This window comes from Elephantulus edwardii, unplaced genomic scaffold, assembly GCF_000299155.1.
Source record: "Elephantulus edwardii isolate Elephantulus edwardi_28Jun2011 unplaced genomic scaffold, EleEdw1.0 scaffold00094, whole genome shotgun sequence".
Lineage (NCBI taxonomy): Eukaryota > Metazoa > Chordata > Mammalia > Macroscelidea > Macroscelididae > Elephantulus > Elephantulus edwardii.
Genome location: NW_006399844.1, coordinates 11380204 through 11442091, shown reverse-complemented (window position 1 = coordinate 11442091; position 61888 = coordinate 11380204). Strand labels below are relative to the sequence as shown.

At 45.6% G+C, this 61888-nt stretch overlaps 3 protein-coding genes across 3 annotated transcripts; all 3 read left to right on the top strand.

Moving 5' to 3' along the window:
- Positions 1-7961: 7961 nt before the first annotated feature.
- Positions 7962-40040, top strand: PRPF8 (pre-mRNA processing factor 8). Its single transcript, XM_006891020.1, has 42 exons — positions 7962-8063; positions 8569-8737; positions 10114-10278; positions 10371-10589; positions 10713-10925; positions 11655-11780; positions 11876-11981; positions 13992-14182; positions 14264-14383; positions 14476-14665; positions 14792-14911; positions 15020-15154; positions 15482-15611; positions 16007-16203; positions 16327-16533; positions 16659-16822; positions 16966-17092; positions 17215-17407; positions 17964-18151; positions 18290-18528; positions 18712-18858; positions 19014-19224; positions 19399-19515; positions 30304-30551; positions 30668-30847; positions 31059-31194; positions 31298-31467; positions 31629-31758; positions 31865-32011; positions 32223-32383; positions 32778-32969; positions 34021-34258; positions 34449-34577; positions 36083-36196; positions 36279-36452; positions 36738-36931; positions 37633-37872; positions 37957-38098; positions 38768-38908; positions 39060-39199; positions 39287-39489; positions 39722-40040. Exons 1-42 carry the CDS (start codon positions 7964-7966, stop codon positions 39874-39876), a joined length of 7008 nt encoding a protein of 2335 aa, XP_006891082.1. The 5' UTR covers positions 7962-7963; the 3' UTR covers positions 39877-40040.
- Positions 40041-40950: 910 nt separating this feature from the next.
- Positions 40951-45277, top strand: RILP (Rab interacting lysosomal protein). Its single transcript, XM_006891094.1, has 9 exons — positions 40951-41178; positions 41250-41343; positions 41430-41536; positions 41625-41858; positions 42089-42234; positions 42486-42608; positions 44151-44234; positions 44513-44604; positions 45210-45277. Exons 1-9 carry the CDS (start codon positions 40951-40953, stop codon positions 45275-45277), a joined length of 1176 nt encoding a protein of 391 aa, XP_006891156.1.
- Positions 45278-45436: 159 nt separating this feature from the next.
- Positions 45437-55217, top strand: SCARF1 (scavenger receptor class F, member 1). Its single transcript, XM_006891093.1, has 11 exons — positions 45437-45537; positions 45843-45904; positions 46103-46204; positions 47012-47534; positions 49301-49519; positions 49927-50055; positions 51174-51277; positions 51700-51820; positions 53121-53242; positions 53323-53469; positions 54367-55217. Exons 1-11 carry the CDS (start codon positions 45437-45439, stop codon positions 55215-55217), a joined length of 2481 nt encoding a protein of 826 aa, XP_006891155.1.
- Positions 55218-61888: the final 6671 nt, after the last annotated feature.

The following is a 61888-nucleotide window of genomic DNA, read 5'->3' as shown; positions in this document are numbered from 1 at the left end:
CTAATTATATAGTTACAATACAAAAAATAGTAACTAATGTCTTGATTTCTAAGAATAATTTTTTCCACTAGACTGAATAAAAGAAATTTAGTTTAAAAAAAAAATCCTCCTACAATGCAATTGTAAAAAGACAACCCAATTATAAAACAGGCAAAGGATCTGAATAGACATATCCTTGAAGAAGATATGCAAATGGCCAATAAGTATATAAAAAGGCCTGCTCAAAATCATTAGTCATCAGAATGCAAATAAAATCCACAATGAGATATTATTATCAGTCAAAATGGCTCCAATAATGAAGGAAGGAACTAGTAAATATTGATGAGGATGCAGATAAATCACAACTCTCATAAATCGTTAGTGGGGGTGTAAAATGGTCCAACGGTTTGGAAAACAGCCTGGCAGCTTCCCAAAAGGTTCAACAAAGTTACTATGATGGTTAAGATGATGTGCCAACTTGGCTGCCCATGAGTTTGGTAGTCTCTGGTTTTGTAGCCATTTCGCTTGATGAAAAGAATATAACAATTTCCATGATGAGATCTGCTATGAGCAGACAATCAAGTGAAAGGGACTTCCACTGTGGATGTGCCCTGTATCATATATATGTGACCATCTGACAAAGTATTTTTGCTTTTTGCTCATTCAGTATCCTGCATCTGGCTCATCACAATCTGAAGTCTGATTCTTCGGACTTAAAACCAGTGATTGGCCATATTTTTTTTTTCTATAATTATATTTTATTAATTTTCATAAACATTTACAGAGATTTTGGGTTTCCATTCATTCATTGTTGCACTATGATTGGCCATATTTGTCCATCTGGGGTCAATCAGTCTTGGAAGCCAGCAGTCTTCCATATGACCTGCCAATTTTGGCTTTCTCAGCTCCTTCAGCTACTTGAGACAGTTGTTGTAGTTGTTGTTAAGTGCCATCAAGTAGCAGGCGACTCATAGAGATCCTATGAAGGAGAATCCTCGATGCTTGGGTGCCTTTCATCCTCTCTCCAGGTTCATAGGGTTTCCGGAGGCAAGCTATTATGGAAGTGGATGTCACTTCTCCTTCCATGCTTGTTTAATCGGGGAGCTCCACCCCACTCTCAGTCCACATTGGGTAGCCAACCATTAACGCATTTGACACATCCGTGTCACAGTGTTCAGCCTCACAGCAACCACAAGTTACCGCTGTACGGCAACTTGTACACCAGGGCTATACGACCTAGAGGAATGTCTGAACAAAAACAATGAAAGACTGGCCCGAGGGCTGCAGGCCTTTCTCCAGAGACCGCCACAACACAACACAACACAACACAACTCCCACATACACAGTATCATGCTCTCTGGCCAAAGGATCACAGCCACCCTGGATGGGGCAAACCTGGGCAATTATGGCCGTCTCCTCCTTCCTCTTCTCCTTTTGGGCTTGAAGCCGCTGCTGCCTTCAACCCAAGGCCAAGCGTGGCTTCCCTGGCTGCTGGAGGCAGAGTCGCCTTTCTCCAGAGACCGCCACAACACAACACAACTCCCCACTTGAGACAGTAGAAGCCTCTATTTTGTCTGATCCATTTACCAGTTTCTGCAACCATATGAGCCATTTCCCTAAAATAAGTCAGTCTCTCTCTCTCTCTCTGCTTCATTACTTTTGTTTCTCTAGAGAATTCAACTCTTGGGTATACACCCAAGAGAAATTAAAATACATATTCACACAAGAACTTAAATATGTTATTGTTGTTGTTGTTGTTATGTGCCGTCAAGTCGCTTGCAACTCATAGTGACCCTGCTCTGTCCTGTGACAATCTCACTGTCTCCAACATACCTATCCTGATTACCCCAGTCACTGAATCAATCCACCTCATAAAGGGTATTACCCTCCTGTGCTGTCCCTCCACCCTCCCAAGCATGACATCCCTCTCTAAGGACTGGTCCCTCCTTGTTTCAGACGAAGCCTCAGAATCCTTGCCTCCAAGAAGTAGCCTGGTTTAGCCCTCTCTAGGACGAACCTGTTTGTTCTCCTAGCAGTCCATGGTACATTCAATACTCTTCTCCAGCACCACAGCTCAAAGGCATCAATTCTCCTTCTATCCTCCCTAGTCATTGTCCATCTCTCTGATGCATAGCAAGTGATTACAAAGACCATGGCCTGTATCAGGCACACCTTAGTCTCCAGAGTGACACCATTACTCTTCAGTATCCTGGAGAGGTCCCTAACAGCAGACTTAGCATTATTCACAACAGTAATAAAAAGTACAAATAATAGAAATATTTATCAGCTGAGAGGATAAATGTGCTATATTATACAATTCATTATTATTTATTGGGCAATCCAAATGAAGTACTGCAGTATGCTAAAATAAGGAAAGAATCTCCAAAACATTGTGCTAAGTTAAAGAAGCCAGTCATAAAAGATGCCATTTTTGGGGAGCTCTGGTGGCCTAGTGGCAAGAAGCTGCACTGCAATCCCAGAAGAACACAGTTTGAGTCCACCAGATGCTCTGCCAGAGAAGGAGGTGCAATATCCTCCTGTAGCAGTCAGATCTGATTTGAAGGTACACGTAGCACACAAAATAATAATAATAAAAAAAGATGCCATTTTTATGAAACTCCTTAAAAGGCAAATACAACAGAGAGATTAGTGGTTGCCTAGAGACGAAGGGCCTGAGGGGGGAGAAAATGTGAGTGCTAATGGGAATAAAGCTTCTTTTGGGGATGATGAGAATGTCCTGGAATTAGGTAGCAGTGGTGATTTGCATAACTAGATGTTGTTGTTGTTGTTAGGAGCCCTCGAGTTGAGTCTGACTCATAGTGACCCTATGAACAAAAGGTCTGGACCTAGTCCTGTCCTGTGCCATCCTCTGCCTTCTTGACACACCAGAGACCGTTGCAGCAGTCAACATGTCAATCCATCTGGTTGAGGGTCTTCCTCTCCTTCGCCCACCCTTCACCCTTCCCAACATGATGTCCCTCTCCAAGGAACTGCACCTCCTAGAAATATATCCAAAGCATGTGAGGCGAAGCCTCAACATTCTTGCCTCCAAAGAACACTCTGGCTGCACCCTCTCAAAGACATATCTACTCGTTCTCTTGGCTGTCCATGGGATGTTCCATGTTCTCCAACACCACAGCTCAAAGGCATAAATTTTTTTCCTGTCATCCTTATTCATTGTCAAGGTCTTGGATGGATAGCTAATAATCAGAAAGACCATGGCCTGAATCAGATGCACCTTAGTCCTCAAACTGACATCTCTACTCCTCATAACTAGATATATGAAACATAACTTCATTATACTTTTTTTATTATACTTTTAAGTTGAATAAATGTTGTGGCTTATATCTTATATGCCAATAATACTTTTTTTAAAATGGTACAGAGCACTTGTCCGTACATTTCACCCAGCTTAATAATTGGTTACACAATTGTATCGGTGCTGGCTTCTATTGAGTCAGTTCTAACTCATGACAATCCTACATAGAAGGCAATGAAGCCCTGCCCACTCCTGCACCATCCTCATAGTCGTTGAATTGCTTGCATCCATTGTTGCTGCCACCTTGTGAATCTAGTTAAAGGTCTTCCTCTTTTTCATTGACCTTCTACTTTTTGTTGTTGTTAGTTGCCATTAAGTTGACTACAACTCACAACAACCCTATGACCACAGATCTGACCCTTGCTCCATTACATGCCATTTCACTCTGTCTGAGATGCTCAAGCCTATTGTTCCAGTCACTGTGTCGATCCATCTTCTTGAGGGTCTTCCTCTCTTACCCTCCACCTTCCCCAGCATGATCCCTTTCCTGTTCTGATTGATTACTCTTGACAACATGCCCAAAGCATGTGAGATGAAGTTTCACCATCCTTGCCTCAAAGGAACATCTGGTTGCACTTCTTCCAAGACAGATTTATTTCTTTTTTTTAGTAGTCCATGGAGTATTCAGTACTTTCTGTCATCACCACAACTCAAAGGCATTAGTTCTCCTGTCATCTTTATTCATTATTTTCAGATACATATTTTTATTGTTACATGTAATATCAAGTTGACTATGACTCATAGCAACCTTATCAACAGTGGCTCCGAACCTTGCCCTATCCTAAGCCAACATTCCATGACTTGGGTATGTCACACCTTAGTCTTTAAATAGACATCATTGCTATTTAGCACTTTTTTAAAAAATTTTTTTTTATTTTATTATTTGTGTGTGTGTGTGTGTGTGTGTGGTGTGTACTGTCAAATCAGATCTGACTAGTACAGGAGGAGATTGTCCCTCCTTCCCCGGCAGAGCATCTGGTGGATTCGAACGTGCGCCTCTGGGATTGTAGTTGCAGCTTCTTGCCACTAGGCCACCAGAGCTACTTAGCACCTTTGAGACATCCTTGACAACAGATTTTTTTTTCATTGCAATACTTCTTCTACTCCTTCCCCCCTCCCCCAATACTTCTTTTGATTTCTTGGTTTCTGTTACCAGGCTCTTGATTGTGAATAGTTGACAGTTTCAATATTTTCTCCATCTGGCATGATATTGTCTATTGGTCAAGTGGTAAGGATTTTTTTCTCTTAATGTTGAGATAAATCCATACTGAAGGCTGAAATTAGTCTTTGATTAATGAATATTGAAGGACAAATTAGTCTTTGATCTTCTACAACAAGTGCTTCAAGTGTTCTTCACTTTCTGCAAGCAAGGTTATATTATCTGCAAAATACAAGTTGTTAAGGCATCTTCCTTCAATCCTGATTCACATTCTTCTTCATAAAGTCTGACTTCTCGAACTATTTTCTCAGCATATATGTTGAAAAGGTATGGAGAAAGGATACAACCCTGACTCACATCTTTCCGGATTTTAAACCGTGCAGTGTTCCATTCTCTTCCATTCTCACAACTGCTTCTTGGCATATGTAGATCTTGCATGAGGACAATTACGTTTTCTAGGATTCTATAAAAAGAGTGGAAGCAGCATATAGATATCTGAGTCTGATTTACACTAACTCCAAAAAGGGGGAATTATCTTCTTTAGGAAAATTCATAGTACAAAACTAATTCCAATAAGGTCAGACATTTATTTCTACTAATTCCCACAACAGTCTTAATACTGGGTTTGAAATTCATTGCAATGACTACACAGACTTTACAGACCATACTTATGGCCATAAGGTTTATTAGGGAAATTAACTGGCTATAATTAGTTTGGCAGCAGGATACAATCTCTCAGTTCAGACAGCTTCTCAGGTGTAATTGCAAGTCTTTTACCTTTCAGTCTCAAGGCTTAGGTTAATGTTCCCTTATGGTGTCTTCCCTCAGTCCTCTAGCAAGATTGGGTGAAGGCCTCTGGCCCTGGTTTTATGGGGCAGCAGTACTAAATTGGCTCTGTCTTATATTAGTCTCTGGCTTTCTGCCAGGTTACTGTTGCTATTGTGTGGATTCTGGCCTGGGTAGCATAGGAATCTCTGTTCCAAAAGACACGCTTTCTCTGTTGGTGTTGAAATTGCCAATTTTTTTCTGCTGAATCCACTCAATTCAATGGCAAGCCTAGCCAATCCCCTTATGGAAAAACTAACACACCCTGCCCATCCATGTGGCAAAGTTAAAGTCAATGGGTAGGAAAGCCATTTTGAACAATAAACCATTGACATAATAGATTCTCAGTCTTCAATGTTAACCGTAATTTGATATGATTATATATATATATTTGTTGTTGTTATGAACTGTTGAGTCACTTACGACTCATAGCAACCCTATGTACAACAGCCCTAAACTCTGCTCTGTCCTGTGTCAATCTCATTGTCTCTGACACACTCATCCCGATTACCCCAGTCACCAAACTTCCCCTCCTGTGCCTGTCCTCCACCCTCCCAAGCATGATGTCCTTCTCCAAGGACCGGTCTCTCTTTACAACATGACCAAAGTATGTCAGATGAAGCTTCAGAATCCTTGATGTTTTATTGACTATGTATTTCATGAGTTCTTTTTACAGTGCTGCATAGTATTCCTTTGTGTGAATATACCACAGCTTCTTCTATGCATTCATTTGTTGATGGGCTAACTCTTTACCTTTTAGTTGACAGCACAACTCCTTACTCACCAGGACACCAGACCTCCCCTTACACTCTTTCTTGTTATTATATATGGTCAAATCAGAACTTACAATAGTTGACCCTCTAGCAGGTTTTCAGAGGCAGTAAATTGCATGGTAGAAAGTTGCCAATCTTCCTCCTATGCAGTAGCTGGTTAATTCAAACTGTGTGCATATGAGTTGGCAGCATACCTCTTTACCACTAAGCCTCCAGCAGAGCTCCCTTTGCACTCTATCATTGTTGTTATGTGCCATTTGAGTCGGGTATGACTGACTCTACGACTACTCTGAACCCTGTCCCAGCCTGTGCCAGCCCATATTTGAGCTCCTTGCTGCAGTCACTGTGTCAATCCATCTGGCTGAGGGCCTTCCTCTTTTTTGCCAACCCTCCACCTTTGCAAGCATGATGCTCCTTTTCAAGGAATAACTTCTCCTAACAACATACCCAAAGTATGTGACGAAACTTTGTACTGGAGCTCTGGTGGCCTACTGGTAAAAAACTGTGCTATAATCCCAAAAGCATATGGTTTAAATTCACCAGCTGCTCCTAAGGAGGGCAGGCAATCTCTTTGTTGTGGATTAACTGCCTATTAAAACCCTTTGGAAGGTCAGTTATAAATTGGTTCCGACTGACTATAGGGTACGCAGTAACAACATGCCCAAAGTATGTGAGATGAAGCTTTGTCATCTTTGCCTCTAAAGAGCGTTCTGCCTGCACTTTCTCTAAGACATATTTGCTTGTTCTTTTGGCAGTCCATGGGATAAGCAGTACTCTTCTCCAACACCACAGCTCAAAGGGTTTCAAATCAGCTGTGTGCACGCGCGTCCACCCTCCTCTAGGCCCAGTTCCCACCACACAGTCTTCACCTTTCTCCTGCAGGTTCTCATGTGACATGTAGGCCAGCAGCCGGGCTGGAGGGCAGGGGATCGGGTTAGAATATAGAGAGGAGGAAAAGATTCCTAACAATGGAGCTTCCCTGTGGTCTCTTCTTTTCTAGGTTCTATTGACTAACTCCCCTCAGACTGTTGCAGTCCGGTTGAAATGCCCTTACCTGGGGCTTTCTATTACAGCGTAAAGTTAATAACTGACCTTCCAAATGGTTTTAATAGGCAGTTAATCCACAGCAAGAGATTGCCTGCTCTCTTTAGGAGCAGCTGCTGGATTCAAACCGGCTTGTCCAACCCGGTGAGGTCTTTGAGAGATTGAAGTAGGCTGTTTTCCTGTTAAAACCCCAGTGCCTGGTTCTTTGGGAGCATTCTATAGATGAAAAAAGACTGAGGTCTAGAAGTTAGTCTTACATCTTAAATCCATGTTTATGAGAATATACTCAGAACAATGCTCAATTTACACAAATTAAAACTATAGAAGCTTCATTAACACTAGAAACCCAGTACGCTGGTTTAGAGGAAGATGTCTAAACGACCCCTCCAAAGTGCGCGAGGCGGGGCTTGTGCCTACTTTACCACACCCCCTTGCCGTCCAATTCTTTCGGCATATGGACCCGCCCCCTCAGCTCCTAGTACGGAATTCTAATTGGTCTTCTCTACAATCCATCAGAGATTTCCGTTGCCTATTGGGTCAACTGCAAATACCCCGTTGCTCATCTTCCGGTGTTTGGAACGCGCAGCGGACGTAGCCTTGCCGCCATTGCGTTACGGAGAAAGTGGCTGTCTCTGTGTTGAGGAGCTGTGGGGGTACGTGGTGGGCTCTGAGGGCTGGGCTGCTAGAATCGAGGTGGCATAAGGAAGCAGGAGGGGCTGGGATAGGTTGAGTATATTTAGAGCGAGGCGAGACTGCAGGGTGTTGGGGGGGAAATTGGGGGCGCATTGTTGTTGAGCTTTTTCTGGGCCCAGGCCCTGTTGCTAATTGATTTTTCACTCCCACCGCTCACTAGACCCTCCGGCCATGGCCGGAGTCTTTCCTTACCGAGGGCCGGGTAATACGGTGCCCGGCCCTCTAGCCCCGTTGCCGGACTACATGTCAGAAGAGAAGCTGCAGGAGAAAGGTGAGCACCATGTGTGGGCACTGCGCGCGCGGGCCCTGCAGGCGGGTGGACGCGCGTGCGCGCAGCTGGTTTAAAAACCCTTTCCTCCACCCCTACCATTTGACAGATCAGCAAGTGCCAACTCCCTCAGAAGCCCCTTTTCTTTTTCAAGTAGTAAAGAAAGCATTATAAAGTGTCTCTTATTTGTATGTTCTGATCCAAACAGTGGGGATGCAATAGCGATGAAAACGAAAAAAACAAACAAACAAACAAATCTGCTGTCTATATAGATTAAACTGCAGGGAGGGAGAGAGATAATAATAAGAACGTGAAGTCTGTAATATAAGTCAAGGGGGAGGGAAGCAGAGTATGATGAATTGGTGAAAAGTGCACATTCTGCATGGGTGGAGTTAACATTATTACCCTTCCCTGCTGGATGCTCCCTGACAGAAGCTTACTCTAAGGCTAGAGATGGGGCTTTTTAGTCCAGTGGGGTGCAGTTCTTAAAACAGAGATGCCTTTGCAGCCCGAAAATGGCAGCAGTTGCAGGCCAAGCGCTATGCAGAAAAGAGGAAGTTTGGATTTGTGGATGCTCAGAAGGAAGACATGCCTCCCGAACATGTTAGAAAGATTATTCGAGACCATGGAGATATGACCAACAGGAAGTTCCGCCATGACAAAAGGGTCTACTTGGGGTAAGGCACATCTGAATTCTTGCATTTGAAATTTAGCTCCTTTCCTTTCCCCTTGCTCTCTTAAGTTTTTGTTTGTTCGTTTGGGGTTTTTTGAGACTAGTGGTCCTTATTGTAGGGGCAGCAGGTGTTCAGGAGCTGCTGCTGGTGGGGCAGATCTGCTTCCTCTTCACCATCAGGGCTTCTGGCTGCCAGGATGGCGCTGACCCTGCAGATGACAGCCATGCACAGGATGCTGCTAAATGTGGCCTGGGTGTTCTTACTGACGGTGATCTGCACATAGGCTGGCTTCCTTTGGCCTGACCTCCTCTTCATCAGATAACACAATCCCTTTGCCGTTGACAGCCTGCTCCAGGCCCATGGTCTTGACGTGGATCAGCCGGTTGTACCAGAAAGAGTTGCAGGCATTGAGGATATTTGGCTAAGGGTTGTAGGTCTGCTAGTTCCTTTTGATCAGGAACCTGGAGCAGTTGCCCAGGACTATCCATTACTGGTGACATCTCCTCATGCTTGGACAGCTGAAGGTGAAGAGAGACCGCTCCATAGGTTTTAATAACGGATAGTTGCTCTGTCCTTTGGGGTGAGGACTCTGATGATAGCTATTGTAGTGTTAGGGAAAGGAGGGAACCACTAGGATTCTGAGTTACCAGATCTAACAGTTACTTTTTTTAAAAAAAAAATTGTTATTTTAATCATACCAAAAAGTTGAATTTTCATTCATACATTGTTGTACATTTCACCCCCAACCCCCCTTTACTTTTTATAAAAAAAAAATTAGTCGTTGCATAGTTACATTCTTCAGTGTTCCGTTATTTCTTTCTTGCACTAATTGATCTTGTTGCTGCTTTAGTTTTTCTTTATATATGAGTGGATTGAATCCCAGAGTGAAACACTTTGTACTTTCGTCTTCCTTAAAACCTCAGTGACCAGTGTTTGGTTTATTTAACCTCTAAAATCTTTTACCTTTGAATTTCAATAGACACATAACACGATAGGTATAGCAATGAAGAAGTTAGTCATGATCTCTGTCTTCATGGAATTTAGAGTTTATTAGCATGACAGGCATGAAGCAAATGGTTATGTTAATGTATGGTGAATATTTTCTTTCTGGGAAAGTACATCAGAAGCTAGCTCAGAGGGTATTGAGAGGGAACTGATGTTCACTATTGGAGAATTATGACATTTAAGGTGGAAATTAGTACAATGTGAGGTTGGAAAGAGTTAAAGTTTCTGATCATAGAGGGCTTATCTGTGTTTAATTTGGGAGTTTGAAGTGTATGCCATGATTTTTTTGTGGGATGAAATACTGTATTATCATACTGCTTTTCTGCATGAACACCTTGTCATTCTAGTTATCTTTTTCCTTCCTAATACTACAGTGCCCTAAAGTACATGCCCCATGCAGTCCTCAAGCTTCTGGAGAACATGCCCATGCCTTGGGAGCAGATTCGGGATGTGCCTGTGCTGTACCACATCACAGGAGCCATTTCCTTCGTCAATGAAATTCCCTGGGTTATTGAGCCTGTCTACATCTCCCAGTGGGGGTGAGAGGGACTAGATTATGCTGTGTGGTGGTGGTGGGACCAGTAGTGTCTGGGAGCACAGTGGAAATGTTGTGACATTTTTTCTTTTTCAGGTCTATGTGGATTATGATGCGTCGAGAAAAGAGAGATAGGAGACATTTCAAGAGGATGCGTTTTCCCCCTTTTGATGATGAGGAGCCGCCCTTGGACTATGCTGACAATATTTTAGATGTTGAGCCCCTTGAGGCCATTCAGCTAGAGCTGGACCCGGAGGAGGATGCCCCTGTGTTAGACTGGTTCTATGACCACCAGCCTCTGAGGGACAGCAGGAAGTGAGTGATGGTGAAGTTGTCCTATTAGTTTTGGAAACCTGGGAGCCCTGCGTGAGCAGTAGGTGGTATAGATGTCATGGCTAGCTGATATTCTTACTGATTGGTCCTTTTTTTTGGTCCCAGGTATGTGAATGGTTCCACTTATCAGCGTTGGCAGTTCACACTGCCCATGATGTCCACTCTCTACCGCCTGGCCAATCAACTCCTGACAGATTTGGTAGATGACAATTATTTCTATCTCTTTGATCTAAAAGCCTTCTTTACCTCTAAGGCGCTCAACATGGCCATTCCTGGAGGCCCCAAGTTTGAACCTCTCGTTCGAGACATCAATCTCCAGTAAGTTGGAAAAAAAGGGATTTAAACTACTTAGGACAAGTATCAGAAAGGATGGTGAAGAGATTGAGATTGTTAACAGCTTTAGTTTGCTTGGCTCCACAGTCAACACTCTTGGCACCAGCAGCCAGGAAATTAAAAGACGTATTGCGATGGGAAAGTCTGTTGTTAGGGACCTCTTCAAAGTACTGAAGAGCAGTGGTGTCACTCTGGAGACTAAGGTGCACCTGATACAGGCCATGGTCATTGCAGTTACAGAGCTGGACAACGACTAGGGAAGATAGGAGAATTGATGCCTTTGAGCTGTGGAGTTGGAGAAGAGTATTGAATATACCATGGACTGCTAAGAAAATGAATAGGTTTATCCTAAAGAGGATTAAACCAGGCTGCTCCTTGGAGGCAAGGATTCTGAAGCTTTGTCTGACATACTTTGGACATATTGCAAGGAGGGACCAATCCTTGGAGAAGGATGTCATGCTTGGGAGGGTGAAGGGACAGCACAGGAGAGGAAGACCTTCTATGAGGAGGATTGATAGGGTAATTTGTGTAGGTGTGTCGGAGACAGATTGGCACAGGACAGAGCAGGGTTTAAGACTTGTACATAGTGTTGCTATCAGTCGCAGGCAACTCGATGGCACAGAACAACAAGGTCAAGTAAAAATTACTCTCTGTCTCTTAAGATCCCAGTGTAACTTCCAAACTTGTCTGCTCACCTTTGATTTTGTACCCTAGGGATGAAGACTGGAATGAATTCAATGATATCAACAAGATCATTATCCGACAGCCTATCCGCACTGAATACAAGATTGCTTTTCCTTACTTGTATAACAATCTTCCCCACCATGTTCACCTTACCTGGTGAGGGAGCTGGAATACAATTGGGGGAAGGAGAAGGCTGGTGGTTAGGTTGGGCTGGAGCAGGAGAACTTTCACTGACATGTCCTTCCTTTTAGGTACCACACTCCTAATGTTGTATTCATCAAAACTGAGGATCCTGACCTACCAGCTTTCTACTTTGATCCTTTGATCAACCCAATCTCCCATCGGCACTCAGTCAAGGTGAGAGGAAGGGAAGGAGGATATAGTAGGGACATTTGACCTTGGTCTCTTAGAGAATTTTCTTGAACATGACTAAGGTGTTACCAGATAAACATTTAATTTGAAGGTGACTAGTTTCCTTCTGTTACATGTTCCCCATGAGCTATTATAAACTAATTGGAGAGTTTAGCAGTTGACTCTAATGCCTTTATTGATAAAACCTTGGTTTTTGTGATTACCCATTTCCGCTTTATTAGAATACATTATAGACTCTTTTCTAGTCTGTTCTGTTTTATTTTAATTTTTTTCTCCATTGTTGCACATTTTCATTACTCTATTCTATTTCATTATTCTATTCTGGTCTTTTTTCATTAGGTCTCTCTCTCTCTGCTTGTGTGTCTGTATCCTTCTGTCCAAATAGTCGACTATTATTCATAGCAACCCTTTGAACAACAGATCTGAACCTTGTCCTGTCTTTGACAGTCTCACCATGATCATGCCCATTGTTATTGGCACTGTATCAGTCCATCTCATTGGGGAGCTTCCTCTGTTTCTCTAACCCTCCACCTTTTCCACCTGCTGTCCTTTTATGAATACTGGACCCTCCAGACAACATGGCCAAAGCGAGACCAAGTTTCACCATCCTTTGTTTAATGAGCACATTAGTTAAATTTCCTCCAAGACAGACTTGTTTGTTCTTTTTGATGTTCAGTATTCTCCAACACCACAACTCAAAAGCATTTTTTCTCTCCTCCTTATTCATTGTCCACCCTTCAGATGTATGGGAAGTAATTAAAAGACCATGGCTTGGATTCAGGTGTACTTTACTGTTTAAACTACATCCTTGCTCTTTAGCACTTTGGAGAGATCATTAATAGATTTTTCCCAATGCAACACTTCTTTTTTTTTTCTTTTGAATTCTTGATTGCTGTTACCACGAGTATTGCTTGTGGACCCAATAAAGTGATATAGTTGACAACTTTTTTTTTTTAATTCAAGTATAGCTTTATTTCAAAGCCTGGATAGAGTTTAGACATTGTGTTTAAATATGTCTTCCTGGTTTAAAATCAATTCACAACTTTTAATCTTCTGTTACAATGTTGCCCTTTGTTCCAGTCATGAGGATTTTTGTTTTCTTGATGTTGAGAAGTAATCCACATTGATCTTCTTTGATCTTCTGCAACAAATGTTTGAAGTTCTCTTCACTTTGAATTGGGAAGGTTGTATCATCTGCATGATGAGAATAACTTTGTTGTTGTTATGTGCCATTGAGTCAAAACCAACTCATAGCTGTACCTCCAGTGGTTTTCTGGAAGCAGTACATTGCAACTGGTGAATTTGAATTATGTGCCTTTGGATTGGTGGCACTGCTCCTAACTCAACCATTTAAAGTGTAGAACACAATGTTAGTATATTCCCCTCTCCCCCATTATTTTTTAATTCACAAAGTTGTGTACATATCACTGCAGTAAACTTTAAACATTTTTATTATCCCCAGAAGAAATCCTGTAGCTATTAGCAGTCACCCTCTGTTTGTGCTTAATTCCCTAAGTCATAGGCCACTAATCTACTTTATGTTTATATGGATTTTTCTATTCTAGGGATTTCATGTAAAGGTAATCAGACATGGCCATTTGTGACTCTTTTCACTTACCACAGTATTTTTAGAGTTCATCCTTAATTCCATTGTGTTCTTAACATGAGCGTATCTCATTCCGCAAGACCTAGGTTTTGAGCTTAGACAGGAGGTGGTTGCACTGTTTACCTCCTAAAGTATTGGAACTCCTTTGGGAAGCTTTTGATACTGTGCCAGCTGGGGTGTGAGGAATAATTCTGGCTCTTCTGGTTGGCCCTGGCTTGTTTCCCTGCTCCCTTGGCCCCCTTTGCTCTGGCCCTTTAGGGCTTCTCTTGTCAAGCAGCCCAGTTTCCATGGCAGATGTAGCCACTGTACTTGGCCCCAGAGAGTTCCTCTGTCATCTCAGGTCGATGCCCAGTTCATGGGAGCTGAGCCCTTGGGGCTTCTTCTTTCAGAGCCAAGAACCGTTGCCGGATGACGATGAAGAGTTTGAGCTCCCAGAGTTTGTGGAACCTTTCCTGAAGGACACACCTCTCTACACAGACAACACAGCCAATGGCATCGCTCTGCTTTGGGCCCCACGTCCCTTCAATCTACGCTCTGGTCGCACCCGCCGTGCCTTGGATATACCCTTGGTCAAGAACTGGTAAGTGTGTTACCTAGGATGGAGTGAGATTGATACATTCATAGGAGGAAAGATTCCTGATGAGGTGGACCTGTTTTCCAGGTATCGGGAACATTGTCCTGCTGGGCAGCCAGTGAAGGTGAGGGTCTCTTACCAGAAGCTGCTTAAGTACTATGTGCTGAATGCCCTCAAGCACCGTCCCCCGAAGGCTCAAAAGAAGAGGTAAGTTGTCAGAAGCACCTGCCCAGATTTTTTTGCGAAGGTTATCAATAGACTAACTCCCACTCCCCCACCCACATTTATTCCAACCTCAGATACCTTTTCCGCTCATTCAAAGCCACCAAATTCTTCCAGTCTACAAAACTGGACTGGGTGGAGGTAGGACTGCAGGTTTGTCGCCAGGGCTACAACATGCTTAACCTGCTTATTCACCGTAAAAACCTCAACTACTTGCATCTGGACTATAACTTCAACCTCAAGCCTGTCAAGACTCTCACCACTAAGGTACTTGACTTTAGAGATGTTTTGGATTCATAGGTGACTGGTTTTTCTCTGGCCTCTGAGCTAGATGTCCATCTCTTTGGGACAGTCATTAATGATTGTTCTTTGCATTTTTGGCATCACTTACAGGAAAGAAAGAAATCTCGTTTTGGGAATGCTTTTCATCTGTGTCGGGAAGTTCTGCGTCTAACTAAGCTGGTGGTTGATAGTCATGTGCAGTACCGACTGGGCAACGTAGATGCCTTCCAGGTAAGGCTGATCTTCTGGAACCCTGCCCACCTGGGGAGGCTGAGTGAGACTTAGGCTGACATGGGGCCTGGTCTAAGCTCAGAGCCTAAGGAGGCGATTATGTTACAGTTGGCGGATGGATTGCAGTATATATTTGCCCATGTGGGACAGCTGACGGGCATGTACCGATACAAATACAAGTTGATGCGACAGATTCGCATGTGCAAGGACCTGAAGCATCTCATCTATTACCGCTTCAATACGGTGAGACTTAGTCCATACTTCCTCAGACTTGTTTGTATTTTTATACTGAAGGATGTCTTTACAGAGACCTTTAGAGATTCTCAGTGTATCATTGCTGTTCTCAAGTTTTTATCTCAACATTTTCCCACAAAACATGCCTTTAGATTGAAATAGGGCATCTTATTCCTGGTTTCTGCCCCAAAGTTGTCATTTACCACCTGTTTCAGATGCAGGAACCCCAGGGTTTTTTTCCGTTATTGCTCTCTGCTGCCTTGTCTCTACCTAGTTATCTGTTCTTACTCAGATAAATTGCCAATTTACATTCTTGATTTCTCCTTGGGTTTATAGGGTCCTGTAGGGAAGGGCCCTGGCTGTGGCTTCTGGGCTGCTGGCTGGCGAGTCTGGCTCTTTTTCATGCGTGGAATCACGCCTTTGTTGGAGCGGTGGCTAGGCAACCTTCTTGCCCGGCAGTTTGAAGGTGAGTGGTTCTTTCCTGTGTTGACCTTTTTTACCACTTCATGGTAGACTGTGTGTCTTTTCATTTTGTTTCTACTCCTTTTAAGTTTCTGAGAAACCCTAAGTGCTGTATTTTTTCTACATTGCACTCTCAAGTAAAGTTGACCTAGTATCTTGTTTTTTCAGACTTTTTCTGGGGCTTATAGTGGGTTTCCAGGAATGGAAATGCCTCAGCCTATTATGAGCATCTGAGGTAACTTGTCTTTTGACATGTGCTAGTCACATGGATGTTCTTACTTACTTACTTGCTGGAACTTACTGACTTCTTTGTAACCATGGTTTGTAAAGGGATATGAAAGTAGAAATCCTTATTAAAAGCAATCTTTTTATCACCGTGGGTCCTTCCTTAACCTCTAGGCCGACACTCTAAGGGGGTGGCAAAGACCGTGACAAAGCAGCGAGTGGAGTCTCATTTTGACCTGGAGCTTCGGGCAGCTGTGATGCATGACATTTTGGACATGATGCCTGAAGGTATCAAGCAGAACAAGGCCCGGACAATCCTGCAGCACCTCAGTGAAGCCTGGCGCTGCTGGAAGGCCAACATTCCCTGGAAGGTATCTTCCCTGCTCACGGGATGCTTGGGTCGTCATCTGAATGAGGTTACGATTACAGTGTCAACACTGTCAAGGGGGAGGCCTGGCTCCTGTCATTGTCTCAGTGTCCTTTTATGTGTTCAGGTCCCTGGTCTGCCGACACCTATAGAAAATATGATCCTTCGATATGTGAAGGCCAAGGCTGACTGGTGGACTAACACTGCCCACTACAACCGTGAACGAATTCGCCGTGGAGCCACTGTGGACAAGACTGTTTGCAAGAAGAACTTGGGTCGCCTCACTCGACTCTACCTAAAGGCAGAACAGGAGCGGCAACACAACTATTTAAAGGTTGGACACATTCAGCTCTGCAAAATGGGAGGGTGGACTGAAAAGTGAACTACAGAGTTGAGACTATGTCTTGTCTTTAGAGAATTGGGATATGTGGGAAGTTAACATTATATCCTCCTGTTTAGGATGGGCCTTACATCACAGCAGAGGAAGCAGTGGCCGTGTACACCACCACAGTGCATTGGTTGGAAAGCCGTAGGTTCTCTCCTATTCCATTCCCTCCGCTCTCCTACAAGCATGACACTAAATTGCTTATCCTGGCCTTGGAGCGCCTCAAAGAAGCTTACAGGTGAGATACAGAGTTGATAGGTGTAGGAGGGAATGGTATCAATGTCAAAGTCCAAAGAAAGAGTGATGCCTTAGTCCTTTGTTTGGTTTTTTGTTTATATGGTTCTTTTGGTTTTCCCATTCCCATTTCTATTGTTTTGCCAGTGTGAAGTCTCGCTTAAACCAGTCTCAGAGAGAGGAGCTAGGTCTGATCGAGCAAGCCTATGACAACCCTCACGAGGCGTTGTCCCGCATCAAGCGTCATCTGCTTACACAGAGAGCTTTTAAGGAGGTGGGTGAGATGCTTGACGTCCAGACTTTTTTTTGGCTGTGATCTTCATCCATAGCACCCAGAGTGACAGGTTGCTACAAGTGTTTAGTGGATTATTGTGAGCCATCTTCCCTGTCCCACAGGTGGGCATTGAGTTCATGGACCTCTACAGCCACCTGGTACCAGTGTATGATGTGGAACCATTGGAGAAGATAACTGACGCCTACCTAGACCAGTACCTGTGGTATGAAGCTGACAAGCGCCGCCTTTTCCCACCTTGGATCAAACCTGCTGACACAGAACCACCTCCTCTGCTTGTTTACAAGTGGTGCCAAGGTAAATTTTCCTCGGGTTGCCCCTGAGGAAGAGGGGTGAATTGTTTTCCACATGAAAATACCCATAGTGGTCAGTTTACTTTGCTCTCCTATTATTCTTGTGTTTCAAAGACCTGTTATTTCAGAAGTGTCTAGCTAGTTCTCCTTAGTCTTTCTTAGCCTGGAAGCTCTGCTGGAACCTGTCCACCGTAGGTAACCCTGCTGGTATTTAAAATGCTGGTGACATAGCTTCTAGCATCATAGCAACACACAGGCCATCGCGGTATGATACACTGAGAGATAAGGTGATGATGACGGCATCGAGTAGGGCACGGTTCTGGTCTGTTCATAGGGTCGCTATGAGTCGTGTTTAACTGACTAGCCCCTAACAGCCACAACTCTCCTACTGACTGGTGGTAACAGAAATTGCACTGATAGTCAACTGAGCAGTGCTTACACTAAGCGTTCCAGATGAAGTAGTGGAATTGAGTTAATAAGTAGGATGATAGCTATTGTGGGTACTAAGCACTGAAAGGCAATTATTAACCTGCTGGAGACCTTCCTTTCCTGTTCTTCAGGGATCAATAATCTGCAGGACGTGTGGGAGACAAGTGAGGGCGAGTGCAATGTCATGCTGGAGTCACGCTTTGAGAAGATGTATGAAAAGATTGACTTGACTCTCCTTAATAGACTGCTGCGACTTATTGTGGATCACAACATAGCTGACTACATGACAGCCAAGAACAACGTGGTCATCAATTACAAGGTATCAGTTTCAGTAGGGTGGCAGAGAGTTGAGAGGGAGATGTCTCAGCAGTTGCCTAAGGTTCTGCTGGTGATAAGCTCTAGATAAAACTGAGACATAGCCATGGGTCCTAAAAGAGCTGTGATTCATTCTTTCTAGGACATGAACCATACAAATTCATATGGGATTATCAGAGGCCTGCAGTTTGCCTCCTTCATCGTGCAGTACTATGGTCTAGTGATGGATTTACTTGTCCTGGGCCTCCACAGAGCCAGTGAGATGGCTGGACCCCCACAGATGCCAAATGATTTTCTCAGTTTCCAGGACATAGCCACTGAGGCTGCCCACCCTATCCGTCTTTTCTGCAGATACATTGATCGCATCCACATTTTCTTCAGGTGAGGAATTCTCTGTGTTCTGATCCCAGCATGGGATTGGGGCATATCCCCTGTCTGTGAAAGTGGCTTAGTTTGCTTGCTGCTGGCGTTGGAGCTTTAAAATGGAGTTGAATGAGATTAAATCCTCTGAGCCTGGGGATGTCAGTGTCTTTGGGTCTCATCAGTGCATCTTGCCTGGTTTAGATTCACAGCAGATGAGGCTCGAGATCTAATCCAGCGTTACCTGACAGAGCACCCTGACCCCAACAATGAGAACATCGTTGGCTATAACAACAAGAAGTGCTGGCCCCGAGATGCCCGCATGCGCCTCATGAAACATGATGTCAACTTGTGAGTCAGTTGGGCCTGTGGACCCAAACAGCAATTAGAAGGGATTTATATGGTGATATCCTAGGTAGGATGGGTTTGTGAGGACAGGATCAGCCTAGCCATTGAGGGGAAGTTCCTGGGAGTTCCTGATGTAACCACATGTTCCTTGTGGGCAGGGGTCGGGCAGTGTTCTGGGACATCAAGAACCGTCTGCCACGGTCAGTGACCACAGTTCAATGGGAGAACAGCTTCGTGTCTGTGTACAGTAAAGACAACCCCAACCTGCTTTTCAACATGTGTGGCTTTGAGTGCCGCATCCTTCCTAAGTGTCGCACTAGCTATGAGGAATTCACCCACAAGGATGGAGTCTGGAACCTGCAGAATGAGGTACTACCTGAGGCTGGCGTTGCCTTCCCTGTAAACCTGGGTTCAGTTGGGGTGAGGCATACCTTTTTATTCTTACTTGAGCCTTGCTGGGTGGACAGGGCTTAGAGGTGGTCAGAGCTGGTCCTTGCTCCTTGGCAGCTCCAGAGAGTAGTTAACCTTGGCCTCGTGGTTTAGGTGACTAAGGAGCGGACAGCTCAGTGTTTCTTGCGTGTGGATGATGAGTCAATGCAGCGCTTCCACAATCGAGTGCGTCAAATTCTAATGGCCTCTGGCTCCACCACCTTTACCAAGGTATGTAAGGAAACTGCCTTTGTGGTTTTCTTCCTGTCTCATTTCTCTCACTTGTTGGCCTGGGTTTCTCTCCTCTGCTTTTTTTATGACAGCTTGGAGTATCACAATTCTGCCACTTTCAGAGATTGCCATATAAGGATTCTGCAGCCACTTTTTGTGCAGTTGTAATGACTTTTAAATTGGATTCTTTGATTTGAACAAAGAAAAAGGCACCTTTGTATTCAAAGCCCCCTTTCACCAGTATTGTAGAACCAGAAAAACCCCCAGACTCACTGCCATCAAATAGAGTCCAACTCTTAGTGACCCTCCATCAGATTTCTGAAACTAAGATTTTTTTGGAGGAGACTGCCCGTGTTTGTCCCTCAGAGGTTGGTACAGAGTACCAGTTGAAAAGAAAGTGTAACTAGCTTTGTTAGTCTCCATTAGATTGCTTCCAAAGGCCCAGCTCAGAGCAACTATAATTTAGAATAGGTCCAGGAATTGTTGATTTGTGCTCTTGCCATTTGAAAAGCCTTTACCTTGGTTATTCTTAAAAGAACCCTTAAGATAACATTTTCTTTTTCCTCTGACATCATTGTAAGATTCTTGTTAAGAATGTATTTTATTGTGTTGATACTTCTTACATAAAATCTTTTACAATACAATTTTTTTTTTCAGTATTAAACTAAAAAACTTATTACCAACAAATAGGAACTGACCTTCTAGCACATGAGGAAATGACTCATTTTTGTTCCAAAGCATAGCTGGTGGATATGAACCTCTTGAGACACACAGTAAGACTATGCCACCAGATTATGCCCTCTTAGAATATTGTTGTACCATCAAGTTAGAACTGACTTCCAACAGGTTTTCAGAGGCAGTTAATCACACGAGAGCAGATTGTCCTTCCTTCTCCTGAGGAGTACCTAGTAGATTAAAACTGTGTGCCGCTGGGTTGGCAGCGCAGCTTCTTACCACTTGGTCACTGGAGTGTAGTGTAAGGAAAAAGACTGTCTTTTTAGGTTAGTTTATTCACCCTAAGAATTGCTCATTCATTAGCATTTGCTGATAGCCACTGTCTCACATCGTTGTATTCATGCCCTTGTCATTGAGCTGACTGGTTTGAGAGCCAGTGGTAGAGTCAGATAACTATAGTAGAATGTGGGATTTATAAAAAACATTTATGTTACTGGGAAATGAGTGCATAAGAGACACAACTGTCATCTGGGAGAGGGAGAGGAAATGCTTTCAGAAAGAAGCAAATGATGAGGAAGACCATTCCTTAGGCCAGATGCATGGGAGATGTAAGGCGTATGGCACACGTGGGGCTTTGTAAGAGGTGAGGTGACAGTTCGGAGTTGGGAGTGAATGCCAGGAGGTGAGGTTGGATCAATAGTTAGGAACCAGGTCATGGTTTATAACTGCATGTTTTGTTGAGAATCTTGTTAAGGACCTTTACACTTGGGAGTGACTTTTCAGATTGCTGTGTTCTATGGATCACACTTAGAGCTGTAAAGAAGATGGATTTAAGGATTTAGAGAGGTAAGGTGGAAGACCAAGTTTGTAGATCACTTCATCATCCCATATAAAAATGATGGAAAAAGTGAAAGTAGAACAGATTTGATAACATAGTAAGTAGGTCAAATCAGGAGACCTTGGTTTTGGTGAAATGTCAGGAAAAGAGTAAAAAATAGTGTGAGTGGCAAAATTTAGCAGGGCACCAAGTAATAAATGTTGGAGAGGATGTGGATAGGTAGGAACTCTTAAACATTGTTGGTGGGATTGCAAAATGGTACAACTACTCTGGAAGGCAGTCTGGTGTTTCCTCAAAAAGCTGAACATAGAAATTCCATATGACTCAGCTATTCTACTGTTTGGAATATACCCCGAGAAAAGGAGAATTGAGGCACAGAAACTTGTACACTAATGTTCATAGCAGTAGTATTCACCATAGCAAGAACATGGAAACATCCCAAATTCCCAACCACAATGGAATGAATTAAGAAATTATGGTACATTCACACAGTGGAATACTATGCAGCATGCAGGAGTAATGATTTTGAAAATTACAAGCCAAAGATCGTGTAACCCTGGTATGTCCACTTGCTGTACAAAGGTAACTCGTTGCTGTGAAGCCGAATACTGTTACCTGTAGTGGACAGTGTTTGGTGAAACTTCCCGATTAAAACAAGCTTGGAAGCAGGAGTGGCATCCACTTCCACAATAGCTTGCCTCTGGAAACCCTGTGAACCTGGAGAAAGGACAAAAGTTAAACAGGAAGTATCCAGGACTTTGGTTCATAGGGTCACTATGAGTCGCCTGTGACTCGACAGCAGTTATCAACAACTACCTAACATGGGAGGGACTGGAGAGCATTATGCTTAGTGAACTAACTCAGTCGTAGAAAGACAAATAGTGTATACACCATTGTAGAATGAGTATGAGGATCCAAGGAGGGGGGAGGGGGGATGCTTAATCATAGGGTCACACAATTTGATTGGTGGTAAAGGAAAGGAGAAAGATCTGGTGTGAAAAATGTACACGAACTTTGTAAGTTAAACTAGTATAAAATAAAATGTTTTAAAAACGTTTACAGCCTTCGAACCACAGCTTAAAAAAAAACAAACCTGAGTTAGCACAGGTGACTAAGTACTACAAACTGGAAAGCTACAGGAAGGTACAGGGAGGAAGGTAAATCAATTTGTTTAAGACCAGTAAAGTTTGAGGTTCCCAAGTGTCTGAGTCAAGATGTTTAGGAAGTACTTATTGATATAGTATTTCTCACTTTTGAGAAGTGTATGTGTCTCTTACCTCAAACTGTGTGCGTAAAGTTTTATCTGAAGTTATGCATGTGCTATAGCTGAATTTGGGTATGTGTCTTAAGTCAGTGTTGGACCACACATGTACTCTTGCCCATTTTGCTTCTTTGATGGGGGAGAGGGGAAGTGAGGAGTAGTATGAGTAAGTAAGTGCATTTATAGATGGTTGAGGCTTCTGTGGGATGTGTAAATGAAGATACTTAGTAGGCTGAAGCATTGAGGAGAGGTCGGGATTAAGATACAGACTTAGGACTTTGTCAGCATAAACATGATAGTTGAAAAATGAAGAGTGAGAGAGATCACCCAGGGTAAGTGTTAAGAGCTAAAAGAACAGCAGGACCATTTTGGAGCCCTGGGGAACACCAAGAAGTAGTGTGGCCAGAACTAGAGAGATTGGGGTCACAGGAGCCAAGGCTGTCAGAGAGTGTCAAGAATTGAGGCAAGTGCTTAATGGTTTCAGTTGCCTAAGCGTGGTTGTTAGATAAGGACTGAATAGTATCCATTGGATTTGGCAGGCAGGACGTCATTGGTGACCTTAGCAAAAGCTGTTTCAGAAATAGTGGGGATGCAAGCCACATGGCAGTGGGTGAGGTTTATGGGAAGTGAGAAAGTGTGTACAAGCAAGTATAATCTATTTGCCAGTTTGAGTAAGAGGAGGAAGGACATCAGATGCCATCTAGAGGAAACTATAGTGAATGCAGGTATTTTTTAGAATGAAAGTGACTTGAGCATGTTTAAATGAAGAGGGATCCAGTACAGTTGGAAATACAAGAGAGAAAATGTGATATTGATAAAGCAGTGTTCTGGAGGAATCACTAAGGATAAAGTTAAAGGGCAAGCTGAGGCAACATCTTCTAAGCCTAATAGAAAAGTGATTGGGATAGATGTACATATAGATTAGTGGAAAGTTGTAGCAGTTTGTCAGCTTTGCCTTGGCTGGATCAAGGGGTATTGTGGACGTGAGGACAGGGCATAGTAGGATTCTTGAAGTAACTGATGTAGTTGGCAGGTGTGCCAAGGTCCTGGTGGACTTCCAGAAAGTGAATACAACTAAGTGAACATGACTTACTCCTAGCAGCACTCAGGTATTCTGCGTCAGATGGACAAGGCAAATAGATTACAGCGGTGGTTTGAGATTGAGTATTGTCAGACAGAATAAGTGAAAGAGTCAGGGGTTAGGCACTAAGAAGTCAAGGCTTTTGAATTCCAGTGGGGCCCACTGGGATGAGAGAGGGGAAAGAAGGAAGACGTCATTAGCTTTGAAAGAAAATGTAGAGCTGAAGGGAAGAGTGGATATATGAGATTTAAAGAGCCTGTGTAATGGGCTAGTGTCTAAATCAGAAACTGAGAAGATAGTTTACTGCAGTGGCTAGATGTGTAGGTTCTGGGATTTACTTGTATTTGATTCATAGCTCTGTCACGTTATTTACTAGTTGGAATCTTACGCAAGTTAGCTATTCTGAGTCTTAGTTCTCTCATCTATAAAATGGAGATAGGACTTCTTTGAATTAAATGATGCATGTATTAATTGAACCATGTTGTTGTGTACCACCAAGTCAGAACCAACTCAGCTGACCTCCAGCGGGTTTTCCAAGGTGTTAAATCACACTGAAGGACATGCCCATTTTTCTCCCACAGAGCAGCTGGTGGATTTGAACCATGTGCCTTTGAGTTGGCAGTGTGATTCCTAAGCCACCAGAGCTCAATAAATATACAAGTTTTGAGTAGTTGAATGAATACAGAACAGATTAGTCTGCTTTATAAACTTTCATTCAAATCACAATGAAATAGAAAAATTTTATTTTATTTTTTCACATCAGATGGGTAATGTGCCCATGTTGTAACAAGGTTTAAAGGTGGCACATGTCATTCAGAAGCATGAACATCCAGTTATCATGCTCATGAACTGGAAAGGGATTGTTTAAAGGAACTAGGAATTAAGATCACATTGTTGTTGTTATTTATGCATGGACTGTGACTTGTGAACAATTGATCTGAACCTGCCCTTTCCTGTTCCAGCTTCACCGTCCCCAGTGTCCTTGAGCCGCATTAGTCCATCTAATTGAGGGTTGAGGGTTTTCTTCTCTTTTGCTGACCTGCCACCTTTCTAAGCATAATGTCCTTCTCCAAGGACTGATCCCTTCCATGCCCAAAATATGTGAGTTGAAGCTTCACCATCCTTGTTCCCAATTAGAATTTGTTCCCTGCGGTGGCTTTAGGTAAGAGTTTTTGTAATAAAATACCTTGGCCTTTTAATGTTTGAATAAGAGGAAAATCTCTAGTTGGGCTGAAAGTGGCTGGTTTTTATTTTTGTCCTCTGAGGTTCTCCTTCCTCTTGTTATTTGCTGTCAAGTTGCCTGCGACTCATAATGATGTTATGTACAATAGCTCTTAAGCCTGCCCTGTCTTGAGCCAGTCTCACTGACTCAGATACACTATCCCCACGCCTCTAGTGATTATTAATCCATTTCATCTGGGTTCTTCCTCTTAGACTCTTTAATTGATGATGATTCCATCAGGACTCTTGCCTTAGGTGTGTGCTGACTTCTCTTCTGATAGACTAGTCCAAGCTTAAGCCCATGACCATTCTCTTCATCCCTAATAGCAACTTTGTAGTAGAGCTGAAACATTTATTAGACTTAGCTAAGGAACAGGAATCACAAAGGAAATAAATAAGCATGTGGTGATGGTGGTGGTGTTATATGCTGTTGAGTCGTTTGTGACTCATAGCGACCCTATGTACAACAGCCCTAAATCCTGCTCTATCCTGTGCCAATTGCATTGCCTCTGACACACCCATCCCAATTACCCCAGTCACTGAATCAATCTACCTCGTAGAGGGTCTTCCCCTCCTGCGCTGTCCCTCCACTTTACCAAGCATGATGTCCCTCTCCAAGGACCTGTCTCCTTACAACATGTCCAAAGTGTGTCAGACGAAGCCCCAGAATCCTTGCCTCCAAAGAGTAGCCTGATTTAACCCTCTCTAGGATGAATCTGTTTTCTTGGCAGTCCAGGGTACATTCAATACTCTTCTCCAGCACCACAGCTCAAAGGCATTAAGTCTCCTTCTATCCTCCCTAGTCATTGTCCAACTCTCTGATGCATAACAAGTGATTGCAAAGACCATGGCCTGCATCAGACGCACCTTAGTCTCCAGAGAGACACCGTTGCTCTTGAGTACTTTAGAGAGGTCCCTAACAGCAGACTTTCCCATTGCGATATGTCTTTTGATTTCCTGGCTGCTGGTGCCAAGAGTGTTGACTGTGGAGCCGAGCAAACTGAAGCTGTGAACAATCTCAATCTCTTCGCCATCCATCCTGATGCTACCAATTGGTCCAGTGGTGAGAATCTTTGTCTTCTTGACATTGAGCCTCAGTCCATACTGAAGGCTGCAGTCCTTGACCCTCTGCAGCAAGTGCATGAGGTCCTCCTCAGTTTCGGCAAGCAGGGTTGTGTCATCTGCATAACGCAGATTGTTAATAGATCTTCCACCAATCCGGACGCCGCACTTCAACTAAAATAATCTGATTTACAGTTAATTTGTTCTCATCTCTAGAAATAAAAAGTTGAGAGTTGGAAAAACAAAAAGAAAAAAGAAAGAGGAGATAGGGGTACAAGCCAAGTAATCAGAGAAATTTAGTAAGCTTGGGATTGCCTTAATTTGCCTTTATCCTCTCCTCTGACCCCTGAGCCTGATTTCTCTCAGTCAGGTGCCGTAGATGTCTTACCTTGATCACAAGTAGGTAGATGCTCAGTCTAGCTTTATGTTTTGGTACTAGCTGTCACATTTTGTAATCCCTTCTCCCCGTCTGTCTGAAAAATACTGCTCAAGACTTTTCTGTGATAAGTCCAGCCAACATGATCTTTCACTTTGGTAACTGCCCAGAAAATACTCTTTATGTTCTCAGACTTCTTTTGTCCACAAACTGGTTACTTAGGAATATTGGACATTGCCAACTAAAATTATAGTTTGATTTACTTCTCCTTTCAAGTGTGTATTTTTTGCTTCCTGTATTTTGAAACTCTGCTTATATGTTTAGATTGTCTTCTTGATGAATTGACATCACTGTTACTAGGAAAGGCCCCTTATTATTCTTAGTAAAAATTTTAGCTCTGAAGTCCACTTTGACTAGTATTAGTAGTTTGTGCCACTCCAGCTTTGTTTGCTTTGTGTTAATGGATATCTTTTCCCACTCTTTTTTTTTTAACTGTGTGCTCTTGAATCGGATCTGATTGTCTTATTTTTAATTTATATCTTCATAATTAAAAAACATTGAAGTCTGTTTTTACAGTGTTTGCTTTATAAGTGACTTGACACTCCCATTAAATTTCATATCGTTATAAAGCAATATGATTGTTTACATCTATCATTTTAGTCTTTATTTTCCATTTGTCTTATCAGCTTTTCTTTTCTCCACTCTTTTCATGATCTCTACCAGATTAAATGGTTTTATGATTTTTTTCGACTCATTACTTATTAGTTATATTTTGTTTAATAATTGGTTGCCTGAAACTTTGTATGTTGTTGCTACTGCTGCTACTGTTTCATTTTTCCTGTTTAGTGTAACTGCCTTTGAGTCCATTAGCACTGAGAGCAACTTTTAGAATAGAACCTGCCTTAGAGGGTTTTCTTCTTTGTAATCCTCACAAAAATAGATGGACTGGTAATTTAATCTTAAATGTACATGTGTAGTAAACTTTATGATATATTGTTACTATTTTTTGCTTTAAACAAACATTAGCTTTTGTCAAAATTGCAAAATTAGAAAAATAATGTTTTAATATCTTCCTCACATTACTGTTTCCTGTGGTTTTTATTCCTGTGTAGATCTAGATTTCCATCTGATAGTTTTTTCTTCTAACTAAAGAATTTCTTTTTCCTTTTTTAAATTCATATTTTTGGTTGTTATGAATTTGCATAGAAAAACATAACACCCAAGTGAACAATTCCTCCATGTATAATTCAGTGTCATTGATTATAATCTTCAAGATGTACAACCATGCTCACTTTCATTGGAATTAGTACTCTCCTAAGCTCACTGCCCCTCAGTTTCCCATCTAATATTTTGAGTTACTTTTAGCAATTTGATCCAAGCCAAATTTCTCTTTTGGAGGTTAGGATTTTGAAGCTCTGTCTCACTTACTTTGGGCATGTGGCCAGGAGGGACTAATCCTTGGAGAAGGACATCATGCCCTGAAAGGTCAGCACAGGAGAGGAAGATCCCGGATGAGATGGATTGATACATTAACTGGGACAATGGGGCTTGATGTGTTAGAGTTAACACATCAGGATTCAGGATTAGGACAGGGCAGGATTCAGAGCTGTTGTACATACAGGCAACTCGACAGCACATAACAGCAACAAGGCAGACCTTTATCAACTAATTTATACTGGTTTAAAAAAAATTTCTGGGGATTTTTTTTTGGAATATTTTCTGGGAAAAGACTTCACAAATAATAATAATTTTCACTTTAGATCTGGCCATGAGTATACTCCACTTTTACTTGTGTAAAAACTTCTTGTTGCAGCTAGTCTGTTCATCATATGGAAGCATAAGTCAAGTACTAGGACTCCAATTTGCAAAGTAGATGCTTAACTGGAATGTTTTTTTAAAAAAGGTCTTGGGTTGGTTTTTTTTTTTTTTTGCTTTATTGCTTTGGGTTCCTTTTTTTAAAAAAATATTATTAATTTTAATGAAAGTTTACAGAGACTGAGGGTTCCATTCATTCATTGTTGCACTTTTTTCTCCCTGTCTGCGCCCACCCCCCAATTTGCTCTTCTTTTTGAAAAGAAGAGAAAAATTCTTTCATTGTTATACAGTCCCCTCCCCCCAAGTCCACTCCACTATGCAGCCTTTGTTTGGACTCCTATCATGATAGTAATAGCTACTCATATCCCTTTTAAACAGTTCTGTCCCTCATCTGTTTCAATGCAGTATACATAATTTATCCAATTTTTCTCAGTCTCACCCCAACCCTGGTATCAGTCCCGTTATACAACAGTGGCACTATGCAGTATTTGTTCTTTTGTGACTGAGATATTTCCCTCAGCATAATATCCTCCAGGGCCACCCATTTTGTATATTTCATGAGTTCCTTGTTTTTCAATGCAGCATAGTATTCCATTGTGTGAATATACCACAGCTTCTCTATCTATTCATTTATTGATGGGCACTTGGGTTGTTTTCAACTCTTTGCTATTGTGAGCAAAGTGACAATAAACATGGGTGTGCATAAAAAGGTCTTGTTATAATTTCTGTTGATAAATCTTCAAAATCACTGGTATGTCTTTTCCAGTGAAATTTTTTTTCCCAATGTATCTGTATATTGGATATGTTTGGTCACAAATTAATCTCTAGAAGTTAACTTTTTTTTTTGCTTGCATAGTTTTACAGAGACTTAGAATTTCCATTCATTCATTTGTTGCCTTTTTCTCCCCTCCCACCCCGCCTCCCTAGTATACTCGTCTCTCGGAAAAGTAAAAGAAAAATTCTTTCATTGTTTTACAATCCCTCCCCCCAGGTCCACTCCATTATGCAGTCTTTGCTCTAGACTCCTGCCATGACAAAAATACCTAATCACATATCCCTCTTAAACAGTTTTCTCCCTCATCTGTTTCAATGCAGTATACATTTTTGAACCCATCTTTCTCAGTCTCCCCCCAACCCTGATATCAGTCCTGTTTTACACTAGTGGCACCATGCAGTATTTGTCCTTTTGTGACTGAGATATTTCACTCAGCATAATGTCCTCCAGGGTCACCCATTTTGAATAATACTGCATGAGTTCCTTGTTTTTTAATGCAGTGCAGTATTCCATTGTGTGAATATACCACAGCTTCTCTAGCCATTCATTTGTTGATGGGCACTTAGGTTGTTTTCCCTCTCCTTGCTATTGTGAACAAAGCTACGATAAATATGGGTGTGCATATATCTGCTTGGATGTCAATTATGGTCTCTCTGGGGTATATGACCAGTAGTGGAATTGCTGGGTCAAATGGTATCTCTATTTACAACTTTTTGAGAAAGCGCCACACCACCTTCCACAGTGGTTGCACCATTTTACACTCCCACCAGCAGTGAATACAGGTTCCAGTTTTCCACAACCTCGCCAGCATTTGTTGCTTGCAGAAGTTATATTTTTGCCTTTTAAAAATCTTCTGGTGTTTTGTGTTTTGGTTTTTTTTTTTTATTGTGCTCATCTTCTTTACATTCTCTAGCATAGTGTAAGATTTAGAATAGTTTTTAGGGAGCTTTAGTGGTTTAGTCTGTAGTGAGTCATGCCCCTAACCCAAAGGTGGTCCCTTTATTGGGAAAAAAGATGGGCAGTCTCCTCTTGTATGATTTACAGCTTTAGAAAACCTGCTGGAGGGTCAGCTATGGGTTGGTCTGACTCGACGGCAGTGAGCTTAAGTTTTGTAATGACTAAACAAAGAGCCTCAGTGGCATTCATTATCAAGTGTCGAGCTGCTAACCTAGAGGTCAGTGGTTCATATCCATTGGACATTCTGTAGATGAAAGACAGCTTCCTTATATAAAGTTTTAGAGCCTCAGAAACCCAATTCAGGGTCACTATAAGTCAGAAGTGAAAGTGAATAATGACAAAACATCTTTTTTTTTAAATGTGTTTCCAGTGAAATTGGATTCTTGTTTAACAATTTTACTATATACTGTTCTATGCCATTGATTAGTTTTCACAATATATTAACATATTCTTGGTATTTTCATTCTGGTTTTTTCTGTTTCCATTGAACTTCCCTTTCCTTGCATGCCCTCCCAATAATGGTTTTTAGGTAAATAATTATCTATACAGTTGATTGTTTAAGGGAGTATATTACTCACAGGTGGGTTGATCTTTATTTTATAAGACAGTCTATTATTTGACTGAAAGTCAGGTCAGTTCTTTTTTACAACTAGGGAGAATTTAACTCTGTCAGTAGTCCTTAGCCTTCTCTCTCTCTCATGAGTCATCGTTAATTTACTACTTTCAGATTGTGAATAAGTGGAACACAGCTCTTATTGGCCTGATGACCTACTTTCGGGAGGCTGTTGTGAACACTCAGGAATTGCTGGACTTACTGGTCAAGTGTGAGAATAAGATCCAGACACGTATCAAGATTGGCCTCAACTCCAAAATGCCAAGTCGCTTCCCTCCTGTTGTCTTCTACACCCCTAAGGAATTGGGAGGCCTTGGCATGCTTTCGATGGGCCACGTACTCATCCCCCAGTCTGACCTCAGGTACTACATGGCAGAATATTTTGCTAGACCCTGATGGATCCTGAGGAAAGCTTTGCTTTTGATATTCCCCCTCTCCTCCCTTCACTCTGTTTAATCTTGGATGTTTCCCAAAACAGGTGGTCTAAGCAGACAGATGTAGGTATCACACACTTCCGTTCAGGAATGAGCCACGAGGAAGACCAACTGATTCCCAACCTGTACCGCTACATACAACCATGGGAGAGTGAGTTCATTGACTCTCAGCGGGTCTGGGCTGAGTATGCACTCAAAAGACAAGAGGCCATTGCTCAGAACAGGTGGGCATTCATGAGGGCATTGTAGCTGTGGTGGGAAAAGACAGTTGGAAGTGTTCAGCTCTGTAGGAAGGCTGGGGTGCAGAGCATGTCATGTTTTTCATGGAAGCAACGAGGCAGAGCCTACTTCTGTCTCTCATTTTTGTTCAGGAAAGAATCCTGAGCTCCACGTATTAGAAAGTATCTGACTCTAAACTTTTTTTTTTCTTGGCAGACGGCTAACTTTAGAAGATCTGGAAGATTCATGGGATCGTGGAATTCCTCGAATCAACACCCTTTTCCAGAAGGACCGACATACATTGGCTTATGATAAAGGTTGGCGTGTACGAACTGACTTTAAGCAGTACCAGGTCCGTTGAGTGAGCAGTGGGAGAGATTTGTCTCTGCTTCAGGAGAATCTTTGGGCCTGTTTATGTATGTCAGAAGCTTGATTGTGACTGCCTCACTGTTTAGGTTTTGAAGCAGAACCCTTTCTGGTGGACACACCAGCGGCATGATGGAAAGCTGTGGAACCTAAATAACTACCGGACAGACATGATCCAGGCCCTGGGTGGTGTGGAAGGCATTCTGGAGCATACACTCTTCAAGGGCACATACTTCCCTACCTGGGAGGGGCTTTTCTGGTGAGGATTTCCTTGTCATATACATGTTACCAAGATTCCCTGAGCTCATTCTCTGTGTGTCTGTGAGTCTGTTGTGTTGTTTCCCAGACAAGTGATACTGTGTCAGTAGTGCTCTGGAGAATGGCAAGAGAAGTCCTCACCTATACTCTTCTGCTTCCCAGGGAGAAGGCCAGTGGCTTTGAAGAATCTATGAAATGGAAGAAACTAACTAATGCTCAGCGATCAGGTTTAAACCAGATTCCCAATCGAAGGTTCACTCTTTGGTGGTCTCCAACCATCAACCGAGCCAATGTGAGTGTTATTGGTAGATGTGGAAATTTGAGAACTGAAAACAAAACTGTAGTTTCTCACTTAAAGGGTTTTGGTTTCTGATGTCACATTTCCTTTTTCCTGGCAGGTGTATGTAGGTTTTCAGGTGCAGCTGGACCTGACAGGTATCTTTATGCATGGAAAGATCCCCACGCTGAAGATCTCCCTCATCCAGATCTTCCGGGCTCACTTGTGGCAGAAGATTCATGAGAGCATTGTTATGGACTTGTGTCAGGTAGGCTACAGTTCAGGGCAGAGGGTGGCCACACACAAAACACAACTTGGGTCAGCTTGCTCATTGGTATGAGAAAGCCATTCCAACAAGTTCTGAGGATGAAGCTTGTTGGAGGTGATATCAAGCACCACAATGTCATATTCAGCTCTACAAGCCCTTGCTCAGTGCGCTTCTGTAACAACACTGATAATCTTTCCACTTTTGTCTGTAGGTATTTGACCAGGAACTGGATGCATTGGAAATTGAGACTGTGCAAAAGGAGACAATCCACCCCCGAAAGTCCTATAAAATGAACTCATCCTGTGCTGATATCCTGCTCTTTGCCTCCTATAAATGGACTGTCTCCCGGCCCTCATTGCTAGCCGACTCCAAGTGAGTGTTTTATGACTCAATTTTATTGTTCTGAAAGCAGTTCTATTTTGAGAATTGATGTTTGTATTTCTGAACTTGGAGCCAATATTGCTACTGGGTCCTCTCAGCATCCTCAGGTTTGCTAACTCTGGAGGTTTTACTGTTCTGAAACAGGCAGAGAGAATATTTTGCAATAATTAATAGAAATAGCAGAGTTCGCAACAATGAATGAATGGAAATACAATATCTCTGTAAATGTTCATTAAAATTAATAAAATAAAAAAACCCAACCAAAAAAATTATATATAAAAAAATTTTAAAATAATTAAAGAAAAAAAAATAGAGTTCTTAAAGTTCTGAGGTTGAACCTCTGACTTCTTGGAAGCCTTAACCTCTGACCTCTGTCTGCCCTCAGGGATGTGATGGACAGCACCACCACTCAGAAGTATTGGATTGACATCCAGTTGCGCTGGGGCGACTATGATTCCCATGACATTGAACGTTACGCCCGGGCTAAGTTCCTCGACTACACCACAGACAACATGAGCATCTACCCTTCACCCACAGGGGTGCTCATTGCCATTGACCTGGCCTATAACCTGCACAGGTAAGTTGGGTTCAGAAGTGTATCTTTTTCCATCACTTCATTCTTCATATACACATGTTTATTCATTTGGTCAGCTTCCTGTATGATTTACTTGGCATTTTATTTAAGTAGAATCCTACAATATGTTGGGTTTTTTGGTCGTTTTCACTTAGTTTTATTCACATTTCACCCAAATTATAAGCATATATTAGTACTTCAGTAGTTTATGACTGAAAAAGATCTCATTGTATGGATATTTTGTTTATCCATTTGGCAGCTAATCATTTTATCCCCTGCTTCATTAGATTTCTTCCTTGCCCACATATGTGTGTGTGTGTTTATGTTTACTTATTTATTTTAATTGTTGGGTGCCATCGAATCGGGAATCGGATCCGACTGGCAGAGGAGGAGATTGCTCCTCCTTCTCCAGCAGAGCATCTGGTGGATTAAAACTCTGTACCTTCAGGTGAGCTCTGGTGGCAAGAAACTGCACTACAATCCCAGAGGTGGGCAGTTTGGATCCACCAGATGCTCTGCTAGAGAAGCAGGGACACTCTCCTGTACCAGTCAGATCTGATTTGATGGTACACATACAAAAAATAATTAAACTTTTTTAAAAATTTAAAAAAAACAACAAACATCAAACCCAAAACTGTTCACCTTCGGAATTGCAGTGCAACTTCTTGCCATTAGACTACCAGAGTTCCCTTATTTATTTTTATATATGTGTATAGGGAAGCTCTGGTGGCTTAGAGGCAAGAAGCTGTACTACAGTCCTGACAGCATGCAGTTCAAGGCCACCAGCTACTTCTTGAGAGAAGGGTGGGCAGTCTCCTCCTGTGTGATTAACTGCCTCTGAAAACTCGCCAGAGGGATAGCTATGGGTCAATTCCTACTTGACAGTATACAACAACAACATCAACATATACACATGAACATACACTGTATGACTAGGTTTACCCGCCTGGCCAGGGGTTTGTTCTGGGAAATCAGTCTTTCCTTTCAGAGTTTGCTGTGTTCCTGAGGCTATCATCCTGGTCTTAACTTTTCTTGCCCCTTCCCTCCTTTGCAGTGCCTATGGAAACTGGTTCCCAGGCAGTAAACCTCTCATACAGCAGGCCATGGCCAAGATCATGAAGGCAAATCCTGCCTTGTATGTGTTACGTGAACGAATCCGCAAAGGGCTACAGCTCTATTCATCTGAGCCCACTGAACCTTATCTGTCCTCCCAGAACTATGGTGAACTCTTCTCCAACCAGATTATCTGGTTTGTGGATGACACTAATGTGTACAGAGTCACAATCCACAAGGTGAGTGTTAAAAATCAGGGGTGGGGGGGGGGAGAAAAGGGCATTAAAATTTGATAAAGAAGAAGTAAAAGAAAAGGATATCTGTATGCCTTTGGAAGACAGAGGGTAGTGGAGGAAATATATGTATATGTTGGGATGAGGGTAGGATGATTGTGTTTAGCTGTGTTAACTAATGTCCTAATTCTTTTAGACTTTTGAAGGGAACTTGACAACCAAACCCATTAATGGAGCCATCTTCATCTTCAACCCACGCACTGGACAACTCTTCCTCAAGATAATCCATACATCTGTGTGGGCAGGACAGAAGCGTTTGGGACAGGTAAGCAAGTTAAAGACTGTGTGACTGTAGTACCTTGCTGCTGCTTGTTCTTTTGGGGATGTACGTGTGTGTGAGAGAGAGAGAGCATGAATAGACCTATCTACTGTTTTTCTCTGTTGAAAAATTGATATTATTTGGACTTCTTCCTAAACTTCAAAAGTGTTCTATAGGAGGCATGAAGAGCATGAGATTCTTTACTACCTGTCAGCAGATTGCTTCCTGACTTGCTTGTGTTACTTGTCTTAAACTCCACTCATTACTGTTGAGTTGAAACTGATTCAGCCGACCCTCCATTGAGTTTTCTAAAGTGTGAATCACATGGAAGGAGATTGCCCATCTTTCTCTCTTGGAACCACTGATGGATTTGAATCGCTAGAGAAGCATAGTTTTTGTATTGTCAGCACAGCTTCCTATACACTAGGCCACTAGAGCTTCCAAAATCTTTCTAAAGGGAACAAATTTTCTTAAGCCATCACTTCAACCAGATTTTGTCTCAGGTCGTTGGTAGCACTGTCCTTGCTGTCTTAGCTAGCTCTCGCTGCCTAGACTCTTGTTAATGGGTATGTGGTACCTGTCCAACTATTTTCTCTTCCTTTAGAGCAGGCTTCCTCTTGCCATTTGTTCAGGGTTCTGGTATCTCAAAAACCTGATGTTCATTTCTACATCTGACTTTGCTTGTATTTCTCATTCTAGAATGAATTCCCCTTCCTCCTCCTCTTAATCATTTTACAAATTATACTGTTTTTTCATTAATTTATATTTGTTTTGTTTTAGAACATCACGTATGATTAATATGTCTGATTAACCTCTCATTGTATATTGCTTTTCCCTTCACCTAACTTATTCTTTTTTGTTTGTTTTTAATTTTTGTGTGCGTGTACCGTCAAATCAGATCTGACTGGTACAGGAGGAGATTGTCCCTCCTTCCCCGGCAGAGCATCTGGTGGATTCGAACTGTGCGCCTCTGGGATTGTAGTTGCAGTTCCTTGCCACTAGGCCACCAGAGCTCCCCCTAACTTATTCTTTTTATTCCTACCCTTTGCATTTCTGATAACAATTTGCATTCTTTTTTTTTATTCTTACTAATTTTAATAGACATTTACAGAGGTTTTGGATTTCCATTCATTCATTGCCGCACTTAACAATTTGCATTCTTAATGTTAAGATCCAATTTTTTTGCAGCTGTTAATGATCCTAGTGGCCTTAATTTCTTTAAACTCTGGATTCCTGATACTCATGCACACACATATACATATATTTACATGTGTGCACTTGCCAGTTTAGCATGTATATACCAGCTTGTAATATCTTCTTGTAGGAATTTTGTCTGGTCTGCTAAATTGAAAATTGTTTTTGGGCAAAGCCCTTTGATAACTTCCTGTATTTCCTGCAGTGCCTAACACTCAGTAACACATTATTTTATTATTTTAAAACTAGGATCATTTCTTTTGGCTTATCTAGGGGCATGAAGATGCAATTTTCATATTCTCTCTGTTGTGTTTCAGTTGGCGAAATGGAAAACAGCTGAAGAAGTGGCTGCTTTGATCCGTTCTCTGCCTGTGGAGGAACAGCCCAAGCAGATCATCGTGACCAGAAAGGGCATGCTGGATCCCCTGGAGGTGAGAGAGAGGGAAAATTTGAACAAAAGAGAGCTAAGACCTCTAGGTTCTCTTTCTCATCTTGTACTTGATCCCATCTTAGGTGCACTTGCTGGACTTCCCTAATATTGTGATCAAGGGATCGGAGCTCCAACTCCCCTTCCAGGCTTGTCTCAAGGTGGAGAAGTTTGGGGACCTTATTCTTAAAGCTACTGAGCCTCAGATGGTTCTCTTCAACCTGTATGATGACTGGCTGAAGACTATCTCATCTTACACGGTATAAAGCCACCTCAGGAGGAGGTCTACTCTAAGAGGGCTGGGTTTGGAGTCAGGAGGAGATCCTGTGTTTTTGCTTTCCCCATAACACCCTTAAAGAAAGTTTTCAAATCTTCAGCTCATAGATGAGGAAAAAGATTGCTCTGCATGTGTGGATGACTTGTTCATAGTGGTGGTTGGGCTTTATGGTTTGGAATTCATTCATGGCAATCAGGCCCTGTAGGGTAAAGAAAGAAAAGAGTCTCAAGTGGCTGACTTCTCCTCACTCTCCCCTACCTCTTCCCAGGCATTCTCTCGTCTCATCCTGATTCTGCGTGCCCTGCATGTAAACAATGACCGGGCAAAGGTGATCCTAAAGCCAGACAAGACAACTATTACAGAACCACATCACATTTGGCCCACACTGACTGATGAAGAATGGATCAAGGTGGAGGTGCAGCTCAAGGATCTGATCTTGGCCGACTATGGCAAGAAAAACAAGTGAGTGGTGATGGTGGAAGATCCAAAAGCATGGGTGGCTCAATATGTGGTTTCTGGGTTTTTTTTTTAGACCTGCAGGCCCAGAAGTTTATCTAGAGCTGCCTGTAGAGAAAATGTAGGCAGTTTCTTAAATAGAACAGGAGATAACCCTTGTTTCAGGCCGTCAGTCTGATTATCTGGCACTATTGTGACTGTTTTGGACATCTCTTCCCAAACTCTCCTTTTCCTTCATATCCTTCCTTTTTTTCTTTTTAAGGATCTTTCCACTGATAAAATTTTTTTAAATTGAAATTTTAATGAAAGTTTTAGAGACTTTGGATTTCCATTCATTCATTGTTGCACATTTTCCTCTGTGCCCACCCCTCCACCCATCCTTCCTCTTATGGCAACCAAAATTTTCCATAGCTTTTCAAATACCCCTAGAGTAATAATGTTGGCTGTGGCTGAGAACCAGTGTTTTAGAGAATTGTCCTGTGCCAGGGCATTTTGGGGAAAGGAGGTGGGAATGCTGAGCAGGCTTGAGCTGAGAGGTCCACAGGCGGTGTCCTCCTGTCCGGAAAGTGAGGGACTATGTAAGTAGTGGAGCATCTCTGCTTTCTTTAGGAGTGTCTAGTGCAGGAGTTAAAGACTTGTCATTGAGACAGAAATGACTGAGGGATTCCACGAGGGAGACTTGTGGTGACACATGCTGTCCCCCACAGTGTGAATGTGGCATCCTTGACACAGTCAGAAATTCGAGACATCATCCTGGGCATGGAGATCTCGGCCCCCTCACAACAGCGGCAGCAGATAGCTGAGATCGAGAAGCAGACCAAGGAGCAGTCACAGCTGACTGCGACGCAGACGCGCACTGTCAACAAACATGGTGATGAGATAATCACCTCCACCACCAGCAATTATGAGACCCAGACATTCTCATCCAAGACTGAATGGAGAGTCAGGTACTGAAAAGGGCAGGAGGGCTGGGAAAGAAGATGTCCTGGTGCTTGAACTGAGGAATGCTGATAATCCCTTCTTGCTTCTAGGGCCATCTCTGCTGCCAATTTGCACCTAAGGACCAATCACATTTATGTTTCATCCGATGACATCAAGGAGACTGGTTACACCTATATCCTTCCCAAAAATGTGCTTAAGAAGTTCATCTGCATATCTGACCTTCGGGCCCAAGTGAGTGAGTGTATTCAGTTTACCACGGACAAATAAATCTATTTAGATAGCTGGAAGGAGAAGGCTAGAAATCTGCCTCACACAACTCGCAGTTAATAAAATACTGGTGATGGAAAGGTCTGAATGTAAAAAAACTAGGTGTAGAGCATTAGAACTGTGTGTGTACCACTTTCCTTTTGGGATGGCCTTCTTAAAACACAAAGCGCATAACCATGATCATAATTAATAATTTGTGTGCGATAAGGAACACTAAAAGATAAGCCAAGCCAGAAAAAGGACAAATATTAACATAACTAAGAGACAAGATTAGCACTTAAAATAGAATTCTCAGAAGACAATAAAGATAACGAAGAATAGGCAAAGAATACAGAAAGATATTTTAGAAAAGGGACTACAGATAACCAATATAATGTGAAAAGATACTTCGCTTTTATAGTAACCAGGGAAATATTTTTGTTAAACACCACTTTGCAGCCATTTGGTTGGTGAATTTGAAGACATTATCTCATAGGTGCTTAAGAAAAGTACTCTCTTAATTTGTTGGTGCCAGTGCTGGTTATACAGATGTATTCAGCTTGTGACACTACACTGAGCTGTGAAGCAAAGTTAACAGCCAATGCTGAGACACCAGGTAGGTACTCAATTTGGCCCTGGCCCCTTTGTCTCTAGATTGCAGGGTACCTGTACGGGGTGAGCCCACCAGATAACCCTCAGGTGAAGGAAATCCGCTGCATCGTGATGGTTCCACAGTGGGGCACTCATCAGACTGTGCATCTGCCTGGCCAGCTGCCCCAGCACGAGTACCTCAAGGTATAAGGTGGTGATAGTGTTTGGGGTGAGGAACTAGGGCTTCTTGTTGTGAGGATGATGGAGGGAAGAAGGCAGGCAAATAAACCTGGGTTTGGAAATTCCCGTCTGGAAGTAGAATTCTAAACTACTCTCCATTGCTTTTGGTCTACAGGAGATGGAGCCCTTAGGTTGGATCCACACTCAACCCAATGAGTCTCCCCAGTTGTCACCCCAGGATGTCACTACCCATGCCAAGATCATGGCTGACAATCCATCCTGGGATGGCGAGAAAACCATTATCATCACTTGCAGGTGGGCTTGCAGGAAGTGTGGGAGGTGGGCATTGTAAGCCAGACCTAGAACGGTGGCCTGAACTGACTCTGCTTATCCTTCCCCCAGCTTCACGCCAGGTTCCTGCACCCTGACAGCCTACAAGCTGACCCCCAGTGGCTATGAATGGGGTCGCCAGAACACAGACAAGGGCAACAACCCCAAGGGCTACTTGCCCTCCCACTATGAGAGGGTTCAGATGCTGTTGTCAGATCGTTTCCTTGGCTTCTTTATGGTCCCTGCCCAGTCCTCATGGAACTATAACTTTATGGGTAAGTAAGGAGCAGGGTTATTGAGAGAACATGGGATGGGATGGGGTTAGGTCTTTATCCTTAAAACTTGGAGGTGGGGAAGGGAGTAGCTGAGGGGTGAGGTTTAATTGAAAATAAAGAAATAAATAAAATTGAGGAAAAACAACTAAAGAGACCTTGGAGGTGCCTCAGTCCCTGGTGGGGTAAAGCCCGTGGACCTGTTGGTCACATTTGATGTTTCCTTCTTCCCAAGGTGTACGGCACGATCCCAACATGAAGTATGAGCTACAGCTGGCAAACCCCAAAGAGTTTTACCATGAGGTGCACAGACCCTCCCACTTTCTCAACTTTGCCCTGTTACAAGAGGGTGAGGTCTACTCTGCGGACCGGGAGGACCTCTATGCCTAGTTGTTTCCTCACCTCCTGCTTTGGACTCCCCAAAAGCTGGAGCCTTTTAGCCCCACAGACAGGCTGGTGACATTCAGCAGCTTCTTTTCTCCTTCTTGTGCTTGTTTTTGTGTTGTTGTCCTGTGATCCTAAACTGTGTAATAATAAATTTTGTATAAATAGGAGTAGTTGGTTTTTCTTTTTCGTTTTCTGGTTCGAGTTATGTGTGGCGGGTGTTTGTTGGGAGGCTGGGCTGGGCTTGTTCCCATCCAGGTGCCTTGATGGGGCAGAGCCCTCTGGTCAGAACTGTGGGACTAGAGAGCTTCTAGTGGAGTTGACTTTAAGACTTATAACCCTGTTGCCACAGGAGCTCTGCTCTGGTCGCCTCCTGGCAAGAAGCTGCACTACAATCCCAGAGGTGTGGGGTCCAAATCCACCAGATGCTGTGCTGGAGAAGGCAGGGCAATCTCTTGCGGTACCAGTCAGGTCTGATTTGATGGAACACACAAAAAAATAACTAAACAAACAAAAAAATTAAAAAAAACCCTGTTGTCACAAAATACAAATCCATCACCACATTTTCAGCATGTCTTGGAGCTATTGCTGCTCTTTCCAGCCTGTGAACTTGGCTTGCCATTTGCAGCTGTGATGCCCCACCTGGTCCCTTAAGGTTTCAGTATCTATTAGAGAAATAGGCACACAGGTGGCCAATGTGGAGGGCTGCTCTGGCTGCCCGGGTGCCAGTGACACCCTGCCTCACCTCTGGCCTGGAGGGGTTGGCAGGCAAGTCAGCCCCGTGATTCCCACTCAGGGGTGGAGCCTGGCCAGGGCACTGTGGGGGAGGCTTGACTGAAGTGACCATTTGTAGCCCTGACCCTCTCAGCTCTCAGCAGCCTGGCTGGAAGTTGTCCGCCCTGTTTCCTGTGACCTTGGGGTTAAAAAGGACAAGGTCCTGGAGCCCAGGAGCCTCTCCAACTCTTCTACTATTGCTTAATTGCTCCTCCCCCTCCCTCCACAACCCTAAACTGCTTCCTGGGCGGGAACTGAGTGGCTTTTCCCTGCTGCAGCTGCGGGGGCGAGGCCCTTGGGGGATAAATGGATTCCCAGAGGGCAGACTCTGGCGGCCACGGCTTGAGGCCTCGCATGGCCGCAGGTTCGGGGTCGGTGGCCGAGCTTGTGTATCACCTGGCGGGAGCCCTGGGCACTGAGCTCCAAGAGCTGGCGCGGAGCTTCGGGCCGGAGGCAGCAAGCGGGCTGGTGCCGCTCGTGGTGCGGGCCCTGGAGCTCCTGGAAAAGGCTGCGGTGGGGCCTGCGCCAGACTCGGTGAGTCACTGTCGTTCCCTTCGCCACCTGCAGGTCGGCGGCAGTCTAACCCCGAGCCCTGGCCTCTCCAGTTGCAGGTCTCCGCACAGCTGGCCGAACAGGAGCTGAGGCGGCTACGGGAGGAGAACGAGCGCCTTCGCAGGGAGCAGCACTGTGGGCCGCAGGGTGAGTGCAGGCGGCCGTGACCAGGGTGGGCTGGGGACTCTGGTCCCACGGGCTGCCGCTAAGAATGCTAAGAATCCCTTCTCCAGAGGAGCGCGCTCTGCTACGACAGCTCAAGGAGGTGACGGACAGACAGCGGGACGAGCTCCGGGCGCACAGTCGTGAGTTACTGCAGCGCAGCCAGGAGACCGAGGCGGTGAGGGTGCGGCGACGGGCACGGGGCGGGGACCTCAGCCTCTCAGCGGCCCACCCCCCCCAGCCACCACCTCCTGTTCCGCCCACAGTTGCAGGAGCAGCTGCACCGCCTCCTGGTGGTGAACGCCGAGCTGCGGCACAAGCTGGCGGCTGTGCAGACGCAGCTGCGCAAGGTTAGGGACCGAGAGGCCGAGAAGGAGCTGCAGGGCCAAGAGTCCCCAGGGCTGGTGGCGCCCGAGCAGCCAAAAGCCAGGTGTCAGCAGAGGCAGGAGCCTGAACCGGTGACCCCCAGAGCTGGAGCTACAGAGATTCCTGAGGACCTAGTGAGTGCATGACACCCTCAGCAGGGGCCAGTACTCACAGCATCTGGGTACTCGGGAAAGATTGCCACTGGGAAGTTGGAAGGTAGCACACAAGTTTGTGCCCCTAACCGACCTCCCTGCACTTTCTCAGCCAGAATACTAAACTGCCATCTACCTTTGCACTCCAAATTTCTCTGCCAGTCACTTCCTAGTGTTGTTCTGACTGCCCACTGACCAACCCTGTACTGCAGGCAGATGCTCCTCAGCATCCGGGGACTCCCCCCGAGGTAGGCCCGTGTGGCTTCAGTAGAGAGGAGGTTAAGCAGATTCTTCAGGAGCGGAATGAACTCAAAGCCAATGTATTCCTGCTGAAGGAGGAGCTGGCCTATTTCCAGAGGTGAGGGGGCTGGGCAGGGCCTGGACTTCCAAGGAGACCTCACACACATCCGTTCTCCGGCTTCTCATCATCCCACTTCATTCCTCAGCTCATTGACCTGTTTACTAGAAAGATGAGTCGGAAACCCTTGCCCTCCTTCACCTGGATGGGAGGGGGCAGCACAGAGGTCGTGGGAGACAGCAGCTTCAGCCAAGGAATTCTCCCTAGAATCGCCCCCATTACTTTCCACTGCCCCTCTCTGTCGCCTCTAGGGAGCTGCTCTCAGATCACCGGGTGCCTGGGCTTCTGCTGGAAGCCATGAAGGTGGCTGTCCGCAAGCAGCGTAAGAAGATCAAGGCGAAGATGTTGGGGACCCCAGAGGAAGCAGAGAGCAGGTAAACCCCCTGCCCTTTTGTCTGTATTGGAAGGAGCTCCAGGGGTACAGTGATTAAAGTGCTCAGCTACTAACTAAAAAGTCAACAGTTCAAACTAACCAGTCAGTCGTTCCTTGGAAGAAATATACAGTATGCTGCTTTCAGAAAGATGAAAAAACTCAAACTCATTGCCGTCAAGGTGAAACTGACTCCTAACTGACCATCCAGTGGGTTTCTAAGGCAGTACATCACCTGAGAGCAGAGAACCCATCTTTCTCCCTCACAGCCACTGATGGATTTGAACTGCCAGAGAAGTCAGCAGTATAACTCCCAACAGACTAGGCTACCGGAGCCCCCTCCCTCCATAAAGAGTGTTGTTGTTGTTGTGTACTGTGGAGTTGGAACTGACTGATAGCTGACCTTCTGGCAAGTTTTTGGAGGCAGTTAATCGCACAGCAGGTGTTTGTCCATCTCTCTCCCACAGAGCAGTTGGTGGCCTCAAATTGCGTACGTTGGGGACTGCAGCGCAGCTTCTTGCCACTAGGCCACCAGAGCTCTCTCCATAAAAATTATAGTCTAGAAAACCCTGTGGGGCAGTACTCTGGTTTACAGGGTCCCTATGAATCAGAATTGGCTCAGTGGCAATGGATTTGGTTTTGGTTTTATCTTCTCTCTCTCCTCCGCCTCCATCATTCTGCTTAGCCTGCTGACCTAGCCTGTCATTGTCTCGGCCTGCTCACCTGTCCTAGTCACCTTAGAGCCTGCTAAGCTGCTGCTCCTCCACCCTGACCCTGCTCCTCCACCCTGACCCTGCTCCTCCACCCTGACCCTGCTCCTCCACCCTGACCCTGCTCCTCCACCCTGAGCTCTGCTCCTCCACCCTGACCCTGCTCCTCCACCCTGAGCTCTGCTTCTCCACCCTGACTCTGCTTCTCCACCCTGACCCTGCTCCTCCACCCTGACCCTGCTCCTCCACCCTGACCCTGTTCCTCCACCCTGAGCTCTGCTCCTCCACCCTGACTCTGCTTCTCCACCCTGACCCTGCTCCTCCACCCTGAGCTCTGCTCCTCCACCCTGAGCTCTGCTCTTCCATCCTGACCCTGCTCCTCTGGTCTGAACCTGCTCCTCCATCCCAAGCCTCCTTCACCTCCTCCATCCTGAGCCTGCTGCTCCACCTTGAGCCTGATCATTCCCTACGCTTGTCATCTTCAAACCACTATGCAACTCCTCTGCTGAATCTGCCACTGTTCTTGAGTCCAACCTTGTTCTTACCCTACTTCCTCACATTCTTTTTTTTATTTTATTTTATTCTTGCTTTGGGTTAATTTGTTTGTTATCAGAGGAGTGAGTCTGAAACCATAGCCTTGTCAGAAACCTATTGTCTGTCAGACTAAATTAAAACCTCATGATAGCTATCTTTCATCTCAGTATCTCCTCTCTCCAGCACTGGATGCCCTGCAGCCACCCTGTTCTGTCTGCTGCACAGCAGGCTGGTGTGAACTGGGCTCCTCTCTCCCTCATGGTCCTTTTAAATGGCTTTTATGTCTCCTCTCTCTGCCTCAGTGATGATGAGGATAACTCATGGATCCTGCGCCCCAGTGATAAGGAAAACCAACTTCCACTTCCTGAATCCAGAATACAAAGTTTGTATGTCAGGGCAAGGGAAAGGGGCAGGGGCAGGGCAAAACAAGGGGCAGGAGTGTAGGGGTAAAGGGGTCCCACCAGGTTTTACTCAGCATCTCCTACCCACCTCACCAACTCTCCTATTCTGAGCTCTCACCGCGCATCGGCCTTTTATTCCTGCATTCCCTCATCTCCCCAGCACCTCACCCTGCTGTTTTCCCCAGCTGTTGTCAACACCCGCCGCCCCAGCGCAGTTAGCATCCTTGACTTCTGCTCAGAGCCCCTCTTGGGTCTGCCCCCAGCTTTGGCCTGTGGTATCACAAGGGTGGAGCAGAGGGCCCTGAAGCTGGGACCAGCAGCCCCACACCTAGCAAGCAACGGGGAGAAGAGGAAGACTCACAACAACCTCTCTTGGAACCCAGCTCCTGACTGACTCTGACTTGCTCTACATTAATGGCCTTGATTTGGGGGCCTCAGCTGACCCAAGGGCCCCCCAGAGTTTGAAGTCTGGCTGTGGATGGAGTTGTGACCTCAAATAAGAAGGAAGCTCCTTCCTCCCCAGCAGTATCCAAGGCCCTTCTGTGATTCTGGCCCGAGAGCCCTGGCTTCATGGAGGTGCTCAGCCCACTTTCCTTTCTCACATCCCTTCTCCAAATGTCTGGGCCACATCAAAGTACTTTTTATCTGAGTCTCGGTTTCCCCATCCATGAAAGAGAACTGACTACCTCCCTGGAGTTTGTACAAATGACCTGAGTTAATGTAATAAAGCAAATGTTCATAAAACAATATTCAAGAACCATGCCATGTCTGTCTCTCTGTCAGTGATCTGTCTCTAACCTCCCAGCTCTGTGAGAGCCAGGCTCTCTGTGGTCAGTCACTGGTTAAGGAAGCTTCTCTCAGCTCCTTCCTCACCCTGGGATTAAGTCCTAATGGAAAGCCGAGGCTCCCACCCCCACAGGGACCTGTCTCTTGGTTTTCTAGCCTTCTCTACTCTAACACCAGTTCCTCAAGCCCCTGCTCCATCCTGCCCGCTGACCTTCCTTTTCCTTTCATTTCACATTTCATGAGTGTCTAGACTTTTCAACACAAACCCACCTCTCAGGGAGGTGCCTCATGGCAGCCCGCCCCTCCGGCCTGGTTTCCTCAGGAAAAGACTTGGGAGGAAGCAGGAAGAGGGCTGGGAGCTGCAGGGCTGACTAACAAGCCCTCCTGCTGTACTGGCCGCCATGGGGCTGGGGTTACTGCTCTCACTGCTGCTCTTCTGGACCTGGGGGACCCAAGGGACCAAGTTGGACCCCAATGGGCAGCATGTCTGTGTGGCCAGTCGGTGAGTCTTGTGGGATTCTGGTGAGCAGTGGTGGTTGAATTGGTGCTGAGATGTTGAGGCAAGGGCAGGTATAGGGAAAGAGCTCACAGAACTGATGGGAGGGTAGCTGGATGGTGGTGGGTAGCTGGGGCAGGTGGTAGGAAGGTGAGGGAAGGGGCTGAGGATGACACTGGGGTTGACTCTAGGTGAGACCTCTGGTGGGGCTGAGGCAGTTTCCCATAGCTCAGCTAGAGATGATGATCCACATGCATGGTCACCCACATTGAGCCCTGGAGCCACTCAACTGACTCCTCTCTATTCCATAGCCCTTCTGCTGAGCCCCAGTGCTGCCCTGGCTGGAGGCAAAAAGATCAAGAATGCACCATCCGTGAGTAGCCAGGAGGGGACCTCAGCTGAGGAGAGGGAACAGCCAGTGATCCTCCCTCCTCCTGGGGCCTCCTCCTTTACAGAGTTCATCCTCTGACACCCTTAGCCATGAGAGGGCAGGGCCCCAGGAGCCCCTGTGAGGGATGGGGGTGTTCTCTGTTCCCCAAAGACTCTCCCACCTATGTAGAGTATTTTTCAGCCATCTGCGAGGGACCAGAGGCCTGCCAGAAAGACGAGGTGTGTGTGAAGCCAGGTCTCTGCCGGTGTAAACCTGGATTCTTCGGGGCCCAGTGCAGCTCTCGTGAGTGTCCCTTCGGAGGGCTGAATTCTGGAAAGAACTGGGTGAGGGCACGAAGCAGGTAGGAATGTAATCTTAGAACAAGGGCCAGAATCCCTTCCAGCCTCACTGAAGACATTGCCGCCTGCAGGCAGGAATGGCCACTCAGAGATACCCTGACCCATCTGGCTTTCACCAGCATCCACAAAGCCCTGAATTCACACAAGCTCAGTCCTGGGCACTTCACTTTCCTTTAGAACTTCTCAGACAATGCCGGTAATCCACTGGGAGCTGCAAAATGGATGAATTTCCACTCTGCTGCCACACACTTAGGGGGCGTGGAGAGTGCCACCCCACTCCATCTGGATCCTCCGCCGTCTCTGGTAGAAAGAGGAAGGTTGAGAGAAAAGAGTTGGCACACAGGAGAGCGTGAGGCAGGCAAGCCTGCAGCCACCAGACCCACTTGGGTATGGAGCAGACACTGGGGAAATGTGGCGTTAGCACAGCCGAGGGCAGCGTCTAGGCCCCAGACAAGGATGACTGGCCAGCTCAATGGAGGAATTCGGTGGGGAGGAAGAAGTGGGTGCGAATGACGTCATGGCCGTCTCCGGCTCCGGGGGAAACCCCTTTTCCATTCTGGATCTTTAAGCCTGTTCTTGACTGTGGGACCTAAGGGTTTTCGTAGTTCAGCACACAGGAGAACGGCTGCCGGTAACCAAGGCTCTGCTCCAGCGTTCAGCGTGTAGGCCTTTTCACTGCAGACAGGGTGAGCGCAGGACGAGGAGGTGTGCCCGGCCCTGAGTTCACTGTACCCATTCTGCCCCCTAACAGGCTGCCCCAGCCAGTACTGGGGCCCCGACTGCCGGGAGAGCTGCCCCTGCCACCCGCACGGCCAATGTGAGCCGGATACAGGCACGTGTCACTGCCAACCGGACCGCTGGGGCGACCGCTGCGAGTTCGAGTGCACCTGCACCCACGGGCACTGTGACCCCCAGACGGGCACGTGCCGCTGTGATCCGGGCTGGTGGGCGCCCACGTGCCACCGCCCGTGCCAGTGCAACCTGGCGGCTGCGCGCTGCGATGCCACCACGGGAGCCTGTCTGTGCGAACCGGGCTGGTGGGGCCGGCGCTGCAGCTTCCGCTGCGCCTGCCACGGCTCGCCGTGCGTGCAAGAGTCGGGCCGCTGCGCCTGCCGGCCAGACCGCTGGGGCCCTGCCTGCCGCGAGCGCTGCTCGTGCGTGAGAGGGCGCTGCGGCGACGCCACGGGCCACTGCGCATGCCCGCCCGGCTACCACGGGGAGCGCTGCGAGCTGCCCTGTCCCGCCGGCCGCTATGGGGCGCAGTGCCAGAATAGGTGAGAGGCACAGGGATCGGGCGGGTGCAGATGAGCAAGACGGGGGAGTGGGGGCTGGAGGGCAGAGAAGAGGACTAGAAAGGGGAGGAGAGCTCAGGAGGGGAGAAGAAGGGCTTAAAAGGGGGAGAAGGGAGCAGAAGGAGATAGAGGGGAGAAGGGGGCTAGAAGGGAGAGGAAGGGGTTGGAGGGAGAAAGAAAAAAATAGAGGTGCAAGTGAGAAGGGCAGGAGACCTCCAAGGATTGCATGGTATGGTGCGCGCCACAAAAATACTGATGGCAGGGATGCATGCAAAAGGAAAAAGGAAGAAATCTAGATCTCTAAGTTGAGCTCACTCCACCCCTTTCATACAATTACTGTTTACTATTAGCAAAGATATTGAAACTAGCAAGACATGGATGGAAGGTGGCTCACATGACAAAGGATCGCAGGAATTCTTTAAGATTCTCAACTTGTTGCTGTTCAGTTGGAACTGACACGAGGATGACCTTGCATTGGGTGTCCAAGGCTGTAAATTCCATGGAGGGAGCTCTGGTGGCCTAGTGGGTTAAGGAGCTGCGCTGTCAAATTGAAGGCATGCAGTTTAAATCCGACATTTGCTCTGCAGAAGAAAGATGGGCAGTCTCCTCCCATGTGATTTACTGTCTCTGAAAACCTGCTGGAGGGTCAGCTATGAGTCCGTTCTGACTTGACAGCAACAACAAGAAGAACAAAATTACATGAGAGGAGATTTTCTTTCTTTATGTAATGGAGCTGCTGGTGGATTTGAACCACCAGAGATGGGAGGCCTTTGGGTTAGCAGTACAACTCCCTATAGACTAGGCCCCCAGAGCTCCCTTTTCCAGACTCCATTGCTTTCAAACTTTGACCTGCTTCATCCACAATAAGAAATGCATTTTACATCACCACAACAATTGTGTGTCGCTAAAGTTTAACAAGGATAATACGTTCTTAAATTTTACTACATATAAATACAGTAATCTTTTTCTGCTCCATTTCTTCCTCCTATTTTTTTTTTCAAGTGCTAGTTTAAAAACACGCGGAAGAAAGATGAGCAATCTCCTCCCATGTGACTTACCCCTGTGGGAAACCCTCTGGATGGTCAGCTATGAGTCACTTTGGGCTCGACAACAATGAGTTTAAAAACAACCACCACCACCACCAGACCAATTGTTGTCATGTCAGCTCCAAGTTAGGATCTACCAAGTTAGGTAGATTGAGTCTATGAATTCTCTGCCCTTCCTCAACTGATGGGTCTGTCCCAAGTGTATGACCCCAGATAATTAAGTGTCCAGAAGGAGAAACTTCAGGTCTAAGCACCAGTGAGAAATGAAACTGAAAAACTTATCTATCCTGAAATTAAAATGGTGAAACCAGATCTTTTTGCTTTCACCTGTACGCATTTTCATGTTGTGGCACAGGAAATAAAATGAGTGCCATTAATGGCAGATTTCAGACACCAAAGAAAGGAAGGAGAAGGGAAGAGTTGAGCAGAGGGGAGCAGTGGTTTTGTGGGAACTGTGGCTGCCCTGGAAGACTGGTTCACAGAGTGGTGGTTTAGGAGTGGGGTGGAGTCATGCAACACCCTCATAGATTATCTGCTCAGCGCCTTCACTGTACAATCTGGAGAAACAGAGGCTCTAACCTTCCTGAGAGACAGAGCTGGGCCCTGCTTGCTCTCCATGCCCTGGAAGGCTTGGGTGGGTGGGCACAGTGCCTGCTGGAGGAAGTGGGCTCCACATGCTCCCTGGGACTCCTCCTTTCCTAGCTGTGGCCACTGCAAGCAAAACAAGCCGTGCGCTCCGGACACAGGAAGCTGCGAGTCCTGTGAGCCAGGCTGGAATGGAACCCGGTGCCACAGGCCCTGTCCACCAGGCACCTTTGGTGAAGGCTGCAAGCAGCTGTGCCCCCGATGCCACCTTGGGGAGTCCTGTCAGTCAGACACTGGGCACTGTCAGCATTGTGACCCTGGCTGGCAAGGGTCAAGGTGAGCAGGCTAATTTGATCAGAGTGGGGAGCATCCTCCTTCAGGATTGCCACTTCCACTCCCAATCACATTCTCTAGGACAACTGATGCATCCTTGGGCCCAACACATTCATGCAGCAGCCTCCCAGGGGAAGACTGAGGGAGAGATTGGTCTGACTTGCCTTGGGCAAGATTCCCTCCCTGCTACCTCACCACTCAGGCCCTGTCCCTCTTCCCCCTTCAGAAATCTGTAATTTGTCACTTTGGGAGTGTGGCCCCAGATATAAGGCCCTGTTTACACCTGAACTTCACTGCTGAGAAGTAGCCGGTTGGGCCCAAAATCCAGGAGTGCAGGGAAGGTGATGAGCAGGCCTTGTGGAGGCCAGGCCTGCTCTGCACCCCCACTCCTCAGCCCTGCCTCATCTCAGGTGTGAGGAGCCCTGCCCACGTGGAACCTTTGGGAAGGACTGCAGCTCCACCTGCCCCACCTGTAATCACGGGACCTGTGATGCTGTGACTGGGGACTGTGTCTGCAGTGCTGGTTACTGGGGGCCCAGGTGAGGATGGGGGTGGCACCAGGGACCTAGCTCAGGCCTCTACAATCTGTTTCCTAATCTCCCTTCTCAGCCCTCCCTGCTCCCCAATTGCTCACCCAGTGTCTGCAGTTCTTTCTCTGCTGAGTGTGTATCTACCCATGTAGGATCAGGGCGGGGCTTAATAGAAAAGGTTCCCGAGGTAGAAAGTGCATTGCCCTGAGTCAAACTCATGATGCCCCCATATGTATTGGAGTAGAATTGCATCCCAAAGGGTTTTCAGTGACTGTGTGAAAAGGGAGCTCCGGTGGCCTACTGGATAAGGAGCTGCACTGCCATTCCAAAGGCAAGTTGTTTGAATCCACCAGCTGCTCTGAGGAAAGAAGGCAGGCATTCTCTCTTCCTGTGCAATTTACTGCCCCTGAAAACCCACTGAAGGGTCAGCTATGGGTGCGTTCTGACTTGACAGCAGTGAGTCAATTTGGGTAAAAGTAGTTGATCAAAAACCCTCCTTCTGAGGTACCTCTGGGTGGATCTGAACCACCAGCCTTTCCATTAGCAGCCAAGTGTGCTAACCTTCTGCACCACCTAGGGGACTCCTCCCCAACTAGACAGGGCGTATACTTAGGAGCAGGGTCCCAAAGCCCATTGTTATTTCCCTGCGGTCTTCTGGTGGCAAAGCATGATCAGTGTCTCCAGTCAGGCTTTCCTCCTGTAGAACTGGAGGGAGCATCAGATGGAGGAGTTCATTTTCTGGAGGAGATAACCGAGACCTGAGGGGCAGGGGTCTGGCTCAGCCCTCCCGACCCGAATGGGCTCTCCCTGGGTGTCTTTGCTGGGTGGACAATGAAGGGGACAAAGGCAGAGGCAGACCCTGCTCTGAGGATTACTAGGGGTCAGGGACCACATAGGCCACTTGTGGGTACTCTACTTAGAAGATGACCATGTGGGCTGAGGGATCTCCTGCCTACTGTCTGTAGTGCTGGGAATATGGCTCAGATCGGAAGGCGTCTGTTTGGGCATCCTCCACCTCAGGGGACGAGACAGTGCCCAGGAATCTACCGTTTACCACCCACCTTCTCCTTGTACTCTGCCTCCTTTCCTGCTCAGCCTTTCATCTGTATCTTCTCATCACCCCACAGCTGCAACACTTCCTGCCCAATTGGCTTCCATGGAGAAAACTGTTCAGTCCCCTGCCAGTGCCCAGAGGGGCCCTGCCACCCTGTCTCTGGGTCCTGCCAGCTCGGTAAGGTGAAGCGAGAATGTAGGGTACAGACCATGGCCCTGCATCTGAGCGCCAAGTGCCTGTCACTTGGAAGGGAGGATGGGCAATTTCAGAGCTATCACCTGTGCCTGGTGTCTGTGTGGGTGCCCTGGGGCTCCGAGAAACCAGTCTGGAGCCCAGAAAATGGATGAGCATGCCTGGACGCTAGAATTTACACCAGGCATGAGAATAGGAGCAAGAGTCTGTAGAACAGGCCTTGGCCACGAGGAGGAGGTAGACCAGTAGGGAGACTGCCTGGAAGAGGGGCCCTCAAGGCTGAGCAGAGTTTACATGTAGCAAAGGTGGAAGAGGAAGCCCAGGGAGGGACAGCTTGCTGCTAAGGATGAAATGTACCGTGTGGAAGGCAGGGCAGGCCTGTGTTTGAGCGCTCCTGCCCCCCTCAGGCCTTCACAGTCAGGACGCCACCCTCATCGCGGGCATCTTGGTGCCTTTGCTGCTGCTCCTCCTGGGCATTGCCTGCTGTGGTTGCTGCTGCTGGGCTGCCCGCTTGGACCCCAAGGACAGGTGAGCATCAGCATGTTCTCTTCCCACCCCACGGACTGGTGCCTGGTTTCCTTCCTCGGTGAGGTGGACCAGACCACACTTCAGTAGGATGGATGGAGGTCCCTGGCAGAGGAAACAAGCCAGCCACCTGTCTTCCTTAGAAGCCTTGGTGGAGAGATGCTGCGCTGCATGAGGAGGGGGACTGGGGACCAAGAGTTATTATTAGGTGCCACTGAGTATGATTCATAGTGACCCTATGAGTGACAGATCAGAACGCTGTCCTGTCCCATGCCATCCTCATAATCTCTGATGCACTCAGGCCTTTTGCAACAGTCACTGTGTCAACCCAGCTGCTAAAGGATCCTCCTCTCTTTCACTGTCCCTCCACCTTCTGAAGCATGTTTGTCTCCAAGGAATAGTCTCTCGAGCAACATGCCCAAAGGATGTGAGAGGAAGCTTCATCACCTGCCTCCAAGGATAACTTGGCTGTACCTTCTCCAAGTTGTATCTGTTTGTTCTTTTGGCATCCATGGGACTCAAACCCACAGCAGGAAGCTGAGCCTTACTTAGGAGACCCAAAGGGGATGAGGAGGGGGAGGAAAAGGAGAGCAGGGGGTGCAAAAGCAGCTGCGTAACTCTGGGCAGGCAGAAGGGACTAAAACTGACCTGACGGGAGAGAGACAAGTCATTGCAGAAGAGCAGACCTGGTTGCCCCTCCTCCAGGGCAGAGGACCTAAGGAGTGGGGATGAGAGCTCCAGAACTGAGCATAGGGCACATATAAGGGCTGTCAGAGAAATGGCTGCAAGTGGAGCACTGCCTGGGGCTGAGGAGAGGGGTGCAAATGTAGCTTATCTGGAAGGGCTGCCCTTTGAGCTGAGTGAGGGGAGCTTCAGTTAGGATGATAAGAACTAAAAACTGCATTTTAACAACTCCTTGCTAAGTGCCTGGTACTGTGTTGGGTCCTGACAAAGCTCTGCTTTCTAAGAGCTTCATTTTACAGGTGAGGTCCAGAGAGGTTAGTTCCAAGCTAGAGTTAGGACCTAGTTCTGTTTGAGTCCCGAGTCTCACTGTCCCTGTGATGGGCTTGTGTCTTGGGCTCAGTTGTTAGGATATTTCTCCACAGTCAGCACATGGAAGCGTGGGGGGGTTGGGGGTCTGGGTATGATGTGGTAAAAAGGAGACATGGTCACCCAGCCACTGTGCCTCTCTCACACTAACTCAGTCCAGAACCAAGACATGAGGGTCCTTTACTCTTTCCCCTCACCCTACCCTGCTTCCGCTAAGGGGGTCCTGGGCCGACAACCCTCACTCCCTCCTCAGGCCTACAAGAGATGGAGCTGCTGTGTCCCGGGTGAAACTGCAGGTGTGGGGGGCACTGACCAGCCTGGGCTCCTTGCTGCCCTGTGGCTCCCTCAGCAGCCACAAGCTGCCCTGGGTGACAGGTAAGTGGCAGCAGGGCTCAGGTGCTGGAAAGGGCGCGGCTTCTCATCAGGCTCTGCTCCTGACCCAGCACCTCCTACAGTCTTGCACCACGACCCCGAGATTCCCTTCAACCACAGCTTCATCGAGCCTCCCTCTGCTGGCTGGGTCTCTGAAGACTCCTTTTCTTCTGATCCTGAGTCTCAAGAGGAAGATGAGGGTCCGGCCTACTGTGTGCCACCCCAAGAAGGTAGCCCCCAGTAGTTCACTGGGCATCTGGGCTGCCCTGCTTGCCTTCATCCATTCATTCATTCATTTCCTTACTCACCTATTATCATCATTTCCTCACTCATTCATCTATTTCCTCATTCATTCATCTATCCATTTCCTCACTCACTCATCTATTAATTCATCATTTCCCCACTCATTCTTCTCTCCACCCATTTTCTCATTCATTCCTCTTTTTCCTCACTCACTCATTTATTAATTCATCATTTCCTCACTCATTCTTCCATCCATCTATTTCCTCATTCATTCATCTATCCATTTCCTCACTCATCTATTCATTCATCATTTCCTCATTCATTCATTTATCCATCCATTTCCCCATTCATCCACCAAGTGTTCATCAGGAGCCTATTCTATGCCAGTTGCCCTTCCTGGCTCTGGGAACATAATCATGAACATGACTGACCTAGTCCTGCTCTCAGCAAGCTGACATTCTGGTGGATCGTCACTTGTAGAACAGGGAGACAAGGACTTTGATGGGAACATAAGAGCAAGGGCTCATATTCCTGCATCTTCAGGGGTGCTTGGGATCAGTGTTTGTGATATCTGGGTTGACTTTGACAGGATCAGGAGGAGTTGGCTAAGTGAAAGTTAGGGTGAGGCAAGAATGGTGTTCCAGGGAGAGGGAACAGCATGGACAGGGCCCAGAGGTGAAGCCTTACTGCGCAAAGGAAGGCAGTGGCCTTAGTTTAAAGTGAAGAGAGTGGGGAGAGAGATAAGAGGAGGAGTGGAGGAGTATCAGTGATGCTGTGAGTAGATTGCTCTATTTACCTGGAAGGTACCGAACCGGGTAAGTAGGATGGGTTGGGGTATCCAACCTAGGCCCAACCAAACCCCGCTCTTCTGTCTGCTTTGCCAGGGCTGGCCTCTGTGGTCCAAGTCCAGTCTCCAGAGGCCAGTCTGGCTGCAGACTCCTTCCCACCCCCTGAGGATGCCTCCACGCCCTTCGCCATCCCTCGCACCTCCAGCCTGGCTCGGGCCAAGCGACCATCTGTGTCCTTTGCTGAAGGCACTAAGTTTGCACCACAGAGTCACCGGGGCTCAGGGGAGCTCTCCAGCCCGCTCCGAAAGCCCAAGCGTCTCTCTCAGGCAGCACAACTGGGCCCCGAGGGCCAGGAGGCTGAGGAGTCCACAGCCCTGGAGCCAACAGAAACAGATGAGAACCCTCGCGGGACTGCCAGCCCCAGGGACTCTGTGGTTGGGAACCGACAGTTCCCTCTTGGAAGCTGGACGGTGGCCGAACGCGTGGAAGCTATTGAGGGCAACATGCAGGAGCGCTCAGGCCCTGTGACCACCATCTACATGCTGGCAGGAGCTCCCCGGCCGTCGGAGGGGCTGGCCAGGTCTACCCTGCACCGCTTTGCTAATTCCCAGAAAGGCCAGGCAGAGCCCAAGGTCAAGAGCGCCATTCCTAAGCCTCCACGCAGGGCCCTGAGCCGGAACAAGGGCAGTGCAAGGCGGGCCTCTGGCTCTACAGCTCAGAGCTCTGACTCGACCCCATATGAGGAGGTTGAGGGGGCTGGGCCAGGGGAAGCTGCCAAGGGACTGGGGGGAGGCACTGAGAGCCCAGGGAGAGCACAGGAGCTGGTCCCTGAGGGTGGCCTCCCAGAAAAAGATCCTCAGAAACCAGCTGAAGAGAAAGTGCAGACAGAGCCCCCATACGAGAATGTTGCACCCATCTCTGGGCCATCAGGGCCCCGAGGACCTTGAACTTGGGGAGTGGAGGGATCTGGAAGGCCCTGCAGCTGGATCCAGTTGTGCTGCACACACACAGGGAAGTGATCACAGGGTGGGACAGATGTGCCAGACCCTCTGCCCCTTCCGCAGGGACAGGTCAGAGGTTAGAAGTCAGGGCTGGCTCTGGGTCAGGGAGTGGAGAAGAGATGGCAGCGGGACTTTTGCTTTGTTGTCCTGGACTCATTTTGGCCCCAACGGGACGTTCTTTCCTTTATTTGCAGAAATTTTTCTGAATCGGCAAACACTTGCATGTTTGGGATAAGATTGGTTAAATAAGTTTTATGATCGGTTACCACACAACCACTAGAAATCATCTTATGCAAACATATTTCATGATATGAGAGAACGGTCATGCTGTCTTGTTAAGTAAAGTACAAGAAGTACAGATCAGGATATATAAGAGTACAGTGTAATTTTCTTTTTATAGACTTTATTTTTTTTTTTTTGGCTCAGGATATATGTTTAGAATTCATCCCTATTGTGTATATTTTGTGAATATTTTACAAGCTTAGATTTATTTGTTCTTAAAGCGAATATGTACACAAAGAGGGATTCCAGGAAAAATACATCAAATGATAATTTTCTTTGGGAGATAAGACTGTGGGTGGTTTTCTTATCTTCTTTAAACTTCCAAATCATTTGTAAATTTTTCAGAGAACCTTTTGCTTTTTTCACTAGATTAAATTAAAAAAACAAATACATTGTAAAACCAATAGTGTTTGTTTTGTGGGTGTTGTTTTTGAGTTTGTTTTTAAAAGGGCTGAGCCCTTGTGGCACAATGGTTAAACACTCAGTTACTAACCAAAATGTTGGTTGTTCAAACCCACCATTTCCTCAGCAGAATCTATCCCTGTAAGGGCCACAGTGCAGGAAGCCCCGGGCAGACATTCTAGTCTGTGAAGAGGGTCACTGTGATCTGGAATCAATCTGACAGCACATAACAAACAAATGTGATGCATTTGGAGCTCTGGTGGCCTAGTTTATCGGGAGTTGCACTGCTAATGCAAAGGTTGTGCCTTTCTGGTGACTTTGGATCCACCAGACTCTCCGTGGCACAAGATGGACAATCTCCTCACATGCAGTTTTTAGCCTCCAGAACCCTCACTGGAGCTAGCTGGTTGGGCTGTGTAGATTGAGAGTACAGAGTCCTCTCTCCAGAGGCAGCTGGATGACCAAGGAGGGACAAGATTGACTTCTGTGCCTTTTGGTCTTGTTGGGAGTCCTTCCTCACACATTACCTAGTTGTTGTTGTACCACAGAGTTAGAACCGATCTATAGCTGGTCCTTCAGCAGGTTTTCAGAGGCAGTTAATCATACTAGAGGAGATGGTCCATCCTTCTCCCGCAGAGCAGCTGGTGGCCTCGAACCGCATGCCTTCAAGATTGCAGTGCAGCTTCTTGCCACCAGGGATCCCACTGTTCTTGTTTATTGTTGTTGTTATGTGCCCTGGAGTCACTTGTGACTCATAGTGATCCTATGTACAATAGCCCTGAGCCCTCTCTATCCTGTGCCAATCTTCGTGTCACTGACACACCTACTCCCATTATCCCAGTCACTGAATCAATCCATCTCATTGAGGGTCTTCCTCTCCTGCTCTGTCTCTCTACCCTCCCAAGCATGACATCCCTTTTCAAGGACTGGTCCCTCCTTGCAACATGTCTGAATTATAACCTAATTGGGTGTGTACGTGTGGGTGTTTATGTTTTGTTTTGTTTTTAAAAAGCCATTGCTTCTTTCCCAGTCCTCAGAGAATCTCATTAATAGTTTAGGTGCTTCTTCGATGTTTTTCTGTGAATGTGTAAACAAATATTTAAGACAAAAACCAAAACACACTAAGCATATGGTTCTTCACATTTACTTTTTTTACTTATCAATATATCATGGCTTTATTTCAATATCTGTAAACAAAGAGCTACTTCTGTTTGTACTAACTGACTGCATGGGATTCCATTGTGTGAAAGTTTATTTAAACCATCTCATACCTATACAAAAAGCTTTGGTGGCCTAGTGCTAAGAAAGCTGCACTGGAATCTCAAAGGAACATGGTTTGAATCCACGAGCTCATACTTGGGAGAAGGATGGACAGTCTCCTCCCATGTGATTTACTGCCTCTGAAAACCCACTGCAGGGTCAGCTTTGGGTTGTTCCAACTTGATGGCACAGAACAACAACACACCCACACCAGGAGTTCTGGTGGCCTAATGGTAAAGAGTTGCTCTGCCAACCCAAAGGCATATGGTTCAAGTCGATCAGCTGTTTCACAGTGGAAAGATGAGCCATCTCCTCCTGTGTGATTTACTGCCTCTGAAAACCTGCTGGAGAGTCAACCATGAATTGGTTCTAACCTGACAGTGTTCAATAACAACAACATACCTATTTGGCAGCTCTGGTGGTCTAGTGGTAAGAAGTTGCACTGCCAACCCAAAGGCAAGTGGTTTGAATTCATCAGCTGCTCTGCTAGAGATCTTCAGCTACAGCCTCTGAAAAATCCACCAGAGGGTCAGGAGTTGATTTCAATTTGATAGCAAACAACAATACTTAAAAACAAAGGCCCATCCTGAAGATGCCCTGGATCGCAGGTTCCACGAGGCACCCTGCATCATGGGGTACAGAAATGGAAGCAGTGCTGAATCAAGAACTGCCTGCCTGCCTGTGCGGGGTGCAGGGGGCCTCTGGAGGCACATACAGCCATTACCCCTGCTGGTCACCTGATGGTGCTTCTGGGGTTTTGGTAAACAGATTCCTAATTTGGGGTGCATCACACCCCAAAACAAAGGAACCCTGCTGACTTGCTGCATGGTATGCTGAGCTGCTAACAGAGAGGTTGGCAGTTTGAATCCACCAGCTGTTTCTTGGGAGAAAGATGGGTATTCTCGTCCCGTAAAGATTAACAGCCTGGAAAAACCAATACAGGGGAGCCATGAGTTAGCATGGACTCAACATCTGACTCAGCAGCAGTGGGTTCCGGAGTTTGGATACCAATGAACAGGAAGTTATAAGTGGCACAAAGAGTTACACGTTCAACTGCTTATCAAAAGGTTGATGGTTTTAACCCATCCAGAGGAGACTTGAAAGAAAGGTCTGGTGGTCTGCTTCTAAGAGTCTTAAAAACCCTCTGGAACACAGTCTCACTCTGCATGTCTGTTCTCTCTTAAGTCTGAATCCAAGGCATGGTAACTAAGTTTCTCCTGTAAGACTTTTGGGTTGTTCCTAATTACTTTGTTACAATAAACAATGAAGCAAAGTATACTTTGCAACTTTGTCCACATAAAGAGTATGGACCTCTGGTGGTGAAGTCTTATATTTACTGGGCTGCAAAGTAAAAAATCTCACTTGTCTGGTGATTTGAATCCACTGGCACTTCCAGGGAGAAAGTTGAGTGGTCTCCTAAGAACAGTAATGAGGTGGGGGTGTATATTTTTTCTTTTTAACTGTGTAAATTTTTCTATGGAATAGATTCCTAGAATTGCTGGATTATAGGGTAAGAATATTAAACATTTTTATACTTACACAAATTGGTGGGTTTTTTTAAAAAAATCAAACAACGAAAAACTATCTGCACGTACAACCCCCTTTTTTAAAAAGAGGGAAGAGAGTTTTATTGTAAAACATTACTATATTTAATTTTTTAAATTTAGATGTCTCTTCTCATTTTCACAGATTATAGGAACATAAAAGAGGTATCACAGAATCCCTCACAAATTCCAGTTTACAGGTAACTTGGTCAATGGAAAAACATGGGCCAAGAAAATAAAGTATCAGCTCCCCCTTCCCTTAACAATAGCTGCCTTTTTACAGAGAGGGATCATCAAGATGCTGCGGGCATGCTGCCTGCTCTGATGGGGTGATTTCACCTGGAAAGAGTCTGCAATGATGTTGTATCACCCCCCCACACACACAGCTCTGTTTAATTTCACTGAGGTAACAAGGAACTTTCAATGAAGACAAGTCACGGTCCACCCTCTTCAGTGACATCCCATCTCCTTGAAGGTCTGGGCCAAGCATCCAAGCTGTGCACACAAATCTGGAAATTTTCCATATTGGAAAAAGCAGATTCCTGATTGGCTCAGGGTTCTTCAAGATTGGAAGGGTTATCCATTCAGATGGCAACAAGGCAGGTCTCTTAGATAACTACCTCATCAAGCTGGTTCCAATTGATCTTATCTTACATAACCACTCCACAAGGACAGAGCTTTGGGTATCACATCACACTAAGTGCTGTTTTAGGGCCATGCATTCTTTAGGGTTGCACTTACAATCTTCAACAATGGTAGTACACCTAATCTGAGTGTGACAGAGATCATGAAGACAGCACAGGTTAGGGCACACTTTACTGTTATTTTTTCATAGGGTTACCATGAGTCATGACTGATCTTATGGCCTATTACAACAGTAACAGCTAATCTGGAGTGATGGTTTTTGTGGGTTTTTTTTTTTTCAAAACCCCTATGTTTTGTTATAACTTAAATTTTTTATAATTATTCTGAACTTGAACCTTTCATATATCTTTAATAGTCATATGTATTTTCTTATGACTACTGGCTATACTCTTTCTCCTGTTTACAATTGAAGTATTTATCTTTTTCTCATTTTCCTTGTTCAGTTTGTGATTGATATTCTAATGCAATTCATACAAGGGAGAGACAGAGAGATATATTATTGTTGTTGTTATGTGCTGTCAAGTCGCCTGAGACTCATAGCAATCCTATTGTACAACAATCCTATTGTACAACAGCTCTGAAGCCTGCCTTTTCCTGAGACAGTCTCACTGACTCCAACTCACCTACCCTCATTACCCCAGTAACTGTATCAATCCATCTCATCCCAGGTCTTCCTCTCATGGACTGTCCTTCCAATCAGGATGTCTTTTCCCAAGGACTGGACCCTCCTGGCCGTGTATGTGAGATGGAGCTTCAAAATCCTTGCCTCCAAGAGAAACTTGATTCCACCCTCTCCAAGAGAGACTTGTTTGTTTTCTTGGTGGTCCATGGAATGTTCAAGACTCTTTCAGCACCACAACTCAAAGGCATTGATTCTTCTTCTTTCATCTTTAGTCATTGTCATCCAGCTCTCTGACGCATAGCAAGTAACTGTGAAGACCATGGCTTGGATCAGGTGCACCTTGGTCTCTAGACTCACAAAGTTGCTTCTCAGACTCTGGAGAGGTCCCTGACAGCAGTTTTTCCCAGTGCAATTCATCTTTTGATTTCCTGACTGCTAGTGGCAAAGTGTTGATTGTGGAGCAGAGCAGCTTTGATTGTTAACAACCTCAATCTCTTCTCCATCTATCATGGTGCTGCCAACTGGGTCAATGGTGAGGATCTTTGTCTTCTTTTTTTTTTAATTAATTTTAATGAAAGTTTACAGAAACTTAGGGTTTCCAATCATTCACTGTTTCACTTTTCTCCCTGCCCCCCTATTCATTCTTCTCCTTGTAAAGTAAAACTCTTTCATTGTTATACAATACCCCCCCCCCCAAGTCCACTCCACTGTGCAGCCTTCATTCTGGACTCCTGTCATGATGATAATACCATACCATATATCCATTTTAAACAATACTCTCCCTCATCTGTTTCAATGCAGTATACATGTTTCCTCACTTCAGTCCATATTGAAGGCTGCAGTCCCTGACCTTCTGCAGCCTCATGTCCTCCTCAGTTTCAACAGGCAATGTTGTGTCATCTGGATATAGCAGGTTGTTGATGAGTTTTTCTCCAATCTTAATGCCACATTCCTCCTCATTAAACTCAGACTTCCAAATGATCTGTTCTGTATATTGATTGAAAAGGTATGGAGGCAGGACGCATCCCTGACACATGCCTTTCCTGGTTTTGAACGATGCAGTGCTTCCTTGCTCTGTTCTGAGGACCGCTTCCTGGTCCAAGTATAGGTTTCACATGAGCCAGTCGAGCATTCTGGGATTCCCATTCTCAAGGTTAGCCACAATTTGTTGTGATCCACACAGCCAAAATGCCTTTGCATAGCCAATGAAACACAGACATTCCTCTGGTACTCTCTGGTTTCTGCCAAAATCCAGCTGATGATTAAGAAAGTCATAATTACAGGAAAGGAGCTGAAGAAGTGAACTTACGTTCTATGCACTGGAAATAATATTACAGAACAGAACGTATACGAATGGTTGAATTAAAAATTGCTTTTAAACTTTTACTCAGGTCACAATTAAACACGAAAAGAAACATACATATTGTTGTTGTGTACTATCGAATTGGAACCAACCAGTTAGTCACACAGAAGGAGATTGCTCATCTTTCTCCTGCGGAGCAGTTGGTGGCCTCAAACTGTGTGTCTTTGAGATTGCAGCACAGCTTCTTGCCACTAGGCCACCAGAGCTCCCTTAGAAACTTACATATAAAACCTTATTTTTGGGAGGGCCTCAAAAACAGTGATAAGACTCATCTCCCAGAACTGAGCGACACAAAGTATGCTAACTATCTAGAATTGTTTTTGTTGTTGTTGTTATGTGCCATCGAGTTGCTTGCGACTCAGCCCTAAACTCTGCTCTGTCCTGTGCCAATCGCACTGTCTCTGACACTCCCATCCCGATTGCCCCAGTCACTGAATCAATCCACCTCATAGAGGGCCTTCCCCTCCTGCGCTGTCCCTCCACCCTCCCCAGCATGATG

Bases quoted from the DNA above. Each gene is read 5' to 3' on its own strand.
- PRPF8 (XM_006891020.1), top strand. From the start codon at position 7,964: ATGGCCGGAGTCTTTCCTTACCGAGGGCCGGGTAATACGGTGCCCGGC. The intron at 10,590-10,712 runs GTGAGTGATGGT...TTTTGGTCCCAG, and splicing joins CCTCTGAGGGACAGCAGGAA to GTATGTGAATGGTTCCACTT. The intron at 31,468-31,628 runs GTGAGGATTTCC...TCTGCTTCCCAG, and splicing joins ACCTGGGAGGGGCTTTTCTG to GGAGAAGGCCAGTGGCTTTG.
- RILP (XM_006891094.1), top strand. From the start codon at position 40,951: ATGGATTCCCAGAGGGCAGACTCTGGCGGCCACGGCTTGAGGCCTCGC. The intron at 42,609-44,150 runs GTAAACCCCCTG...TCTCTGCCTCAG, and splicing joins CCAGAGGAAGCAGAGAGCAG to TGATGATGAGGATAACTCAT. The intron at 44,605-45,209 runs ACTCACAACAAC...CTACTCTAACAC, and splicing joins GCAACGGGGAGAAGAGGAAG to CAGTTCCTCAAGCCCCTGCT.
- SCARF1 (XM_006891093.1), top strand. From the start codon at position 45,437: ATGGGGCTGGGGTTACTGCTCTCACTGCTGCTCTTCTGGACCTGGGGG. The intron at 45,905-46,102 runs GTGAGTAGCCAG...AGTATTTTTCAG, and splicing joins AGATCAAGAATGCACCATCC to CCATCTGCGAGGGACCAGAG. The intron at 46,205-47,011 runs GTGAGTGTCCCT...GCCCCCTAACAG, and splicing joins CGGGGCCCAGTGCAGCTCTC to GCTGCCCCAGCCAGTACTGG.